The sequence below is a fragment of the Onychostruthus taczanowskii genome, unplaced genomic scaffold (genome assembly GCF_017590055.1).
Source record: "Onychostruthus taczanowskii isolate IOZ18803 unplaced genomic scaffold, ASM1759005v1 scaffold21, whole genome shotgun sequence".
Lineage (NCBI taxonomy): Eukaryota > Metazoa > Chordata > Aves > Passeriformes > Passeridae > Onychostruthus > Onychostruthus taczanowskii.
In genome coordinates, this window is record NW_024499351.1 from 213964 (window position 1) to 283204 (window position 69241).

Consider the following 69241-nt stretch of genomic DNA (forward strand, 5'->3'; position numbering starts at 1 on the left):
GCGATTGTGTGTGAATGGCTCGTGCCACTGCATTCAGCTACTGCTTTCTTTCAGCCACAGCTCGTTTATTAGAAAGCAGGGAGACCAAACCTAGTTGTTTTCGCTCTACAAACAAGCACTGGCCTGCACTCCAGAGGCAGCTACGCACCAGCTGAGCCCGGGGATATCACCTCCAATACTGGATGCCTCCAAGGATTGCTCCCACTCAGGAGAGGCCAGGACAGAAAGGCCCCGCTGGCTTTACTTCCACCGGGCAGATGATCACCTGCAGCACCAACAGCAGGACGGGGAGTCAGCTTTCCCAGGAAAATGCTCTCCTGTTCCAACTCACTCCTCCAATTCCTATTTCAGGCCTCAGTTCCCATTCAGACGCCCGCCCGCCTCCCCCACCCGAGCGCGCATGCGCGCCTCCGCGCGGCGCGGGGGAGGCGGGGGAGCAGGCCAGGGGGCAGGCGCGTGCGGCGGCGCGTGCGCGCGGGCGGCGGAGCCGTGGGGATGTCGCGTTACGGCCGCTATGGAGGCGGTGAGAGCTCCCGGGGGTCGCGGGCGGCGGGCGGCTGCGCGGGCGGGAAGGCGAGACGGGTCTGGGAGAGAGGCGATTATCGCGGGGAGCTTGGCGGCTGGCGGGAGTCGGTGGTGGGGGGAGGAAGGCGATGCGGCCGCCGCCGCCGTTGTCGCCGCCGCCATTTTGCGTCAGCGGCCGTGGGGGAGGCGCGCGGCCGGGCGCGCGGCGCTCGCGCTGAAGGCGGGAAGGGGCCGCGCGGACAAGATGGCGGCGGCGGGGGCTGAGCCCGAGCCCCCTCCCGGTGCCGCGCTGACCCCCGGTCCGCTCCCGCAGAGACCAAGGTGTACGTGGGGAACCTGGGCACGGGCGCCGGCAAAGGCGAGCTGGAGAGAGCCTTCAGCTACTACGGACCGCTGAGAACCGTATGGATCGCCAGGAACCCGCCGGGGTTCGCCTTCGTGGAGTTCGAAGACCCCCGGGATGCTGAAGATGCTGTCCGTGGACTTGACGGAAAGTACGTGTCCATTTCGCGTGTTTGCCGAGGCTTCTGAGAGAGAATTGGGGTTTATCTCGCTGGTCCCTATGCTTCTGTAGTTGTGTCGTGGACGGAAAGGTTTAACGCAGCCCTTCGCGGACTCGTTGCAGGGTGATCTGCGGCTCCAGGGTCAGGGTGGAAGTATCCACAGGGATGCCGCGCCGCTCCCGCTACGACCGGCCCCCTGCCCGGCGCCCCTTCGACCCCAACGACAGATGCTATGAGTGTGGTGAGAAAGGCCACTATGCCTATGACTGTCACCGCTATAGCCGGCGAAGGAGGAGCAGGTACGTGCGGGGCCGGGGCAGCCGCGTTGCTTCGCCAGCTCGCTTTTGTGTAGTTCTTGTTAGCAAAGAACACAATGTTACACCAGTTTTCTTTAAAATTTAACGCTAGAATAAATGTATAGGTGTATATTACAATTTGTTGCTATTTCTATCAAATGTTAATATTTTAATAATCAACCTGGTCAAAACCTTTCAGGTTTCTTCGTTTGAGTCAGTCGCCTTGATTCAGAATGTCACGAGCCTTAAGATTTCATGCTGAGGCGCCTTGCAAATCCGACACTTAAGATCCTCCTAGACCTTGAGGTGATCAGCATAAGAGGCCAGATCCCCTCGAGCCATCTACACGTAGCTTCACCTTATTCTTTAAGGGCAGAAAATTTGAGACGGTGACCGCCGTAACAGTAAATTTGGCTTTCAATTGGGGCCCCCCTCCGGTTTAGAAAGAGGAACACCAGATTGACCACATTCCCACCTAGAAAAATCTTCTTGCGTCAATCAAGCCTCACCCTGGCTCATTGGGCTGTCAGTTTGATCGTCGTTAGATTGAAGAGAACACCTACCTAGATGCAGCGCTCGCCTATAGATACTTCTAGATCGTCTAGATCTGCTAGACCTTGGGCCAAAGAGGGTCGACCTGCAAACTTGCAAGGTTTATTTTAAATACGCATTACAGTGTTTTCTATTCTAATGTAATTCTGCAATGTAATTCAGCTTTTAACATTTTTCTAGGTAGTAAAAATGCTCAAGACAAGTAGGCCCAGACATTTTTCCAACTGACAGATGCTAGTTCTTTAGTTGTCTGAAAAAAGTTTTGACTTCAGCAGGGCCTCACAGGTGCTGGGTGCTGCAGCTGTCTGCTGATACCTGTTTTTTCTAACCTCAACCCAGGTCCCGGTCCAGATCCCGCTCGAGGTCCCGAGGAAGAAGGTATTCCCGGTCACGCAGCCGCAGCCGTGGTAGGAGGTGTGTTTCAGTTTGTCTTTTATCCCTGTTGCCTTCTTCTGCCTCGAAAAAGCTGCACTTGAGCAACTCTTGGAATTGCTTTCTTTGCAGATCCAGGTCAGCTTCCTATCGTAGGTCCAGGTCCGTGTCTCCTCGTAGGTCCAGGTCCGTGTCTCCCCGCCGGTCCCGGTCGGGTTCCTTGAAGAGATCACGGTAATTAGTACTAATTTTTTCTGTGTGATTTATTTGTGCTGTGTTTTCTTGTTTTAATTAGATTCCAAAAGATACTGGATAGCAGGTTTCAAAAGATGCTGACTTCTGGAAGTGAGCATGCTTTTAAAAGTTTCTGATAATCCTGGTTAAATTCACAGGCATGCTAATGAGTTTTGAGACCTCAGTCTACCATGACTGAATTTCTTTGTGTAAAATGTCTAATGATCATATATGTCTATGATCATGTAGGTCTTAATGTAGACAATGTCACATGTAGACATTAATTTATATAGTGCTGTAATTGTGGTCACTTCTTTATTTATTTTTAATTTATCTCAATTTTTAATTTTAGGTCTAGATCAAGGTCCAGATCTAGATCCAGATCTGTTACATGGCCCCGCAGCAGGTATGTGACTATAGGTACTTGGTAAAAGTTGCTTAGAAGTCTCATTAGGCTCTCTAACAACTGTTAAGATTTTTTTTTCCAGGTTAAAGATGTGTTTTCCCTCCACTAACCTAGGGGTCTGCAGTTTTAAAAAGCAGTGAAGAAGATTGTTCTTCTTCTTTTTATTCTTTTGCACATCCCTAACATCTAGGTCACCATAGTCATCAGAAATACTGGTTTGATCAGGTTGCATTAACAGCTAACAAATGTAGAATTAATCTCAAAAGTTTATTTTCCTTTGTGTAGCACACACGGGATTGGGATTCTTCCCATTATTTTTCTGAAAAAGCAAAACAGACTTCCAGTAGTGTGTTAATGTTTTATTGTCTGCAGCCAGGCAAGTCTTGAAGGCCTTGCTGGTGTCCTGAGTGTCACAGCTGCAGTTCCAGCTCCGTTGAGTATCAGTGTCAATCTGCAGGAGCTGATTTTGATTTGAGACAAACACCTTTCAGAATTATTGTGTACCAGTAAGCATGTCACAGGAGTAACAGTCACATTCTAAAGGAACACAGGATGGTATTTGTTCCTTTAAGCTTTACTTGCCAGTAAGTAAGTGCAGCCTGTGCTTCATGGAGCCTTGTCCTGGCAGGAGGGCTGGCTGGGTGTCCTCAGCAAGAGCAAGAGTAAATGGAAATTCTGCTCTGGATATGGAATTGCTTATGGCCCAGCCTATCCCTGTGCCTGCTGTGCTCGTTTTAATGGCTGCTCTTTGAAACAAGGAACCATGTCAAACAAGTCAACCATGAAGAGACACAGGAAAACACAGGATAGCTTCAGCTAAAGGGAGCAGGTGGAAAAGCCCACAGCTGAAGGTGGCATTTTCTGAGGATGGACAGCAAGCAATGATGGGAGTTTTAGGGGAAAGGAGAGATGAAGACCAGATAGTTTAATTAAGAGCAGAAACTCACACAAATAGTCCAGAAACTGATGAAGAGAGAAGGTTGCCCAAGGCAGTAGAGCAGTGCCTTTCTCTGGCTGGGTACACCTGTGGCTAAACCATGTTGAATCTTAGTACTGGTTGTTCCAACATGACTTAATCATGGTTTATCACTGTGCACTGTCAGTGATGAGCCAGAAACAGCTACAGGCAGCAGACTCTCAAAGAGGAAAACATCTTGATTTTACCACCATTGTTTTCTCTTTGTGGTACCTTGCTGGTTTTCTGCAGGGTAAAGGATACTTGTAGTGACATTTCTGGACTGTTGTGTGACACTTTGTATTGTAAGTAGGGATTAAGTGTCTGAGGCATAGGAAGTTCTAGATGTACAACTAGCCAGAACTGGCAGAAGATTTGTGCTTATGTAATTGAAAGATTATTTTTTTACAGAAGAGCCCAAGGAATGCAGACAGGCTCTGGGTTCATGAGGTAGACTAAATGAGTACATGACATTTTGTGGTTTGACAGTGTCACAACATGCATCTGGAAATTGTTGTGGAAAGCCCTGGATGTGGAATGTAGAACACTTCTCGTGGGATCTCAAAATTTCAGTGAGGCTTTCAGGCAGTATTAGTCTTCCTGTGGTGCAGCAGCCTCAGAGGCAGACATTTTCCACATTTTTTTCATAAGGATTAAGTTCAAACATTTAAAAAAAATCCTTGAAGTAAGTGGATGTATAAGATGAACTTCAGAGAGAAGATACTTGTAAGAATGAGCTGTTGGCTGCTGCAGTGGCAGATGTTGCTCAAGTCTAATAAAACCTGCAAGTTTAGAGCATGGCTTTTTATTAGCTCTCTGAAGATACTGGTCAGGATTTGGGTTGTTCCTGTGTTCCTGCCACCTGCATCAGCAAACACTGGTCATCAGCTAGGGACCAAAGTACACAGCAACATGTGCAGCATCCATTAAAAAGACTTCAGAAACTTAGCAGGCAAAACCCTGGAAACTTGCAGGACTCTGTGTATTCAGCATGACAGTGCTCATCCACTGAGTGTGAATCCTGCTGTCCCAAACGTGGGAACCTGTTCTGTTTCCCTGCTGAGCTGTGTTTTTTCTTGCAGGTCCAGGTCTCATGGCAGATCAAAGTCTGGCTCGCCAGCTAAGAGGTGAGCACGCACACACAGAGCCTGCAGTAGCATCCCAAATTTAGGATTGCATGATTAACAGAGCCTGGTCCTTTAGAAAAATATCCCCCTAACATGGGTCCCCAGCTAATCTCTTTGTGATATGACAGAAATGATAGAATTTCCTCTGCAGCTCTTTGGAATGCACACCTTACCTGTCTCTGGGTTTTCATTAACTTTTTGTTGTTTCCAACATAGTACTAGTTTTTGGTGCCTTTGTGCTCAGTTCTGTTAAATTTTTCTCTCCATCAGATAAAGACCTTGGGCTCTGTTAATGCTTTTCATAAAACAGCAGCCTGGTGACGTTGCTTTTCTCAAAGCCTCACCTTAGTACCTCCCCTTGTTTTTCTGTTTGTCTGCTGAAGAAAGTTGCTTCAAATGCATCTCCATGCTAAATAAATGGAGAATCCCTGTCAGAGTAAAAGTTGATTTGAAAACTACCATTGGAAAGACCTGGCTAGATTCCTGTAATTTACTTTCTGATAGGTTGGGGTTTTTTTAAACATAAAAAACAATTTGACATTTCAACTGCATTGATGCTGTTCTGTTTTGGCAGCCGGTCAAAGTCCCGGTCACCGTCTCCAAAGAGAAGGTACGTTGGTCTCCCTACTAATAGCACAAACTCCACAGAGCTGGCATTTTAGTGTCTGCACTGAACTCTGCTGAGGAGTTTGCTGCTTGTAGGAAAGTACTGGAAAGGTATTTTGCTGAGATCTCTTTCACAGCAATAATGTTGTGGTTGAGGCTTTTTATATGGTAATGTGTATATGTGGTGATAAATGCTCAGGGTTACGTAGCAGTGTTTTGTTGTTGTCTGCTCCCCTGTTCCTTTGGTTCACTGACAGTTTTATTGCACAGAGACTCATGAGCTTAAAGCATAGAATAAATGTAGGAAATCAGCCTTTAGTCTCATTAAAAGCTACATTGACATTGGGGAAGGTACCCAGGAAGGTACAGTACCCTGGCACAGCAGTCAGGAATGAAAAATCAGGCCTGTTATGTTCACTGCTGTTAGATAATTTTTTTCTTTTGCAGTAAGTCAGTAAATAGTCTTCTCTCTCTGTGTGTATGCACAGAGTAATGTGTAGAATATGTGGAGTGACAGAATCTGCAGCATTTTTTTTCCTATTTAGAATTCTTTAATAGTTCATTTCTACAACTTTAGTGTCAAGCAATCACAAGGGCATGAAAAAGTGCTCATAAATGCTGAGTGATCACCATGATAGGTTTTGACAAGCTGCTGTATCAGAACAGAGAAGAAGTATCTTGCCCCTGTGGAGGTCACTATTAGTAATATCCTTTGGATGGCCTTACAGTGATCTCATTTTTAAAATAACAGTAAAGAAAGAAAGTGTTATCTCCAGATCATCAACCCATTAACTTTTGTCAGTAGTGATTGGTTATTTTATTTAAAAAGTGCTTGAAGGGAGCCAGAGTCTTGGTATACTCCTGTTGCTTTTTCCTGTATTTGTGATTCCCAAGCAACTACTGAAATGTTAATTGTGGATTGTTTTCCTTTCAGCCATTCACCATCAGGAAGCCCTCAACGAAGTGCAAGTCCTGAAAGAATGGATTAAAGTTATGAAGTTAATCTTTTAGGAAGAAAGTTATTTTGCTTACATTATTATAAGGGATTTTGTGGTGTCTTTGTAAATGTAAGAATGTAGATAGAAGAGTATATCAACTAAAATTTGGCATGATCTGGGTCTTCTGAGTTAGTCACACCAATAGACTAGCACAGGTCTCTTTTTATTGTATGAATTAACTTCCTGTGATATGAAAATGTGGGACTTTTTTATTGGCACATTGAAATAAAATGTGTATTTTTAACTAAAACTTCTCTGTAGTAACCCTGCTGCTTCTGTTAATGTTTGGGTAATTTTAGCTGTGTGCCATGTAATGTGGATGAAAAGTGTCTAAAATGGGAATCACTGATCCCAGCTGTTGTCTTCTCAAGGTAGTCACTTTTCACATCTACTGTTGAGTGGTCTTTGGTGAAAGGATCAGTTCCTGTTCTCCTTAAAATGGAATTTAAAATCCATCTCTGTCTGCAAATGGATAAAAATTTGCATATGCCCTTTTCATGTGGCATTTGTTTTTCTGCCTGATCTGCTTATTCTGCAAAGCTCATTCTCTGGTGTTTGACTGTTGATACCAAATGCCTCAAAAATCTAAGGATAAACTTTCCTTCAAAACACATCTTTTAAGCAAATAACATCTGCAGAAAGCTTTAAAGGTAATAGCAATTATTAATAATTTGAGAATTGCTACTTTCACGTGTTGCATTTTTTAGTTCCTTGGGCTATTGATGTAAAGAAAACTTTTTAAAATACCTCAATGCGTGTTTCCTTTTTTGAGGGAAGATCCTTAAGATGAAAGACTATAGCTGCCCTCAGGAGTTCTAACCTGCTTCACAGAAGCTGGTATGATTGTCAAGCAGCCCATATCCTGGAGATGGCTTTGTTGAATGATCCCAATTTCTTACAGCAAATACACAACATGCAGCAATCATTATTTGTGTATAGGTGTGTCAAATTGTCCTCATTTTGTATGAAGGAATTGCATGATAAAGCACTTCAGCACAGCTCACAGCCAGGAACTGGCAACAGTGTTGGACTGTGAGCAAAAAACTGGTAGGCAGAGGGGTGAAAAGCCTATTTTCTTTTTGCTGGGATTGGCTATCTAGCAGAAATAAAGGCCAGTTTCAGCAGCAAGTAAGCACTGAAATGGAAAGCCAGGCCTGTTTGGGCTTCCAATGAAATCTGTCAGCAGTTTGCTTCCACTGTGTAAACCACAGCAGAACAGCTTAAATAAAGTTACAAGATGATTTTGTTACACCTGGGGTAGCACATGGGTTTCCAGAAACAGATTTCCTGTTAATGTCTGCATGAAGCTTTTCCAGTGGATGAGTCAACACTCCAGATCCTGAAGGTGCTGTTCTGCTGCAGCATCCTCTGGCCTTTATTCCTGGTCCTCGCTGTGCCTGGATCCTCTCTGGGGCTCACCATGGCCATTGGTGTTCCTGGTGGATTCTGGCCATACTCACCAAATCCCACTGTGGCAGGGCTGACACAAATGTTACCCTGCAGTGGCTTAGCCCAAATGCCTGAAGCCTGCGCTACGTGTTTGGAATATTTTACTGGTTGTGCATTGTGTACCTGGTGAGAGGCACACGTACGCCGCTGCTCTGGAATTTCATCACCTTTTCTTTTCTGTACTCTCAAGGCAAACCTGCTCCACAATAAACCTGCAGACTGACACGACAGCTCTACTGGTACCTGTTTTTCAGTACCCAGAGATACTGGAAGACTGAGCAGAAGAGCCTGGGGTCTCGAGGGGGGCTGGGATTCCTCTAAACCCAGACATGGAACCTGAGCAAGGAGCAGGGCTCTGCTGGTGCGGACAGCCAGCACTTTGTAAGGCGCAGAGGGGGAGCAGTGACAAAGATTGCATCTGTGCTTTTGTGCGGCTGTGCTGTCCAAAATTGAGCTCTGGCCTGAGTTTGGTAGGATTTCCCCACAAATTCCATGCAGTGTTTGTGAGCAGTTGGAAAAGATGCCATGACAGAGGGGTGTGTTGTGGGACTGGTGCTGCTGTGACCCTGTGCCTCTGGGCAGGATGTGCACACCCCACACAGGCTGGCTGGGGGTGGGGGGCAAGGGAAGTGTATCTGAGGTCTCCAGTGTGGTGGGCAAACCCACTCTCAGGGAAAATGGGGTTCCCTTGGTTTGCCACCTGGTGTTCCCTGTTGGTGGGCTTTGTTCTGCAAGGGATACCAGCCCTCACAGACAATATGACCTGTGCACAGCAGGAGAGTAGTGGGCCTGTCTTGTCTTTTCGGTGCCACATTTGCAAGCCCAATGGCCAGGCACTTCCCCTGGGGGCAAGGGCATTCCTGCATCTCTGCAGTTGAGGAAGTATGGTGAAGTGCTGCAGGCCCTGGGTGCAGCAGCATGGCAGGAGAAGGTGGGACACAGTGCCTAATGCAAGGACTGTCTGCCTGTTTCCCTGGGGAGTGGGCTGTCAGCTCCCTAATAAGATAGTCATGTCATCCCCGGCTTGTGCCAAGTTTTTGGAACCCTCAGAAACATGGAGGTTTTCATCACATAGTTCCCTGATACAGGACATTGGAGGTTTCATGTGGAAACACAGTGTTAGGATGATGGGTTTTCTCCTGCAGTTGTATATTCAGGACTAAATAAGTGTGCCCACTTCAGGAACCAAGACAGCACAGGAGTTTAACCAGAGCACCCAGGGCAGCCAGCTGGGATAATCCCAGTACACTTGTAAGAAATACAACACACACTGTCCTCCTCAGAGCTATCCTGTGAGCACTGCACAGCACTTAAAGAGAGCACTTTGATGGAAGGAACAGATGTTGTAACAAACAGCCACAACTGCATCAGCCTTCCCACGTGCTCCACATGAATATTACTAGATATTCCCTTGCTGTCATTGGTGCTGTGATGTCATGCCCCTAAACAAGGTGTTTTCAGTGCATTTTTACTGCAAAACAAAACCCAATGCCCAAGGTGAGAAGATGGACAGAGTGGAAGACTGGCACAGACCAGACAGCAGCAGAGATGGTGATAGGAGCTAAAGCCAGCAGAAACCACGTGTGGAAACCACAGAGGAGGATAAAGGCTCCCAGATCAGATGCATCACCCAGGGTAGTTGGAAAGCTCTGTTTGGCACCTGGCAGGATTTCTGGCTCAGCTCTGGAGGCACTTACCCCTCTCAGTGCTGGGAGTCAGCAGCCCTCCTCCTCAAGCAGTGCCGAACACAAGCCACGTGGTGTGGTTGTATTCCTCACCCGGACGGAGCAGGGCATTGGGGAAGTGAGGCTGGGGAGAAGCAGCAGCACGTCAGTGACTGTGAACACATTCTGTGGGAAGCATGGCTGTATCCCTTTGTTCTTCCCAAGGCATATTCCCACAGCTCCCCCCAGCCATTTCCAGCAGCAGTGTGTAACCACCCACCACTTGCCAGAGTGGTTCAATCCAGGCTGTGAGGAACGATTCAGATATGAGAGGATGTGGCAAGGCCCCAGTGGGGCCATCTGCTCTAGACCCCACACCTTTGGGAAGCTGGGCTGCACAGGGCCAGTCCCTGCTGCACTGACTGACTCCTGTCTAAAGCCACTGTGACCTGTGCCTGCCTCACTTCTGGTGCCTGCAGTGCTCCCTTGACAAGGAGACTCTGTTCCTACATTTAGGGTCCAGAAACATGGAAGGTGGTGGGGGTATGTCCCCTGCCACAGGACCCAAGTAACCCGTGGGAGGGGAATGGACAGCTCACCTTGTTAACGGCATCAGGCCAGTTCTGGGTTTCCAGGCAGAAAGCTGAGTGCTTGGGGTATGTGGCAGCACTTTTGCCCTTCAGGGAGGCATCCAGGAAGTTCCCAGTGTAAAACTGGATGCCAGGCTGGGTGGTGTGAACCTCCATGGTCCTGCCGGTGGGGGGGTGGAAAACCCTGCGGAGATGCCAGTGGAGGATGACACGGGACTGGCTGAATGGGCACCCTCTGGCTCCAGGGGTGGGAACTCCTGCCAAGGACCCAGCCTACCTGGCCCCAAGGCGTCGATCCTGTCCCTGATGCAGGCAGAAATTGTGGTCAAAGCCATCCAGGTGAAACTTCTGCAAGTGCTTGCCCAGCTCCACAGGCTTCCGGAGATCAAATCCAGTGCCCTGCACGGAGGCCACCTCCCCTAAGCAAGGGGAACAGCAGGCTCAGCCACTCAGCCACATGCCAGCAAACCTTACCTTGTTCCCCAGCATAGCTGGCAGCTCCTGGGGACACTGCTGTACTTAGCAGGGACAAAGCACAGAAAGGAGCAAGAAAACACATGAAGTTTGTATATGTACAAACCCAGCATTTTCTCCTTTGTCCTTGTTAAGACTGCTATGGACATACAGTGCCTGTGATAAAGCAGTACAAACAACCCCAGGACACACTAAGCACAGTATAAAACAGTCACCCCAACCCAAAGATGAGGGGTTTTGCACGGAGGGCAGAATAAATGTCTTGAAAAAAAAAAAGAAACCATTCCAATTCAGGCACTTACATAAAATACAGCAGGTATTGCTGTATTTAGGGGTATGTAGGGGTCTGTCTTTAATAATTGCACCTATCTGATTTTCACCCCACGACTAAGTCTACCCACACAAGAAGGAAGTGCAAAAGGGAGGGGTAGCAAGCTGGCCACAACTAAGATGTGAAACAGCTCCATGGTGAAAGCAGCAGGGAGAAGTGGGCACTGGATTGGGTATGTCCTTAAGCTCTTCCCCTATTTGTCCACAAGCATGGCACATCAAGCTGATCAGAAGCCACCTGGACCAAAGAATCCACTCCTCCAGGTGCCACAGGGAGCTTGTCTCCTGGGTGGACCCACAAAACAGCCTCACATCCCATGTGCCTCTGGCCCCATTTCCAGCTGCTCCTGCCTGCTCCCTGGGGCTGGTGATAGACCCGTTACCAGCACCTGGCTCTGCCCACCCTGCTCATGTGCAGTGGGACTGAACCCAAAGGTGAGGGCCCCGCTGTGCCTGGGGCTGTCCCCTGGCTGCTGGTGTGTCCCCTTGCCAGGCAGTGCTGCTGCCCACAGCCACCAACACTGCTCAGAAAGATCACCTCCACCTGGTGCCGCAAGCACCACTCACCAGTAGGGATCTGGGTGCTGTCCACAGGCAGGTAGGAATCTGCTTCAATGGAGATCTCATGGTCATAGACATCCCGGGAGCCCTGCAGGAGGATGGGAAATGCTGGGATTCCTGTTGCAGCCTCTGTTCAAACAGCCCTAAGCACAGCTGTGAAGTGATAGTCCACAGTGGTGCCCCAGCTGATATGGTAGTGCCTGGAGCACCTCCTGACCTTCATTCCACCCTAATCTTGGGCACAGAACAAAGGCATTAGCCTAGGCAAAAACCTTCATGGGCCCTAGGAGCTGTAAATCCTACAGGGATGAGGCCATCAATCTGTACTTGTACCTCACTGAGGGCCACCACCCTGCAGACTGACTAGCCAAAACATGCTGGGTACTGAGCACACAGCAGCAGGGAGAAGGGGAAGGAAGCAAGCAAGGGGAAACACAACCCATCCCCCTGTCTCATCTGCATTGCTGCAGGGGTGTGCTCCTCCTCCTCTTCCACAGCCTCAGGAATGCTGGCAGGGAATCCGCTGGGCTGGAAGGGGAGCAGGCTCAAAGTTGAGCCTTCAGGTCACTATCTAATCTGAGCAGCAATTTCGTGCCCAAAGGTCTCCTGTTCCTCTGGAACACACCTGAGTTGCACACTGCAAGTGTTGCTTTTGCTGCACCCCTGGGAGCACCAGCACCAACAACTGCACAGCCATCCTCAGGGCAGCAGCTTGGGCATGGCTCCTGCTCAGAGGGGCTGAGTTGTCTCTCATGAACACTTTTAAGGACCTTTGTCTCACATCCAAGTGTGACTGCACTGTTATTATCCTATGGCTCTGCCCAGCAACACTTTATTTCTCAGATCCTTTTCCTCCAAGCCCAGTTATAAACTGTGAGATTAAAACACAGCTGCAATTCACTGTCCGTGTGGTTGACATGACGCTGTACAGGTGTGGGAGAGCCCTCTGCATGCTGCTGCTGCAACCTTGCTAGTCTGCAATCCTGGCTATCTCACATCCTTTCTCTGTTTGTTCTGCCCATTTTGACCTGGGTATTTTGGTGCTGCCACTCCAGGCCCTGATTTCGACCTGCATCACCCTCTCAGAAATGCCAACAGAACACAGCTAAGAAATGCCAGGCCACCACTAGGGCATGCCAGCTCTGCACCTCCTCCTCAATCTTCCCAAGGGATGAGGAGAGAGCAAAACTCCCCAGTTACACACAAAAGGAGAACCAACATGCTCAGCTGGGTGTCTGTTCAAGAAGCCCTGAGACGATGTGTCCTCAGCTGGCATCCACGTGATTCGTTCCTGTTCCTGCATGCAGCCCATGATGCACAGAGACAACCTTCTCTGTTGTGTCCCCAAAACCAGGATGTGTCCCCAGACCAGCACATTGGTGCCAATGACCATCCCACGGCTCCCCAGGCTTTCTTGCCTTGCACAGTTTGTCTCCACGGGGCCCATCCCGCACTTACCTGCCCTGCCAGGTTGAAGTACGCATGGTTTGTCAGGCTGATGGGGGTTGTCTTGCTGGTCTGGGCCTGGTAGTTGATGGCCAGCTCCTTGCCACTAAGGGTGTAGGTGACCCAGACTTTCAGGTCACCAGGGTAGCCTTCCTCGCCGTCGGGGCTGAGCCGGAAGAAGCGGACACCATTCGGGAGCACCTCGGCGCTCCAGAGAAACTGCATGGAGCATGGCCTTGGTGAGACAGGGATGGGAACACAGTGCCCTTCCTTCCCTTCTGCCCCAGGCTGAGCTAAAACCAGGGACAAAAGGCACCCAAGGGATGTTGCACTGAAACAAAGGCTTTTTCAATCACCTTTCCAAAGAAAACACAAGCACCAGCCTGCTCTTGGTCAGCCAGGACCACCAGCAGGGAACAAGCCTTTCCACTGAGCAGCCAAACAAAGGAGGCAATTGGGCAGTCTGACAGGGGTCTGTTCCAGCCTCTGTTATGCCATGCCTGAGAGTCCACAAGTTTGATTTTTGTCCTGCAGCTGGACTTATCCCCCTTTCCATGGATTTTCTCATGTGCAACACCTCTTCAACAAGCTGCCACCCAGGCACTGGCTGCTGGGACAGTGTAAGAACATGCAGGGGGCTCCTGCCCAGGGGCTGGGGTTGGGTTAAATGGTAGCAGATATACTGTCAGACACATCCAGAGAGCTGGGACCTCTCTGGTTCTTGTGCCTGCCAGCAGCCTGCACCAGTGCTCAGCTTGGAGCCAAACATGCTGGCAAGGGAAGCAAGCCAGCCCACTGTACTCAGCTGCCCAGACAGCCTGTTTGGCCCCAGCCATGGCCTCATGCTGGGAGGATGGATGTGCAACAAGAGGCTCTCTGAAGCTTCACATTTCCCTGAGGAATAGTTACTGTCTAATCAAAGTGGAATAAAGATTTAGAAACAGGGGCCAGCTCCATGCTGTTGCATTAATCCCTCTCGTGTCCTACAGAAATCACCAACATGGGGCATGGTCAAAAGCCAGCATTTTCACCAAACACAGAACCTGAGGGTGACAAATACACCTGGCTGCAGAGTAGGCCCTCCTACACAGTGTGCAGTTTGACTGCAGCTCCCATGGCTACTGTAAGGATGCTGCGGGTTTTAAGTACAAGTTTCTATTTAAGTTCTTCGAAAAAAAGCTACTGAAGTCCAGGAAACGTACAGGTATCGCTATTTTTTTCTAAGATAAGAGAGTTATTTTCAAAAATCCCCCAGCAGTGTGGTCACACACTGCAGCCCTGTAAGTGCAGCTGCAAGATGCTCTCACCAGACCACATGCTGACCGCAGCACTGATATCTGCAAAATCAGGAAAAGCTCAGAAGATGACCAAGATAATCACAGCCAAATGCCAGTATGTGGTTTTTGTTAGGGATGACCAGTTAGGGCTCACTGTCTCTGAACAGCGACTTTTTCCTGGCTGGAGGGGGTCTTGGGCAGGTGTCCAAGCGTGCCCTGTGGGCCAGAGGACATGAAGCTCTGGCTGGGAGATGTCACTACCTTACCCCCAGCAAGCTGGTGAGACTTCTGCAAGCAAGCAAGGTGAAGAAGCAGAAGAAGAGACCACATCCCCTGCCTGCAGAAGACAGCCTGGAAGCCCTGGGTGTGAAGAATTGCATGTTTTCAGCTGCATATCACAGGTGTCAAGGTGTATAAAGAAACTTTATACCAACCAAACTGTCCTCTTTGGGGGTACAACAGCCAAGCTATCCCCAGTGCTCCCTTTTATCTAAGGCTGCTGAGAAGCATTTCATCCCAACCTGATGCCAGTTCACACTGTGATTTATTTTTTTTTTCAGGCACCCTGGCTTTTTTCCCCATCAGCCTGGATTCCTTTCACTAAAAAAATCCCATTAACCCCATGAAAGCAGCTGCACCAGCACATTCACGTGCTCTTTGGGGGAAATGGTGGATCAGCTACTTGCTGGTTACAAATGCACTTGATCCCACAACACCCAAGGCTTCAGGAATGCAGAGACTTCTGAGCCTGCTCTGCAACGGAGCAATGCTTTCAAGAGATCCTCCACTGCTCTTACCATCTGTACACAAATACCTGACTTGACAGCAGCTCTTGGGAGGACAGAGAAAAAGCTGAGTGCCCTGGGGCCAGGGAAAGGTTGTTTCATCTCAGGAGGTCATAGGGGAGGGCTGGGAAAGAGAGACAGTGATCCTGGATCCTGGGGCATTTTGCGGGCCTGATCTAAACCCCCTCTGCTTCGAGTCAGAGTGAGAGCCTTGGGGACATGTTGCAGGATGAAAGCGGCACCAAAGGGGGCAATGCAATGACCGAACCTGCAGCACCACCCTGCTCTCACCTTACTCAGGAGTGCTGTCACTCAACAGGCGAGCAACAATGATAAGTTTCTGCAAACTCACGTGTCCTTGTCCTTGTCCTTTTGACTCTGGGAGGAGCTAAGGGCAGGTAACAGCCATGAAAATGCGGGTGGAAATGAGTCTGCATGGACAGACCACTGTTCCCAAGGAAACTTTCTTTGGGCACTTGCACAACTCCATGATGCACTCCAGGGTGGTGCAGCTGGTGCCTGGGGAGCCTCCCTTGCTCCTGAGGGTAGGTCCCCACTGCCATGTCCCAACCTAGGCTGTGCAGAAGCAGCACCTTGCCCAGACAACCCTGCCAGAACTCAGGGGCTCATGAGGCTCAGGGCTGCAGTCACAGAGGAAGCACAGCAACCCTCTGCTCGGCATCCAAGGATGACATAAGTCATCAACTCTGCAAACTCAGGCAAAGACAAGCCAACCCAACAGCTTGCAGGATCTGTCTCACTTCCCCCTGTTTCTGCACTCACAGCACTTTCTGACTTGATTCAACTCAGTAACCACCTGAAAATGCTACAGGGTTCAGGGGTGTAGACATCACACGCTCTTGCCATAACCCCACAGGTCGTATGCTGACAGGAACACTGGGATTTTCACCTTGTCAAATCCCTTGGCTCCTCCATGCAGGCTGTTGGGCCCATTGTTGATGAACAGCTGATACTCCTTCCCATCCAGGCTGAACTTCCCGTTCGCAATCCTGTTGGCAACACGGCCCACAACACAACCAAAGAACGGGTGCTTCCCCGTGTAACCTGGCCAGAGAAACAGCACACGGTTAAATAGAACGACTGGAACAGGATGGGGGGGTCTCCAGGACCTGCCCATTCTGCTTATGGACTCAGAGGTGTCTCTTCCTGCTTCCCTCCAGTGCTAAATAGGTGACAGCAATCCCAGAGTTTCACAGAACACACAGCTCATTAGTCATGCATCTTTGATTAACACAGCCTGATGGGATCTTGTATTCTTTGTAGATTCGAAGAAAAGGCCTCTGTCACTGCCAGTTAAGGAATGACTCAGAGCTGCCCCAACAGAGTGGCACACTGCCACCCCCGGTGTCCCTGGTCCACATTCCCCACCGAGCCCAGGAGAGGCAGCGGGAATCTGGTAGTGCAGACACAGATACAGCAGTTTCTGACACCTTCAGCCCATGACTGGCCGGGGGGGCGCCTTACGAGCCGGTCAGGCAGTGTGGCAGTAAACCAGTAAGTGCCGGTTAAACGGCTTGATTGTGGGTTATTAATTTTTTTTTTTTCAAAGAAACGTATTAATACCCACCTTCCAAAGTGTCAAATCCCAGGACAATATCTGAAAACTGCCCATCCCTGTCTTTTGTCTCCAGAGTGGTGATGATGCACCCAAAAGACAGGATCTCCACTCTCACGCTGTCCGACTGTAAGACGAACTTCTCCACCTCTCCGCCTCCCTCCTCCGGGGGCATCCGCCCGAACGCCTCCCTCCGCACCGTCGTCATCGCTCCCTAAAGCCGGCCACCGGCACCTCCGGCGGGAGCCGCAGCCCTGCCGGGGAAGGACGCTGAGGACGAAGAAGCAATGGCGGCTGCAACGGAGCGCTCCCAGCTCCAAAGGGCAGCAGAACAACAGTCGGTCGCTTCTCGTGCGGGGCGGAGCCGCCCCGTGCCCGGCGGAGCGGAGCGCCGGACATCCCGGGGTGTCACCGCGGGGCAGCAGCCTCCGGGAGCTGGCCGGGGCAGCGGGAAGGGTGCCGAGGGGAGGGAGCGAGGCTGCGGGAGCTGCCAGGCCGGGCAGCCCAGCCGCCACCTCGCAAATTCGGGGGCCGAAGCATCTCTGCCAGCAGCTTCTCTCGCCCACTTGCATCCCACCGACACGACTTTCACGGCCCGTGCAAAGCGCGGCACGACAAAATGCTGTTTCCTCCCCTGTGCCCTCCCTTAGCCCCTGCACAAGAGGCACAAGGCAGCGCCTGCTGATGGTGCTGTAAATCAGGCTCGGGGCATTTGCTGGCCGGGGTGCTGTTATCAAAGCTGTGGCTCTGACCCAGACTCCGTTAAAATCATCATCTTCTGAAATACCGATCTCTGCCTGTCTTTGCAGGTATTTTCAGTGTGTGGGGAAAACCCCGGCAACATTTAAGTAATGTATGTGCACGTTTTTGACCTCTCTAGTGCAAGGCACAAGAACACCTCACTACAATTTGGTATGGTTGTATTTCTATGAGGGCCCATTTTCAAACTTTGTTCAAAGAACCAATAACTCCCACCAAAAAAACTCAATTGGTCAACCAGAGGTTGTTAAATTTGAATTTCCAACACAGCCATCGTCTTTTGACAAGACCAGCTACAAATTCCAAGTGAACACAGAAACCAAACCTCCCACCTGGGGCTGGGCAGAGATAGTTTGGAAATGTGCATTTCTTTGTTAGTGAAGTTCCTGTGTTTCCTTCTGCACCATAACAACCCGTGCTCTCTATCCACAAACAACATTTGAAGCAAACATACCTTTTTTCTGCTCATCATATGAGACAGGATAGGGAACAGCCCAAATTTTGAAGTGAGGAATGTTCCGGATGGATGGATGGATGGATGGATGGATGGATGGATGGATGGATGGACGGATGGACGGATGCTCAGTCTCATTTATAACTGATTCATGGAGTGTTTTCATGTGAAGAGCATTCCCAGAAGTTTGCTCCTTATCACTTCAGCTCCCTCAACACCTCTTTCTTAATGTACTTCTGCAGACACAGGAAGCATTTCTGCTCTGCAAAGACAAAATTTCATTAAGCTGTGGGGGTTTTAACGCAAGAGGAGCTGTCATTTTGATTTACTTCTCTGATTCACACCAGAAAAGATCCAGATCCACCTCTTTGTCTGATGTAGCAGTCATGAACACTGATTTTCTCACCTCCCTTCACAGATACAAGACCACTCGAGCCCCAGTGCCCATCTAAGGCTGTGTGCTTGCAGAAGAAATACAGAGACCAATCTGTTAAAGAACCAGCCACACAATTTTCAAGCTGGCAGATAAACTTGAAAAGAAACCAGCTTGCACAAGCCTGAATCCTGCAGGGAACAGTAAGAAGCAATGTCAGCATCAGGATCTGAGCAAGGTATTCCAAGAATCTGGCTTCATGGCTTTGAGGATTTCTCAGGGCTGATCTTCACATTCATCCTGCCCCTCTGCCACTGGTGACTGAGGGAGGTGAGCAAGGGGGAGGGCAGAATACAAGCAAGTCGTGTTCAACATCTCACCACAATGGATTTTCTTTTTAGTCATTCCTATTTTTAAGAAAGTGGGGGTTTGGGGCCTTGTTCACTGTGACACTGAGTTTTGCTTAGACTGATGGTCAAATGCAAGCTCCTTTCATTTTCTCCTCTTTCTTTCCAGAAGAAAACTGCAGTACTGGGCCTGAGCACACCTGGCATTGGCAGCAGGGCACTTCCACAGCCAGGGAGTGCTCAGAAGAGCTCGCTATTCATCTCCGAGACTTTGGTTTCACTTCTCTGCCTTGCAGCTCTGCACAAGCAGCTGGATAGTGCATCAGCTCTCTAGTCCTTATCTGCCCTCTCTCACACCTGGAAATGCAGCAGCCTTTCCTAAGCCAAAATGCAAAATGCTGGTGAGGAACAAGGATTTATCTGCTCTATCACAGCAGGTATAGAAAAAGTGTGACATGAAGGCAGGTTATGTGCCTGGTCCCACTGCTCCGAGCTCCTCAACACCAGACAAGATAGTTCTGTTTAGTACAAAAGGCAAACTGGGAAGTCAGCCTGTGAGTGATCCTGTCTTTCCCCCACCACAAAGCTGGTAAGAAGGCACACTGTGAAAAATAAATTAGTTATTGTTGTTGTTTGTTTTGGGTTGTTTTGTTTTTGTTTTTGTTTTTGTTTTTTTTAAGGGAGCCATTGAACCCCCAACCAACTTGTATTACAAAATAAAGTTGTTATGAGAAAAATTACAGAGGAGAATTTATTTACCTGGGATCAGAAGCTTGGAAATTCCAGGTGCCTGCAGGGTAGCTACTATTTTGCACAACAGAACTGAAGCATTGGATATTATACATGCTTATGCTATTTTTGTAGGAATACTTTATTTTTTCAATAAAGTATTACTTTGCTTTTTTTTTCCCCCATGATTTTGTTTAATTCCAAATAAAGTAACTTTGCTTAAAAGGCTACAGTCAACTGAAACTCTATCTCTATGAGATCTGTTTTTATTTGGTCATCAGGCACTTCTGTAATAAATTATATCACTACATTTTCTTCCTTCATTTTGTCTTTATGTTAAATACAGCTGTGATTTTCAGTTTATTCTGGATACAGAGCAAGACTTGAGGACTCAACTGGTTAAGAAAATATTTTAAAGGGCAATTCGAGTTTCTGATGTATTGTGCTCACTTATAGGATCCAACTCTGTTCTGAGTTACCCAGATCCATAACCTCCATTTTCATCACAGCTACATTCTGCAATGGAACAGGAGATGGATGTTAATGCCACTCACCATCCTTGAGACAGGTGACAGGGTGTGTGTCCTGTGAGGAAACTTTGGACAATGCTCCTGGACCAGGTTGCTTGGACCAGATCTCTTGTTTTGGGGAACCCAGGGTGTTTGTCTCGGCACCATGAAGTGGTGCAGCTTTGCAGGCAGAGGCCAGGAGCTCTTAAGCTGTTATCACACCAGTGGCATTTTGATTTGAATGTGACAGACACACTCCAAACACTGTAATACTTAAGCAATGGCCAATGGTTACAGCTCGCTGTTGCTCAAGAAACTTCGTTGTTCAGTAAGAGCAGCAGTGCTGTGCCCAGCACTGCAGCTGGAGATGTGATCCGTGGGGGCTGGCTGCTGCACAGACACAGAAAGGAACACGGACATTGCTTCTTACACCCTCCAGCATTACAAGGCTGTAATTAAATCCCTTTTCCCAACACTCTCTGTATAAGCCCGAGGGGATGAGCTGGCACGTGAAGCCTGCAGGGAATTGGAATCAGCAGGCAGAACAAAAGCAGCGACGTTCCCCCACCATTTTATTGTCTGTTTGTTGAATGTATCTTCAGCTCTGCTGGGAACTTCCCGGCACACAGGCTTAAAATGGAGCCTCTGCTTTTTTTTTTTTGCTTCATCTCTTCAGGGGCAAATATACTGAGCCATTGATTAGGTTATTTTGGGATTGTGGCAGGGCACAATTGCTTGCTGTTATTCTGGCAGTCATTTCTCAGAAGCCTGTTACGCACACTTTATAGAGCTCTGGAAAACACAGAGCTACTCGAGAACATTTTACACAGCATGTTTCTGATGTGCCTTTGTGTGCAAGTTGTTTGTGTCTCGGCAGCAGCCAAAGAGCCATTCGGATGTGTTGGTTGCTATAGTAATTACTTTTCTTGGGAACTAAAATAATAGCTTACAGCTCCTGCAGCTCGCTGCCTTGTAGGCTGCCTTGAACCAGAGACACTTCCATTTTGTTTTGGAGGGGGTTGGGGACTCTCAAGTATGCTGAGAAACAGACTTTCCTCACTATGCTTGTGCAGCAAATTTTGAATTTAACCTTTGCAGAGGATGTGCCACAGGTCTGAAGGCTCAAAAATAAAAGTAGCTTATGAAACAATAGGACAGCTTTGCAGCTGCGGTTTCTGATGGGGCAAAGATTTGGATTTGCTTTCAATTTATTGTTACTGAAAGCTGATAGGAGAGGGACTGAGGCTCATGCTGAGACTGATTTTCAGTGCTAAGGACCCTACAAAACACTCTCTGGGGGGCTCAGAGGAGCTTCAAAAATGCCTAAGCAAGCCAAGAAGGAACGTGACAAGGAGGGCAGCTCTGCATCTTTCAACGTTTTTCTCTCTGGTGAGGTAACTCCTGTATGGATCTGCATCTCTGGATAGGGCAAGGGGGTCTCACAGTGGACAAGACAGCCTTGCAGGGCAACCCAACAGCTGGCAGATGCCATCTCCCCCCTTCCATCTGCAGGCACAGAGCATTTCTGAGTGGCATTTTAAACTTCAGCTCTGGATGTCTGCTTGAAAGGACACTGTGCAGAAGCATTTCCCAGCAGTAGGAGAATCCCCATGCTCATGGCTCTGGGAAGGTATTTCAGTTGCTTTGGGCTTCTGGACTGACAAACCAGGGATTCCTGTGCAGCTTGCAGCCAGGTGGGCTGGCACAGCATGGCCCTTCTGGATCTGCCAAGGAAGAAGAAGAGAGGCAGGGGCAAGTGGCACAAGAAGTGGTAAGCCAAATATTACCCTCCTGCATCATGGAGCAGCTGCAGGATGACTGCAGCTCAGACTCTTGACTCAACAGGGGTTGACCTATATAAGGGTCCCAGCACCAGCCACAAGTACCGATTTGCTTTTGCAGCCAGAGGCAAAAGGTGGGGAGGATATAAAAAGGGGTCAGAGAATGGAGCAGGAGGAGCTGGGATGAAAGCAGAGAGAAAACAAATAGGGAAAGCATTTTACCTCCCAGTGCTGTCCTAGAAAATTTGCTCTCAGATGTGCACATGGCTGCATTGGCAACTGGCAGGGAGATGCCAAAGGGAGATTAAAGCATCATCTGCTAAAGGCTGTGAAGGCAAAACAGTTCCTGTTTGAGCAACAGCTACACAGAGATGCAGGGAGGGGAGTGTTTGGGGAAACCACAGGGCAAAACTGGGCCTTCATGTGTGAGGGGGATGTGCCTGGCTTGCAGGCAGCAGGTGATAAGAACTTGCTTCCCACGTGCAGATCTACCCCCCACCCCCTCCCCAATTCAGGCACAGCATACACACAGGGTTTGTGCCTGCACAGCTCTGCAGCTGAAGCACAGTGCTGTACCAAAAGAGCTCAAGCAGGGAGCTACACGAGCATCCTCACTCTCCCCAGGTAATGCTGGATAAAGGACCCTTTGCCATGCCCACCTGTTTCTTCTGTTTGAGGCTTGAATTTAACAATGCTGCTGCAACTAAAGCTGGGTTTCCTATGGCCTTTTTATAAAACTCTCAGGCTGTTTTCTGCTTTTGTATCAGAAATTTTAGCTTCATCTTTAGTCCTGGTGGATTGTGGCATACAGGAACTTAAATTTTTTCCTGAAGCACAGCAGTAGAAAAAATATTTAAGATGCAAAATCTGAAATGCAAAGGGGGAAAAGGGAGTATTTATCTGGCAAAATGCTTTAGGAAACAAAAAAGTAACTCAAGAGCATGTGAAGATAAAATTTCACAATCAGTCCAGTGTATTACTTGATTCTGTAGATTATTGTTTCTCTTTGAAACATACCACCTGTATTCACAGTGGCAACACCTGCACTTTTAGCAAAGTAACAAAATTCATTTCTTTACCCACAATGTGTCAGGTGCAGGAGAATCTTGGCTTTCCTTAAACAGGAAATCTGCAGCTGTTGTGGGGACTTCAAATCATAATTGAAAACATGATCCAGCTATGAGATACAGGTTCAAGTTACCACAAAGTGAACAAAATAATTCAGACTGATTTATCCACAAAAATATGACTCCTGATTTTTAAGCCATGGCTTAGGGAAGGAACAGGACAGGGCTAATTCATTACTTTTGATTTCTACTAGTCTACAGAATGATTGATGAGAGCATTTCTGGACCACTACATTTTTCTTTAAAATGGGAGTAAATTTTGTTATTAATTATTTGATATTTGGCATTTGCAATGAGCTGCTTGTGACTTAAAACATGTACTTCAGGAAGCCTTGTTATATTAAGAGCAAAAGCTGTAGCTATGTTAAAAATTCACAGAGGCTGCAAAAACTTTTCTCTGCTGGAGAAATTGTTTGTGCTAGACAAGTATTCTTGCTGGCACAATAAGGATTTCTTCTCAGCAGAACTCTTCTCCAGCAAAGACACCATAAGATGAGAGAAAAAAAATCTCAAAAGTTTGCTCTCCCATATATCATTAAAATGACTTATCTTACATCACCATATAGCAGGTAGCCTGTCTAAATGTGTGGCAACAGCTGGACAATGCATGGATGCTCCTGGAGTGTGAAAAGCTGAAGTGTCACCCAAGTAAGTGTGTCAATGGCACTTTAGGGACATGCTTCATCAAATGCAACTTCCTAGCCAAGTCACTGGAGCTCTGAAGGGGCAGCAAAGATGCTCCACAGCCCTTATTTGTATAAACAGCACTTCCTCAGGCAGGGAGGTTGTGCCAGCTGAATGAGTAGTCCTGCACAGCTCAGGTGGTGAATTTTGTTGCAATTGCACAAGAGAAAGCTGAATGCACAGAGATACCTACCATGAATTCACTGAGCCTGATCCTCCACCCCCACCAGAGCACTGTCAGCTGTGGCTGCCAGCAGCAGCCACGTCATTGTCACTGGTTTAGATGCCGTCAGTTAGGGCAAAGCACAAGTGGGAGGGTTTTTTAAAATTTTGTTTTAATTTAATTTAATTTAATTTAATTTCCTCCTTGTGAAGCAATACTTGGTGAACTCACCCCTTTTGCTACAGTCAAAATCTTTGTGCTTAGTGTCAGGCTCAGGGAGTCCAGGAACGTGGCAAAAGTAATGCCATAAGGAAATCACAAGGGATTTACATCAAGGCTATTGCAGCTAGCTGGGTGAAATGGTACAAAATGTTTTGTTTGGCTTTAGCCAGCAGAACCTTCTTTGGACTAGGCAAAAATAGGCAGAGACAATATTTTAGTGCTAATCAATAGAGCCAATCCTCATGTACCTCATCAAGCACAAGGACATCAGTAAGCAGAGCTGCTTTGGTCTTACAAAGTATTCGTGCTGTGTAATATGTATTAAATCATTCTGGGAACCCAAGCAAAGACAAGTTTGTGCTCTGGGGTGATGCATCTCCAGCTAGCACAAAAGTGGGAAAACCTCTGCATTGTACTCAGCCTCACCCTGTAGACATCCTTGTGTACCAGTCAGATCAAAATCCAGCACCAGTTTGTGTTCCTACCACAGCAAGCAAAGTAGTCCAGTGCTGCTGCTTCATCCTGAATGGAAAGAGACAAAGGAAATCAAGATTAGAAATAGGAAAAACTCATAGGAAAGCACCTGGCTCCCAGAAATTCTCTTGCGTTGACACTGAACTTTATGCTTGTTAAATTTTCACCATCAAAGACCAAAATACAAGCCACCAGACATCAATTAATTTACTATTTTAGTCAATCATATCCTTTCTGGTAGCTCTTCAAAGGTGCTCACCAAATGGTGATTCTGAGAAGCAACCCCTGCTTCACTAATTGAGCACTGATAATTTTTAGGAACTGTTGCCTAATGTAAGTACAGAATTGTTACCCCTTTCTCTGGGGATGCAACACTCAGGAACAAAAAATGCTTCCAAAATCTCTTTAAAATGGAGCAGCTGTAAGAAAGGGAGGAGAGTCTGGGTGTCTGGATACAACTGTCCCCAGAGATGACAGTTCAGGGTGTAAGCAAAGGTCAGAGCTGGCTAAGGGCATGGTTTGTGTCCATGGGACAGGAAGGCTCTTGGCTTCCTCAGCAAGACAAGCTGCCCCAGGGTTATTTTGTGTGAGCAGTCCTAAGAGCATTACACTGACAGGTAGCCAGGGCCTCTTACCCCTGCAGGCCACGTGGGTCAGTCCTCTTTTCTCTCCATCACCCCAATGTCCTGCTCACTCTGTGTCCACATTTCCTGAGCCAGGAAGCTGTTTGGGCTTCTTTGCAAGCACTTGACCTTGCACAGGGCACAGGCAACGGGTGCAGCACATCCATATGTCACTGGAGGTGTCCAACTCTTCCAAAGAGGCTGACAATTCAGCAACCTGCCAGCAAAAGGAAGGCGTTTCAGAACTGCAGTAATTTTATTCTACAGCTCCAAAGAAGCAAAGGCATCCCTGGATGGGGAAGTGAAAGTGCTATTGCAGTGTCCTGAGCAACAAATGGCGTCTACTGTTTATGCAGAGAAAAGTGGTATGAACCAGAGAGAGGAAGTACTGACTAGACTGAGTGGTTACCCTGTCCATCCAAGCAGGAATGTGATAACCAAAGAAACCATCAAGGTAAAAAAGCAACCACCCCCCACCGAGGGGCCCCATACCTGGGTAAAACTGTGCAATGGGAATTTTATCTCTGCTGTGGCTGCACTAGTGCAAACAAGTGTAGTGGCTCTTATCTGCTGCTGTATCTCTGCTGCATTCACATGTGAAAAATCCCACAGGATAACCCGCCAGGTTGCCCTTTTATCCTTTTAACAGAGGTTAATCACACACCCTGTATATAACAAAGAAAAAGAACAAAGCATGCAAAGTCAAAAAATATACATAATGGAAAATGCCAAGATGAAAGTTGCAAAAGCAGACTGATTTTGTCCCCTCGCGCTCACTTGTTGTGATAAGGACTTTTATTTCACAAGCATTGATTCATTTTCTGGTGTGCCCTCAGCCTCCCTCGGTGTACTGAGCCGGCTGAGCCCAGGTAGCAAAGAGGAGCTCGGGCTCTGCTTTCCTCCCACTCAGCCAGGCAGCCCAGGCCGTGCCCAGAGCAGCTCCTCAGCTCTTCCTTCCTCTGGTAAAGCTGCCTTGTTTTCTTCTGAGCATTTTTCATTGCCTCAGGGAAAGTGCAGCGCTGCCATGTGAGGTGAGCAGCTGCTGTACTGTGCTGCAGGGGCAGAGCAGTGATGTGCACACAGCTTTTGGCCAGATATGTTCCAGCCATGTACTTATTTAGGGACCATTTAGAATGCTTACGACCTCATTTCACAGATAATGCAGTTTTATTTGGCACTCGGTTCTGGTTTGGGGAATTTATGGATCGTGTACTTGGACTGATTGCAGTTGGGTTTCCCCTGGCATGGGACCGTTTAAAAATAATGTTTTTCAGTTGCAATGAAAGGATTTTTTTTTTTCAGAAGTACTCACTAGACCAAGTTTACTTAGAGAATTAAACTCAGAATTATTTGGAGTCTGATGCCAAGTAGCAACTGGCAAGGAGCAGTAAGTGCTGTCCAGCCTAGAGGAGAGCATGGACAAACTGAAAAGAAAATAATAAAAAAAAAAAAAAATTAAAACTGAGAAAAAATTCCTAGTTCAGTTTGTCCAGGTATTCCAGTGTTTTCACCATCCCTCTGCAACAGAGGTAGTGTTACCTTCCAAGAGGAGGGTGATCAGTGCATCAGTTTTTTAAACTGCTGAGACTAAATTCCAAAGAAGGAGCAAAAACTCTGCAAGTGTAATGCTTTAGGATTGTAAGACACATTCCCTGCCACAATGAACTAATAATGTAATTTAAATTACAGCAAAGGGTGTAAGAAAGACAAGGCACAAAAGGAAGAGGAGATAAAAATGTCCTAGTAACAACATGTTCTTCCAAGCTATGAGCATAATCATGTGATTTAAATTTCTACCAGATTTGGGGATTTTTTTTTTCATGTCATTGTTCTCCTCCTTCTGCAATTATGTGGTTGTATTTGACTGCGTGGTGGCAAGCAAATAACACTAATTGTTATTCTTATTGGAGGGTTGTGGACTGAAACCATGAATTCTGTTTATCAGCTCCAGGTAATAAAAATTGTATGAAAAGATCTATTTCAGGCAGCGTTTAGCATCTTTCTTCTCTCTCTTTTTTTATCCAAAAGAAGCAGGTCTGACAAGCAACATGACAGTTAAATCCTTCTGCTGAGTCTGCTGCTCAATTTCAAACTTACATAATTGGGGTACATTTCCATATTCCTTCCCTCCTTTCCTGCGCTCGAGGCACAGACAGAGGGAATGTCTGCTCCAAGGCTGCTCACAGTAGCTGAGAGTGGAAGCCTCAATGTTTCAAGTTAAATTTTAAAATATCTTAACATCTCCAGAGCGGGATAATTAAACACTGTACGAAGTCAGCAAAGCAGGGTCTGCTGCCCAGTGACTCTGGAGCCCATATGCTGCACAGAAGCAGGGTGAAACTTTTCTGTTTCAGGGAACACCGAGTAAATAAGAATTTGGTCAAACAGTATGTCATTTCCTCATTTTCAGAAAAGCAGTTCTAAAAACATGCAGGAAAGAAAATGTAATTATTAAAGAGAATCTGATTATTGCAGTATTCCAATGCAATTTTCTGACTCTGGAACATTCTGTGATTTCTCAGGCTGTTATTTTTTGCGGTGTTATGGTGAAACTGTCTGCTAAAATCCAAGGGCCTTATCACACAAAACTAATTTACCAGAAATGTCATCTGGCACGTAAGCATTTTTGTCCACAGCAGAAATTTCAGTGGTGTATTTGGAAAGAAGTGCCAAGAAAAGAAAGCTTCGTGCTCACAGATGGCATGTTCCTCATTGACTGTTTCAACCACAAGAGATGTGTGCACAGCTCCAGCCCTGTGGGCTGTGTGCTCTCAGAGTTGCAGGTTTTTTCTTTTTTTTTTTTTAATAAAAATAGGTACAAGTATAAGAAATACTGAAAGGAAAACACAAACGAAAAAAACAAAGACCAAAGAGAAAACAAGAAGGTGAGAAACACAGCGAGTTAAATCAGATGCATGTGCTTGCAGAGGAGATGATGAGATGAGCTATCTGAGAGATGCAAATTCAGATCATGCCAGGCAGAATTGGGAAACTGAACCTCCTCCAACTTCTTGGAGGAGCGCCTTTATTACCGTGTTTCAGGATAACTGAAAGTGAGTAAACAGCACACCATTTGCTTTTCTTTCTAGCTCAGAAAACCTACAAGCACCATTTCAGGTTGAAGAACATTTTATCTGATACAAGTCAGGGGGGGTTTACTTTTTCCCCACACACACAGCAAAGGAAGAAGAAAATAATATTTATTTTGGCTGTCTTCTGAATTATTTCCCTCCCTCTTATTTGGCTGCTCAACTGAAAAAGCAATCCTATATCCATTCTCCATTGATCTGCTTCCAGCAGGGTTCCACTCCACACCCCTTTGGGTTTGGCAGCCACAGAAATGAATTCAGCTACGAAGTCCTAAAAGCCACTTACTACATTGGAAGTCTTTTCACTCTGCTTCCACCGATGAGGAAGCTTTCTCTTGGACTATGTGGTGAGACACAGACTGTGTTTTGCAAGGTGGTTTGCAAGATGTGTAGAAAATTGCAGTCAGAGGGTCGTGACCAATGTTTTTAACTCGGGGTGGCAGCCTGTTTCAAGTGGGGTCTCCCTGAGATTGCCACTGGGCTCCACACTGTCCATCTTCACAGGGATTTGGGTGATGGATTTGAAAGCAACTTCACCCAGGCTGCTGATACCACTGAAGGGAGTGGGGAGGACAACCAGCCCTGTGAGGAAAGGCAGAAGGAGTTACATCTTATCTCCCTGGAGGAGAGAAGCCTTGCAGGTAGGATGCTAATCTCAATGTACCAGAGTGCTTCAAAGAGGGTGGAGGCTCTCCTCACAAAGGACCACATGGAGAAAACAAGGCACAACATAAATTTCCTTATGATGATAACCACCAATGACTGAAACACAGGCATGTGGTGGTATGGTCTGTGTAACAGAAGGTTTCCAAGCTGCCAGGGTGCTCGATAATCTCATCTAGTCTCCCTCCCACAAAAATTGGACCAATTATTTTGCCAGCTCTCTTCCAGCCTGGGCTGTTCCATGGTTCCAAGGGCTTCTGTAGCCATCTTCACCACCATCGCCCTGAAGAAGGAACCAGCCCAGCCGCACCATTTGCCAGCAGGCAGCCCTGCATGCCCTACAGTGCCAGCTGCCCGCAGGTCTCCAGCTCAGCGAGCTCGCAGGGCCCACACTGAACTAAGGCCGCTGCTGTTTCTCACCCGCTGGACACCGGACCCCACCGGCACACGTGAACCAGCGCCAGCTCCTGGCTCGGGGCCGAGGGCCAGGTGTGGGTGGTGAGGAGCGGTCTCACGGCTCACCGAGGCCTCTGTGACCTTGCTAACTCACGGCTGCCGTGGCCCTCGCAGCCGGGACACACCGGCCGCGCCGCTCTTGGCGGACCGCAGCGCCGGGGTCCGCGTCCCGCGCTGATCCACCAGGCGGTGGCTCTAGGAAGGAGACAAAGGCGGCGGGGGCAGCCGGAGGCGGTGATCGGCAGGGAAGAGGCCCCGGGGCCGGGGGCGCAGGGCGGGCACCGGGGGACCCTCGGAGCGTCCCCGCCGCCTCCCCCCGACCGAGCCCTCAGGCACCGCGGCCCGGGGGCGGGGCCGAGGCGGCCACACAGGGCGGTGACGGGCGCGCTCCCCGTCCAATCGAACCGCGCTGTTGCCTGATGGACACGCTTATTGCCCAATCATCGCGGTGCACTCGTTCCCTCCTCGGCTTGGAGCCAATCGCGGTGCCTGCGGCGGGCGGGGAGGCGGGGCCGTGTGCCGGCGCGGGGCGGGCCGTGTGCGGGGGCCGGGCACAGAGCATCGCTCGGGCTCGGTGCCGCCGCCGGCTCCGTCCCTGCTCCCGCGTCGTCTCCCCCGCCGGCAGCCCCTTCCCTCCCGCGGACATGTCGTCGCCGTCGTCCGGAGAGCGGTACGAGGAGGAAGAGGAGGAGGAGGAGGAAGACGGCGCCTACGAGAGCCAGGCCAAGCGGCTGAAGCCCAGCGCCGCTGCCGAGGAAGGCGAGATCGAGTACAGCGGCGCGGAGGACAGCGAGGGCCGGCGGGACAAGCCCCCGGCATCGCGCGGCGGCGGCGGCTTCTCGGGCGGGGTGAGGGACGCGGGGCCGGCGGGCAGGGGGCGGCTCCCCTCAGGCTGCCGGCGGGGGGAGGGGACCCGTCCCGCCCCGCCCCTACCGCGGGCGAGGCCGCGACCGCCCCCGGCGCGGCTCCGCGGGCAGGGGGCCGTGCTCGGGGAGGGGCGGGGGGCTGCCCGCGGCCGCGAGGCCTTCCCGGGGTCGGGGCCTCTGCCCGCTTCCCAGGCATGGAGGCGCTTCCGGCGGGGTGGGAATGGCGGGGGCTCCGGCCGGGTCCGCGCTGCCCGCCGCCCGCGGGCAGGGGCCGAGCGCGCAGCCTGAGGGGCGGCTGGGTGCGAGGGAGGTGGGTGTGGGAGCTCGCGGGTGGCCCCGCTCCGCGGGCAGCTGGGTGCCTTTCGGGGCATCGCCATTGCAAGTTCGGTGCCGGCCCTGTTGCTGAGCGTAACTATAGAAACACCGAGCGGGGGGGCGGCGGCGGGGCTGCAACGGCCGAGGCTTCTTCCATCCTCCGTTCTACCTTTGTGTCTGGCACCGCACGGCGATAAGGCTGATCTTAAACCACTGCCTCCTTTTAAAATTAATTTCTAATTCTACTTTCTCCCTCCTTCTGCTATGAGCGCGATGGTTCACTTTGTTTTGGGGTTTTTTTTTTTTTTTTTTTTTTGTTGCCTACGCTCCTTTTTCTCGTGAATTTGCATCTAAGTATCAACGTAGTCCTTGACCCATAAATTTGAGCTAACGAGCCTTTTCTGTCTGCTGTTTGATTCCTTATCTAATTGTCCATCTGATTACAACCATTTTTCTCCTTGATGGCTCTTTCTGTATCTTACTTGAATAAGCCAAATCAAGAAAACATTGATTTAATGTCAAAGCTCGTTTTGTGATTTGTTAAAATGAACTTGCTTATCACTGGGATGAGTTAATGAGGGAGCATTTGCTGCTACCATTTCTCTATCAGTTAAATCTATTGATAGAGAAGGTGCCTGCTGAATTTATTGTCGTGGTTTAACCCTCTCCTGCAACCAAGCACTGCACAGCTGACTCCTTTGCCCTGTCTGATGGGGGAGGGAATCAAAAGGGTACAAGTGAGGAAAATCCTGCTCTCCTTTCTTCTTCCCCCACTATTTATGTGCTGAGTGGGATTCCATAGGGTCTGGGATATCCCTTAGGTCACTTGGGGTCACTGTCTCGGCTGTGCTCACATGTGGAGCCACAGCAGAAGCAGAGAAAGCCTTGATTCTTACTCAGCAGGAAGGAAAACCTCTGTATTATCAACACTGTTTCGAGCACGTATCCAAAATATTGCCCATGGTACTGTGGAGAAAATTAATTTTGCCCTAGCCCAAAGCAGAACATTATTACAAAAGTTTCCTGATAAACTGTAACAAAATAAATTTCCGGACAGAACTGTTTTAACTCTCAAGTTTCTTGTGACAGAGCATCATCTCTGTTGCAGTCAAGACTTAGTAATGTGCTCTGTCTTAAAGGCCAGTGCTGGAAGAAATCCTTATACTTGCTTAAGTTGTCTGGAAGGTTTGTCACGTAGGAGAGCTGAATGCCGTGCAGTGTTTCAAGTAGGAAGGAAATTCTGCTTTTGCCTTTCCTCTTTTCTGCACCTTTATGAAATCAACTAGTTCTTGTGTGTCTCTTTTTCCTTCTTGCTGGGCTCTGGCTCAGAGTGTCTTCATGATGTCTCAATGTCTCAGTTTATTCAAGTTTACCCTTCATGGTAATGACATCGTGGGGTATGTGACTTCACCTTTTGCATCTCAAGTATGGCATGTGCTGAGGCTTTTGAGTAAAGAAACTGAAACAAATGTGCAGCAAGTCAAGAACAGGAGGGGTTTTCGGCAGCTGGTTGTAGCAGTGGCAGTGTCATTGACAATTTATTGGCAAAACTGTATTCACAGATTCAGTGTTGGGGAGGCAGGAGTTGTCTTGATGCTGGAGATGAAAGTGGTTTCTTAAGCATAAGCTGTAACAACAAATGGAGATATGAAAAGTGAATGACCAAGTGCTTTTGGTAGTAATTTTATGTGAAGCTTTTAATAGCAAAATGCCAACTTCTATTACGTCAAGTTAGTTAATGTGAATTTTCATGTTTTTTTCTCTCTAACAGATACAAAAATGTGCAGGAAACTTATGTATTCTGTGGTGTATCTTACTGATTCCCCTGCAGGGAAATGTTCTCAGCTTATAAAAGTTGTATGTGGTTCAGACATACAAGATGAAGGTAGGCTGAGGGGAGGGAAGAAGTGTAAGTGTCCTGGATTCCTCAGAAGAGAGCAGAAAAATAAGTAGGAGGAACTATAGTGAATGGGGAATTAGGAGGAGAAATGGGAAATGATGGTGAAATGATGATAAGAAATGGATGATCAGGGTAAAGAGTGATATGAGTCTGGCAGCCGTATGATTTGTTAGGGTTTTTTTCTAATTATTTTTAAATTTTATTTTATTTTTCCCTCACATGTGCACTGGAATATCAGTGAACTGTACACTCATATGGGTTATATGCCCTTGTATAAAAGCTCTTTTGTGCTAGGACTCCTCTGTCAGGTTGGTGGGGTCACCCTCCTGGGCTGCATTTATTATCGTGGCAGCTTCCTTTCCTGTTCTGGGATTGTTGCATTTGGCTGAAGAAGCCCTTCATGCCTCTGTTTTTTTGTTTTGTTTTGTGTCTTTTGTTGTTGTGGGGTTTCTTTTGGTTTGATTTTTTGAAAAGGGTGCCTAGAAATCTCTATGTGAGTTCCAGAGGGAATCCAACATTTATTTTGCTCTTTGTTTTTCTCTGTTTCCCACTTGAGGGGAGACTTCTCCTAAGCCAGAGGTGTACCCTCTGCTTCATGGCTCATCTCCAGGCTGAGGAGCCAGGAGAGCCAGGACCAGACCAGGATGTTGACCAGGGAAGGAGCAGGATGTGTTCCTGCAGGAGCATTCAGTGGGAGAGAGTGTGATCTGGAAGAATGACCTTTACAGAAGCAGTGTTGAGTGGTGGTGAAGCCCTGTCAGAGGAATCAGAATTGCAGTGTAGCAGAGGGTCAGGACACTGGGATAATGTGGGCTGAGAGCTGTGTTTAAGGGAGTTTTGAGGGCCTTTCAGCTCCATCCCCTGTCCCTCCCTTAAATGCTGGTTTTATGGATTAATGTTGTATTTGTACCACCCGTAGCATTCACTTCGCTCACTGTCTCTGACATACCTACTCCTAAGCATTCTTGTGAAGTCAGGAAAATCTGTTATCTCTGTTCTTACAGTTGGGGAAGTGAGATGTGGTGTCTGAATACACAAACAGAGCTATCAGCTGCTGCAAGGTAAAACAGGGATGTGATCCTGCAGCTTCTCAGCCACTCTGTTGAAACCTCCTGGGTGCTAAATGGAAAGCAGCTCTCCTTGCAACCCAGTTGCTTCGTGTCTAACACCAGCAGTGTGGTAACAGCAGCTAAATGCAATGAGTTCAGATCTTCACCTATTTTGCACTGACTTGTCCATTTCTTCAGTGAACTCCATCCTAGAAGCTGGTTTTGAGTAAATGTAAATCATCTTCCCTCCTTTGTTCTCCTTCAAAAAAAAAAAAAAATCCAAAACATTACCTTCAGGCTGGTTCTTCTTCCAGTATCTCAGGTTGAATCTCCTGATGATGTTGTGTTGTATAGGGTTTTGGTTTGGGATGATGTTTGCTTGGCTTTATTTATTTATTTATATGTATTTTAAGGATATTCGGATTGTCATGAGCAGAGAGGAAAGTAGAATAGACTGTTTCAGTTGGAAGGGACTTGGGACAATGATATATGGTCCAAATACCTGAATTTCAGGTCAAATTCAGAGTTAACAGAAGGGGTCATAGTGCAGGCATTCTTTCTGTAGCAGTTGAAATTGTTGAAATGACACAGTGGTAGAGATGCATTAAACAAAGAGAAATGATACCTAAACTCCTCATTCAAAACAAAACTAAATTGCTTCCAGAGCGTGGGGTGTGATTAATTTTAATCCCCTTCTTCTGTGCAGCCCTGCCCCCCAGGCCCCTAAACCAACCAACAACAATTAAAAAAAGCACAAATCCAGGATATACAAAACTGATACATTATTCCACTGCTGTGGAACCTTAATTTAGTCTTGTCTGCTTGGTTCTTCTGAGACACTTCTCCCCACTCACCACTTCTATTGTATCTGTAAAACAAATTTCAGACCAGTTAAGAGGGATGCAGAGAGAGGAGAAAGTTGGGAGTGAATAAGATAATCTAAAAGGTGAGAAACTAAGTAAGAGTATATTTAGGTACTTGGCAGAGGGAATATGAAGGAGAAGTGCCATCCTTTTGCAGTGAGGGGAAAAAAGAGAGATGGAGGAGATAAATAGTGAAAGACAAAGAAGCAGATGCTCAAAAAAAGGTAGTACAAATTAATAGGGCTAATATGAGTATACTGACTGGAAAGTGTTCTGTCTGCAGAAAGGATAAAGGACACGTTTTTGTGTAAATGGTGAGAAAATTCTAATCTGGATTTGATGAGCAAGACATGGATCATTCCATGTCTTGCTCATCAAATCCAGATTAGAATTTTCTAATTTTACAGCCCATGATGACTTTCTTCCTTTTTGGAGTGGCAAACTAATTAGTTGGCAGGGAACCATCAATATGTTTCAAATGTTGTCTAGAGGTATGTAGGTCACCGAAAAATGGATGTTAAAATGCCACAGCCGTTCTTTGAAGCTGCTTCTGTTGCAGTCTTAGGTGTGTGAAGTCACTTGTTTGTACTTCATCTGCTTGCATATGTCAGTGCTTCCCTTTGTGCCTTAGCTTTGTTTCAGGGCAAGGATTTTTATGTTCCTGCTTTCTTGAGGGAAACCTTTTCTGTCCTTGTTCCTGGTCTTGAGCAGGAAGTCTGCTCCATTATCTATTTAAATTAACTGCATTTTCTGTCCAGCCTAATGATTCTTCAAGAAAACATTATTGAGCTTTCAAATCCCCTTAAGATATATATATATATCTATATCTATTTCATATATATATTAATGGTACAGCCATAACATTGGCTACTCTGTTCTTCTGGCTTTGGTGGAGTGCAAGTGTGGTGTTGGAGTTCTGCACGGGGCTTTTTTGCTCTCATAGGAGCTGAGTTACTGAAAGACTCCTTTGTAGGCAGAGAAATACTGGTTGTTGTCAGTGTGTGAGCAGATGCTTTGATGTAACCTTTGTCTGTGTGCCAACTGTAGCACATGGAGCCTTCAAGATACAGTAGCTGTGAGATCTTGGTCAAAATCCTGCATTGTTCTTCTCTAGGGAGAAATTCCAGCAGCAGCTGGATGAGCTGTGAATGTTCTGACCTTAACTGTACACTTTACACTCTGCAGACACGTTTGAATTTTCATGTGGTCTGGTGGTTTTATTTCTCCTTCTAGAGCAAACCCAGGGTCATTCCAGATTTGCTTGATACTGCAGCCTTGTAGCTGCAAAACTTGTTTGACAATAATATGTGTCTGCCTGTTGTGAAGACTTTTCTTGCACCTGTGGCACGTGTCCCCATCCTTCACCACCCCATGTGCTCTGTGAGTTTAGTTTGGGGCTTCCTGGCTCAGGGGTGATTTGTGCTTGGTTCTTGTGCTGCCCTTCACTGCTGCTGGCTAGAAACTATTTGGAGTAAAGCAGAGACCCTCTGATTTGGTCACCTCAGTGGTTTTATGTGAATAAAAGTGGTTCTGAATTCTCTGTAGGTAAGTCCTTAAGTTCGTGTCAGGTGGCCAAGATATCACTTGTTTGTGTTTGGGGTTTTTTTGGGGGTGGGTGGGTTGTTTTTCTGTTTTTTGTTTTGGGGGAGTTTTTTTTAATTCCATGCTTCTCAAGCTTCTGTGCAGGTTACTATAATGGCAGATTTTGGTTCTTTCTAAATCTCTTGCTAAACCTTGCTAAAAGAATGTGTTCTGTATGATGTTTTTGGGTTTGGAAAGCCAAACGTTGCTTTAACGATAACAGAAAGCAAAATTTGTATTTGTTGATATTCTGCAGAAGTGCAGATACCAGTACATGTTCATGTAACTCATGGATAAAGGATTTGAAGATGCAAGTGTAAAAATTATAATTTTGGAGACAATTTGTACTATTGGAAAGATTTGTATCTGCTAGTACCTGCTGGTAGATAAAAATACAAAGGGACGTGCATAACAAAGAAACATGAACTGAAACTAAACCAGAAGTTTGAGCTGGGAAGGGGTGGGAGAATGAAAGACTCTTCTGAGAATCCATTCTCTGAAAAGCTTGATGTGATTTATGGAGATCTTAGTTCAAAGAGGTAGTAAGTAGCAAGTGCTGAGTTGCTAGTAACTATTGCTTGTGTGCCATTGAGTCTGCCTCAATGAGCAAATCATTGCTTGTATTCACCATGTGATTATACACAAATAATATTAGATGGGATTTCTTGAGTGTATTAAAGAAACCTAAAAGGAAATGCATCCCCCTGGCACTAACTGGGATCTTAATGTAGTAGCAAGTATGCAGGGCAATGAATAATTGATGTAATCATTTTTAATTGTTCTGTAGACTGTAAATGAAGTAAAGGTGTCTGTTATTTCAACATCTTAGAGTAATAGGGTTTGCAGGAAAAAGTGGTGGTTATTGTTAGTTTTTTCTTGAAGATTTCCTCAGGTGCTTTTTTCAGCTTTGAAAAGTGTGTATGTGGGTTAAGAACATATAAGCTGAAAATAAAATCTCTCTGTAGTTCTGTTCCTTTTGCAATTGCCTAAGCATTTGCAGTTCAAAGTATTAACCTTTCCTGACTACTTTGATCACTGCTCCTGCTATACATGGGAGCTGATTGATTCAGGATACAAGGTAACTTATACAAATATCATTGATTCAGGATACAAGGTAACTTATACAAATATCACCAGCAGTGTTTTCCCAGCATTGCCACAGTTCTTATTCAAAGAAATGTGTTCCCACTTAAAATGCTTTCCTACTCCAAACAAATAAAATGTGAGGTAAGCTTAAAATATTACACATCTGATTGTTCTGACATCTGAGGAAGCCTGAAGTGCTGTTTTTTGATTCAAACAGAATGGTCAAATCCTTGATTTAAAGAAAAAAATCTGTAATTGTTTAGTGAGAACTGTACATGGAACCACAGGAGTTGAACACACAAGACTCAATTTGTAGTTGTCTGGAATGTGTTTTTTCCTGGCTTCTGTAGTTCAAATGGACGGAGAAGAGAGGAATGTCTAACAGTAGTAGCAATCATTGTGGTTACTTAATTAGTGGAGCTCAATGCTCCTTTGTGCCACAAATGAGAATCTCTCTCAAGTTCCAGAAGATGTTGTGCTGCTGCTTAAGTGAAAAATCAACAAGACTTGATCTGTTAGATGGGAACACATTGATGTAGTCACTAAATTTGAGTACATCAACTTCACACTGCTGTAACTAATATGAAATTTGGGTGCTGGGTATTTGCAGTATATTTTAGTGTGCCCTTTATTATCTCTAATCTTTTTTTTTTGATCATCTCTCATTATTGGCTTACTTTTGTTTTTTTTTTTTCCTTTTTTAATCCTCTGTGTCCTAGAATATTTAAGGTAAATTTCAGCCTTACTTCACGGTTTTCATAGGAAGATGGGCTGATCCCAACCCAAATTCTTCAGCTGCACAGAATTGAGCCTGTCTGAAAGTAGCTCTGAAAAATATTTATGGTGGGAACTCTGTGTGCTAATGTATGATGTCTGGATCCATTAATAGTAGTCAGCCTTGGGGTGAAAAAGCCCCATATGTACAGAAATTGTGAGTTTTTAAAAACATCTGTGTTCAGAATTAGAAGGGAGGCTGAGTTTGTTTCAACCATAATCCAGAGCTGGCATTTTCTTGCATTGTGGAGCATTGGAAAAATTCTCCATTTGTGTTTAGTTTACAATGAGGGATGGCCCTTGTTTGTTCTTGCTTGTTTATTCTCCCAGCTTGTCTCAAAAAAATACTGGCCTCAGCAAGCAGAGTGTCAGAAATATTTTAGCTGTTGGACATGTCCTAATTTTTTTTTATGCTCCTGATGAATAGGGTGTGTGTAAGACCTCCTGCAATTCAATCTGTGTAAAATGGCTGGGGTTTTTTTAATACAAGAAAAATCTTGTGTGTGCAAACAGATTAATTAAATCTGAAAAGCTTTTTATTTTAAGTAGACTTGAGGAACTGAACTTGGCAATCCGTTTGGAAAGAAAAGTTAAATTATTTAACACTTGCTTAGATTGTGCATTTAGATGACTGCTTCTGGATCCAGTGGAGTGTCTACTAAGTATTTAATTTTAATTAATGATAGGAGTGTTCCTTGCTCTGTGTTGAATTTTAAAATGTCATTTTGTTGCTAGGATGCTGGGGGAAGTCATCACAAAGTCTCTGTTTCTCCTGTCGTCCACGTCCGAGGGCTGTGTGAATCTGTCGTGGAAGCAGATCTCGTGGAAGCTCTTGAGAAGTTTGGAACTATATGGTATGTCTTTGTTGGGAATGGTTTGGCAAAAAACATGTCATAAATGACCATCCTGGGACCTGGGAGTTGTTTTGAGTGATCAGGAAGCCTGAGTGTGATGTTTCCCTCACCAGCTATGTCATGATGATGCCGTTCAAGCGCCAGGCTCTGGTGGAGTTTGAAAACGTGGAGAGTGCAAAGAAATGTGTGACCTTTGCAGCAGATGAACCTGTGTACATTGCTGGGCAGCAGGCCTTCTTCAACTACTCCACGAGCAAGAGGATCACTCGGCCAGGGAACACCGATGACCCATCCGGTGGGAATAAAGTTCTCCTGTTGTCAATTCAGAATCCTCTCTACCCAATTACAGTGGTATGTTTTGTCTTCTTCTTTTGTTTATTTTTTTGTATATTCACATAGGTAACACACATGTTCTTAAATAAAGGTGTTTCAAGAGGATTCAGTAGTCTCATACAGCTAATATACAATACATTTGAAGACATTGGAAGTGAGGATTTTGAAATGTTTAAGTTGCTGCATGCTTCTGGAATATTTCCAAATGTGTTGCCACAACATCGAGATTGTTATTGAGCCTTTAGGCTCTGAGTGGTGTATGTTTAAAGAGCAAGGATTTTTTACAGTAGGGAAGGGTTATTTTATTGCAGTTCTTCTTAAGTATTTCCTTTGTGGAAAGGCGAAACCTTTATCTTCTGATGATCAACTCCAGTTTGAGGGAATCTTCATCACTTTTGTTTGGACCAAGATATTTTCCTTTTTAGTATTTGAAGTTGTACCATTTATACAGTCACATCCTAATTTATTGCCATTTATTAATGACACGTGTACACGGTTTTTTAAGACACAGGGTTTTTTTGTTGTTGTTATTTAAGCATTTATGTTTTATCACGCATTAACTGCTTATATTTTTCACAGGAGATTTTACAGTAGATGTTAAATTGCACAGAAATATTTCAGGAAAAAATTAAAATTGTGTACTATGATACAAGTATGAGTCACTTTTCTTAGGGATGTAGGATGGTATGGATCAGTCAAAGTGTTTGGGATGTGTGGAACCAAGTAACTTAATGCAAGCATTAAATTTTATTTAATGTGCTGTATATTATGAGAGCAAATTGACTGCAACTTAGTATTCATGAAATTACCTCAAGTAGTCAGTTCCACATCATGCTTTCTGCTTTCACTGTCTTGAGAGTGAAGGACAGTGAAAGTATTGGTAGCTTTTTGTCTGTTGATTCATCAGTGAGTGATGAATTTTATTTTCCCTATAGAAAATCATGCTATGGTATGAATTGCTTTTTAGTGTTTAAAAACAAACCTGCTCTGAGCTGTGTGAACAAATCCACTGACTGAGTTAAAGTATTCTTTGCACATGACTGTAATACAAATTTTGGAAACTCTGTTTCATTCATGCATTTTAAATTTGCCCTGACTGAGCTGCTGAGTTGAAGGTGGATGCTTGAAGAAACTGGGAGTAGAAGCCTGGTTCTGGGCTAGGAGAATTCCATGGGAATTCTGAGGGTGAAGCCTCTGGCACAGTAGCTCCCTTTTAAAAACAAACAACCCACCCCTAACCTCTTCCTTCCCACTGCCCCCAGCTGTTTCTTTAGCATATACAAATGAGTGCTGTGAGCAGGCAGATTTCCAGAATTCCTGGCAAGCTGCAGAGCTCATTGAAGGCAGCACAGTCACAGCAACTGGGGAGAGCAGCTGTGCCCATAACAGCTAAAAATGTGGTGAGAAAAATACAAATTTTTGTCCAGTGGGTTAGAAACTAGTTAATTTAAGAATGCCTCAGGTAAAGTCTGCATTATTTAAAAAAAACACCCCCAACAAAAGAAAACAAAAATCAACAAAACATCCTTCCCTCTCAAAAAAAAAAAAAAAAAAAAAAGTCACAAATGCCAATACTACTTCTTCCTCTTCAACACTCTTCTTAAATTTGAACTACAGTTAGAAAAAAGAGATGTAAAATTGCAACCAGTTTTAAGTGGCAAGTCTGAACATCTGCAGTAAACTGTTGTAAAGTTTTTAAGAGCTTTACTTTAAAAACAAGATCAAGTTTTTGGAGAGAAATTGGTCTGTTCAAAGGCCTCTTGTGGCAGAATCAAAACTGTGCTAAAAAATTGTGCTGAAAAAATTGTGGTAGAAGCAGAATTACAATTCTGATCATCTTCTCTCTCTCACAGAACATTTTTCTTTTTTTTGAGGGCTGTAACAGCAAAGGGCAAGAAGGGCAAATTAACTGTATTTAATTCCTAATTGCTTTTCATCCCTGTGTGATAGGGAGTGTTGGTGTTTCGAAGAGTTTTGCCCAAGAAGTCGTGTACAGGTCTTTGAAGTTCAGTTTCCTTACCTGTGGGCAGAACTTTTTCAGACATTTGTCTGTTCAAAGGGACTTTCCCACATGGATCAGGAAGGTGTGGTGTACCTTGGCAACTGAATTATGATATTCTAGTATGTACATAATGCAAGTGCTTAAATTATTAATAAATAGCCCTCATTATTGTGTCTGGTGAACCACTTGATTGATTTGGTAATATAAAGTAGCTGAATTATGAAACATAATTAAGAAATCCAGCTGTGTGTGTGACTGCTGGCTAATAAACACTGATAGGGTTTTGAGCAGACCTTATGTTTTGAAAGACAATTTATTTTGTTTTAATTAAGTGGCTGTGAAAATATTTTTTGAGGGACAAATTATGAAGGAAAGTCATATGAAAATTAATGTCATCTGGAGCTGGAAAGTTTCTAGGAATCTTTGCTCCCAAACAGGAGAGATGGTGGGTAGCCTTTTGTGCTGCCAAGCATGCTGTAAATGATCTCACAGGTCTTATTTTTTATGGGTTCAGGCTGTGTGGGCTGTGTTTATTTTAGTTTTAAGAAATCCACATGACCCCTACTCCGTTCCCTCCCAGTTGCTCCTCTACTCTGCAAAACATAATAAATATTATACCAACTTCCTTTGCCACTTCTTCCTCTTGACCCCCAGAAAACCTGAGGATGTACACCAAAATCCTGGAATGATAATTCTGGAGGTATTTGTGCTAGATAAAAAGAAAGGAAGGAGCATAGCCCTGACTTGCTTCGGGTGGATGAAAACTGTTGAAATTCTCATTTTGATCAGCTAAGTTTACATTTTGAACTATTCCCAGTTATTCTCTGAAAAAGAGAATAACTGGGAATAGTTATTATTATGAGCTCAGCTGCTGGAAAGCTATGAAATGTGTTACAACTACAAGTGTCACTTTGTCTCTCTGCTATGGTAGGAATACTAATGCTTCAAAGGTAGCAGAGCTTGAGACATGGGTGCAGTTACTGGGTTTTCACACAGTTGAAGATACTTGTTAAACCAGTATTTGCTTGAGTACTTATGGAAGTCTTTTTTCCTGTTTTTCAGATTTGGTTGCCTGTAGTATACTGATTGATAAAAATGCCAGTCGTGAATGTATTAATTGTAGAGGGGAAAATAAGAAATGGAAAGTTAACAATCCTTTTCTTTGCTTTTTGGCAGTTAAATGCCACTGCAGGAGAATGTTCTGTGGACCATAAGTGATTAGAATGTAACATCTAATTTATTTTTCTTCTTCCTTAGGATGTTTTGTACACTGTGTGCAACCCTGTTGGAAAAGTTCAGCGCATTGTTATATTCAAGAGAAATGGAATACAAGCCATGGTTGAATATCCTTTTTGAGTGTGATTTTTTTTTTTTTTTGCTGTAGGTTCTTGATTCCAAATGGTTTAATATGCAAATGTCAGAAAAATACCATGTGATATTAAGACCAAATAATTTTTTAATTTCTAAGACATGGTAACTTCTAACTTTTGTATGTCTATAAGACAAAGTAGTACTTGCACATACCATCTTTTTAGGAAAATGGCATTGTCAGCAGTGGTTGATAAACATGTTTCTAGTCCCTCAGGCCTAATAATTGCAGACATGAATTATATAATAGATTTGACAACCCCTTATATGCACCTTTTTACACAAAAATTTCATGGCTTCTGCCTGTGTTGATACTCAAGAAATGGGTAAGGGATTGCAGAGGTGCAGTTTGTCTTCTTCAGACTCTCTAAAATTATGTCCCAGTATGTACTACTTGTGATACTATTTTGACTTCATAATGCAGAGGCCAACTTAGGCATCTTTGACCTTGATTCTTGGGCGTCATGTGTTGAAGAAATTCCCTGCTCTATTATCCTACTGCTTGCTCTATTTGCAGCCTTAAGTTGTTCTTGGGTTGAATGTTCAGAATTGTGGTGTGTTGCTGTGGTTTGTGAAGTCCAAAGTCTGATATGATTAGGCTTTAATTTATGAAACTCTGACAGCCCTCTTCCTAAAGCTTTATTTACATCCATTTTTGAACTGTTATCTGGACAAAATTTGCCAAATTATTTGGCATCATTCTGTGATTTCAGATGCTATCAATGTGATGGCTGCCTTGATGATTTTCCAGGCAAAGGGAACTACCTGACTTGTATTAAATCAAACTAATTGCTGTTTATCTATGTAGAAAACTTAAAACTGTGTGCCCTAACAGACAATAATTTGACTTACTGTATATGTTAAGTTTGTCATAAATGGAATTGTCCGGATCAGATGTCTTGCACAACTGGGGGTTATTCTTCATCTTGTGAGAGATTAGGGAAGTTGTGGGAAGGGTCCTGCACACACTCAGAAACTACCATCCTTATGTCCTTGGAATTAAATTTGGTAACGTGCTTTTTATTGAAAATGAAACCAGCCAGCAATTGAAAGAAAACTCACAAATGTGAGTGAAGTATTGCAGCAGCAAGGTAAACAGCTGAGGGTGGCAAGGAAAGTGAGCTTCAATAAAAGTCTTATCTGAAAAGCTCAAAAATTTGCTCAAATTTAAATGCTACTTGAAGTGCCCATTATTTCTCCATTTCTGGCCAGTGTCAGTTTCTTATAAGTCTGGGAAACTTAACTTTCCTAATTTTTAAGCTCCCCAGTGAACCTGCGTCACTTTGGAAGAAGTTGGGCTGCAGGAATGTGGTAAAACCCAGGCACATTCTGTTGTTTTGGACTTTTTCTAAAATGTCACTACATGATATCAAGGTAGTGCAAAAGGTCTGTTCTGCTGCAGAGTTCAGGCTTTCTGACACCATATTCTATTGAGTATGGGTGAGGTCATGGGTTGTGATGTGCCAAGGCTCAGGCACATTTTTCTGCTAATCACAAAACTGATCTTGGAGTATGAGGAGCACATGAAATAACTTGGGTGTTGGAGCCTGGTACATGCATCTGCCTGTTGTATTTTTTTGAGGTAAGATGAGTATTTGTTCACTCCAAGTCTCTCTTTTAGTTATGTGGGGGTTTTTGGCTAATGAGCTAAAAAGGGTGTACGCTTAATCCTTTTTGATGTACAGTAACTAATGTGATAAGTCTCTGTGGAGTTCTTGTAGTGTATACAATTGTGAAATACCTGCAGGCTACAAAAGTAAAAAGGCCCTATCAGATAAAAGGGACATGAATGAGACACCTGGGAAAAAAGATCCTTAACATGATGTGTATGTTTGAATCAGTGTTTTGTGCCCAGAAGGCGAAGGCTGCACTCAATGGAGCAGATATCTATGCAGGATGCTGCACACTAAAAATTGAATATGCAAGGGTAATGCTTGGACCTTCTCTTTTAATTTTACTCAAAAAAACCCCAAAACATATAGTCAAGGCTTAACCTCTTTCACTTTTACTTTATTTGAACAGCCAACTCGACTTAATGTCATTAGGAACGACAACGATAGTTGGGACTACACTAAGCCATATCTGGGCCGCCGAGGTAGGTTCTGCTCCGTTCTCGCTGTAGCTGTTTGACTGTACTAATGCCAGCCCTTCACACGTGGTCAGGCTGTGTGGCAGCAGTCCTTCCAAAGCAGGCCAGTGCTGCTGGAGGCTGTGCCACCGCAGGGAGTTAACCCTGAGCCCTAGTGCCCCCTACTGCCGTGTGCTTGAGCCACTTAGTGCAACAAGGAGCCCACACCTCCAAGCACCTTCGCAGTTCTCAAGGACTTGCATTTCTCCAAGCAGCTCTCTCTCTTTGGAGGAGAGGAAACCTGGCACAGACTATTCCTTATAAACTACAAACTTGCACACTGCTTCTCCTTCGAAAGGACTCTTTTCCCCTATGTTGGACAAGGCATTAAGAAGGATAGAGGACTTCAGCAGGCTGACTCTACACTTCATCATGCACCACATCGGCATCAGCAAAAAAAAAATCCCAAACAAACAAAAAAACCCTCTGAAAAACCTCAGACTTGCAGTTCACCTTGTCTGCATACTGCATGCACCACCACCACAAGTTTTTAAAGGAGGACATTTTCAGTACTTCAGATTTGTGTGGGATGAATAACATGATAGACTGTACCCATTCTGTTCAAGTTTGTATGTATGCTGGTCTTATTTCCCTTAAAAATACCACTGAAAAATTGAGAAACTACAAAATTAAGGACCTCTTGTTGATATCATTGACGTTGTAATCTTTTTATTACTTGCTGTATGTGAGAGTTGCACTCAGACTTAACAATGTAAATATTGTTTAGTAGTAGGGAAGTTCAGTCCTTTTATGCAGATAATTGGAACTGAGCAGTGCAGTACCAATAAGTCCCCTCAGCTATACTTAAGTAATAAAATAGGGAGATTCATAATTGGTACAGGCATGCTGTCTCTTGAGTACTCAGCTGTAAAATTCTCAGAGCTTAACTCATGTCAGTGGAAACTATGATTATATATGTACAGTCAAACTGCTGTCTAGCCTAACTCCTGTTAAGTGTTTATTTTAAAATAACCAAAAATCTGTAACTATTGAGTGCAGTGTTCAGTAACCTATGTACAATAATATGTTCAATGTAAAGTTAGAAAAGTGAAGACAATGTGACCAAGATAGAGTATCTACTTATCAGAGGCTACATGAGAGCCAGGGCTATGGCTGTCTCAAGAGATTTGCACTTTCAGAATAATTCTGCAGAGACACTGGGCTTGTGAAACTGTTGTACAATTAAAAACTTAGGGCTTGGCTTTTCAAAATGAAGTTCTTGTAAAAAGTTAACAAGGGAGCTACAGTATTGGGTGCAGCTTGTAGATTATGACTGTTTGTATTGGGATTCAATTTTTTTTTCTCAAATTCTTGAGTCAAAGAAAAGGGATTCTGAAGAAACTCAAGGACAAGAAAAAAAATCTAAAGGTTTGAATTTGAAAAATTGAAAGGATTAATTTGATCCTTGTATCTTTTGATCATTGCAGTGTTTGGAGGCTGATGTGTAACACTGTGCATCTAAATGCATTGTGTAATTGGTCTGCAGATAGGTATGACTGTATGAACTGAAACTTCCCCAAACTCGAGCAAACAGTGGAAAATGAAAAACTTAGGATAGATGTGGCTTGCTCTTTTCAAGAACTTTGCTCTTTTGTTTTTCTTTTATTGCTGTCTCTATTCTCTGTACATAAGCGCCCTACTACACATAAGAGGAAAAAAATTAGACTTGTATTTTTTATATATATATATATATATATATATCTCAATCATTACATATTGTATGTAGCATGATTTTTCATTTACTGTGATCCACGTCCATTTGTGTGGACAATGGGAATTGTTGAATGAACAGTAAAATGTACTTGAGAGAACAGACATATAGAGCAGTTTTGCTCATAAAGTAATCCAGGAGTTGGGGTTTTCTTTGAAAGAGTTTATGTACTTGTCCTTCAACTCACTCTTACAACAGCACTATTTGGGTTTTGAACATAGTGTGACCTGAGCTGTAGGGCTCTCACTGCAGCAAAGATCTTATCACAAAGGAATTTCATTCCAAGGACAGACATGCCAATAAATCCTTTCAGAATTTCACACCTGCCCTTCAAATGTTAGGAAGGAAATGTGTTTTACTAATGATTTATTTTAAGAACTGTTTTTTAGTTCTTTATGGTAATAAATTGCCCATAGTCTTTCTCCACTAAAGTAAACTTCCAATAAGTGCCTTCTGCTATGTACTCATATTGCATTAGACTGAATGAAATAAACCCCCCTGACTTAGTATTCTGCTGGCCTTTAGCCAGAAATTTCAAACTGTCATTTGGAGCATTTCTTTAGGTGGTAATACTACCTTGCTCAGTGACTCAAGGACCTGATATAAAAACAAAACCAAAAATCAAGGAACCCAAGCTTAAACAAGATCATAAAGAACTTTTTCTTTCTGAATTATTTTTAATACAGGTCGGTTCTTGTGTTTCAGTGCTTGTTTACACAAGTATTTGTACTGGCACAGTCCAGGGGCTTTGTTCAAGGAAGGAATAAGCATGGGGCAAGGAGAGACTTGCACCACCATGAGGAGGAAATATTTGTCAAACTTTTCTCACAGAATTCTTTATTTGAAGAATGTGATTCTTGACTGTGTTTTACTGTAGGCAGTTTCAAAGCATTTAGCTACGCAGGTTGGAATTACAAAACTGATTTTTCTGAAAGATGATTACTGCGTACAGTTCAAATGCTCAAAATACTTGATCTGACTGCTCATTTGCTTTTTAGAGCCAAGAACCAGAGCTGTTACCCTGAAAAGGGAGTGGAAAAGTAAACTTGACAACAGTAATCTTTCTTATATATATTTGGAAGTATTCAGGACTGCTCTCTCTTCAGATTTTACTGCCAAAGTAAATATCTGACTTGGAACCTGGCCTCAAAATCCTGAGCAGAAGGGGCCACATGTGTTTTCATCTACCACTGTTGTGTAATCAAATAGTTCCTGGGTTTTGGGGAAAATACCTCCAACTGCATTGGGCTGGAGTTACTCTTTTCAGCAGTCATACTTAAATTTCCTGAGCATTGTTGTAAACTGATAAATGTCTTGCCCCATCTTTTCAATGTGGCTTTTTTTTTTTTTTATTGTAAGAAAAGAGTTATTGCTTACCATAAAGAGATCTGGAAGTTTAGAATTTTTTTTTTGTCATGCAGCATGGTTCTGATTGAAATATACAGCTTTGGCTGTGAGGCATTGCTCCCTCCATTAATGTAGACCCCTTGCTTAACTTTATATCCTAGAGAACTGGGTTTTCTTAAAGGATTGACTGTTGTTTAAGTGCATTACTCAGTGATACTTTCCCTCAGTTGAACTGTTATGTGCTGCTGATAATGCCACAATGTACAATCCTTTCAGCACGCCCATAAATCAGTAGGTGTTCTGTAAATATATATGTACACATATGTAATGCTCTCTGTTTACTGATTATGAAACCATGTAATACAGGTTGTTGTTGGCTTATGCTGAAACTTCTTGAAAGAAGCCCACTTTGAAAATGTGTTGCTGTTGAAGCTAATATTATGATTCAGGTACTGTCTTTCAAAAGTACTGCATTTCAAATTTGTTTTAAGAGACACATGGGTAAATCCTGCTGTATGGTGTTTTCTATACTAATGTGTGATGTCTGTTTAGGAGAACTATTGGGTATCTCCATAAACTTTAAATGTCTGCATCTCCTCATTGGCCACTGCCCCCAATCAACTTAAGTGCAATTTGTTATACAGATGGCAGTCTTTTAATTTTGGTGTCCCAGGGCTACAGCTTGTATTTTTAGACATAGAGTGAATGAGAAATCATTTATAAAATTAACAAGGACTCAAATTACTTTTTCACTTCTTAACTAGAAGCTTTGTGTCTTAACTGGAGAAATCAAGTGCCTGGTTGTGCATACTAAACTGATTTCTTTCCCTTCCCACATTAGACAGAGGGAAGGGCCGGCAGAGACAAGCTATTTTGGGAGAGCACCCATCATCCTTTAGACATGATGGCTATGGTAAGTAACATGGGATGACAGCTGGTTATGATTTCTTACATGCTCTGTGGAGTTCTAAATATTTAATCAATGCTTGGCTGTGGTTTCCTTCAGCATGAGCAGTTCACCTGCAGTGCTCTCAGTCTGCCTTCTGAAACACTGCTGGTTCAGTGAAGTCACGTGCACTCATTGCCTCACCTCTTCTGTCACCCAAAGCATTCAGCTCTACAGGTTTATTCCTTGGAAGAAAGTTTCCTTTCAGTTGCCATCACCCTGGCAATGGGTAGAAAATGATATCTGGATTGGGAAGCAGTTTTTTTCTAGAAAATGGCCACATGGCATAATCAGTGGTTTGGTACAACAGAGAGCTCTAATGTTTTTGCATGCAAAGCTATGAATTGTTGGCATCTGCTCTTCTAATGTAGATTATTCAGAAATGCTACAGCTATGTGACTGTAGAGGAATGATGTTTTGGAATCAGTGGTCTAAAGTACTGTGTTTGTTACCAGTGCTCTCTGTAAGGCAAGACCTGCTGTCGCTTTTATGTGCTGAGTGAAGACCTCAGGGTGGAGAAACAAATGTCCCCACTCACATGTGGCTTTTCTAGTTAGTTACTCTCTCAGCTGTCAGGTGCAATGTGATTTGTCTTGCCTCTTTCTTTGCAAAGGTATTTATGATATTTTACAATGTAGATTGACATCCTGTCTACTCCTTCCAAAGGTTCTTCAAATCTCTAGCATTTCCAAGTCCCACCTTGATTCAGCGATGTTTCATTCTTCTGATACATCCTTCCACCTTAAGTAATGTGTCCATCTCCTATACTATTCCCTATCATTACTGCTTTTTGCTGGGAAAAAAAAGGACAAAAGATTCCTTTTATACTTGGCTTATGTGAGTTTCACATTATTTTTGTCTCAGAAAAACAGGGATCCTCCCTCTTTGGTCTGTTATACTGATGTTTTCTATGAACAGAGGTGTCGCTTACTAGTAGTGTCTCATCACTAAAAGGAAAAAAAAAAAAGAAATTGTCTATTTCAGTGAAACTTGTCACTTTATCTATAGTGGAAAATAGGACCACTTCATTTTGTATTAGTGTGGAGGTTTAAGTATTCCTGTTTCTTCCAAATGAGCATTTTGTAGAAAGGCAGGCTTCTGACTTAATCTCATGTCTCTGGGAAAAAGAGCTGTGTCATCTCCTGATCTCTGTCTCACTCCTTTTGGTTTGTTATCCCGACTTTGTAATATTCTTCCTTGGTGTATTGTAGCTCTGTATGTAGATGGAAATATTTCTGAATGTTGGTTTTAATTATTTCCTCTGATACATTTATGTTCAAATATTTTCCATGCTGCAGGGAAGATAATGATTTTTGTAATTACTGGAATATCTTTTTTCAGCATTTGCTGTAACCTTCTACCCCTCCTTTAAATATACATGATGTATGTGGGCTTTGTTGCATGATTAAGTAGTGAAAATGCTTTCAAACAGCATAAAAACAAGGTCTCATCTCCTTAGGCTCCCATGGTCCTTTGTTGCCCTTGCCAAGCCGGTACCGGATGGGATCTCGGGACACTCCAGAACTCGTTGCTTATCCGTTGCCGCAGGCATCCTCCTCTTACATGCACGGTGGAAATCCTTCTGGGTCAGTTGTCATGGTTAGTGGGTTGCATCAGCTCAAGATGAACTGCTCAAGGGTATTCAACCTGTTCTGCTTGTATGGAAACATTGAGAAGGTAAGGCATAATTGGTTAGAAACTTGGGAACTGCTATAGTTCTTTCAAATGCTCTGGAAAAAGCCTGCCTAATGTTTTATAAAACTATTGCTTGAGCTCGTTGTTGCAATGTATATTTTTTTTTACCTTATCTGTCTTAGGTGAAATTTATGAAGACTATTCCAGGCACAGCACTGGTTGAAATGGGTGATGAATACGCTGTAGAAAGAGCGGTCACACATCTCAATAATGTCAAGCTATTTGGAAAGAGACTCAATGTCTGGTAAATATGTTTTATCAGATTAATAGTCCACCAGTGGGCAGATGGAATGAGGTTTCAAAGGGACAATATCACGCCACTCTGTTATCATTGTTGGAGTTATGATTTCCAATTTGTGACTGTTTATTTTGGCTTTCAGCTGAAGGAGGGTGAATTTAGGTCAGACATTAGGAAGAAATTCTTTACTGTGAGGGTGGTGAGGTACTGGCACAGGTTGCCCAGAGAAGCTGATGATGAACCATCCCTGGAAGTGTTAAAGGCCACTTCAAGGCCAATTTTTAAGGTCCCTTTTAACCCCAATCACTCTAAGATGTATTACTATTTATAATTTTATTTATTTATGTTCATAAAGCATACTGTCATTACATGGATTGGCCACTGATAAACTGTATTCCCTAATGTGTCTTATCCATTCTTTCTGCATTTTTTAAGGAAGGTATCAAATCCAACCCAAGAAACATCAGCTCTTTTCTATTTAGACAATAACCTGCAAAGTATGATAGCCTTAGTTATTCAAGAAACTTTATCCTTAAATTCCAGTGTTTCCAAGCAGCACTCAGTAGTTCCAAGCCAGATATTTGAACTGGAGGATGGCACGAGTAGTTACAAGGATTTTGCCATGAGTAAGAACAATCGCTTCACCAGTGCTGGCCAAGCATCCAAGAACATCATCCAGCCACCCTCCTGCGTGCTGCATTATTACAATGTTCCCCTGTGTGTGACTGAGGAAACGTTTGTAAAGGTAAGCACTTGGAGTGGCTGACATGCAGTGTGCTCTGGGCCCTGTCCTGGTTTTTCCTGGTGCTGCTTTTAAAAACAAGTAACTGGGAGGCTTGTAGCAGAGCCACTGGCAGAGAGCTGTTCCTTAAAATATATTTATAGCCCATCTGGATATGTTTACAATTCTGGAGTTACTGTCTCAATTTTATTTATTTATATTTTTTTAATGTGAGAAACAAAATCCTGAAAATAAAGTTGAGGAGCTTAATGTAGGGGGTTTTTGGACGAAAGGGAAAAGACACAAAGCCAAATACATGAAAGTTAGGACTACAACTCACAAAGGATTTACTGACTCCCTGTAATGACTGCTAGGATGTTTTGGAATGGAGACCAGCTTGCACCTGGGACCCTTGGCACAGTTGTATCCTAAATGAGCTCTGGATGCTTAAAACATGCAATACTGGGCCTCTTTAAGTGGAGGCAGTGGCAAGATTGCTGACAGTTCAGTGAATTCTTTTTCAGTTCAATAAAATACATTTTTCCAACTCTGTCTGAAAGTGAACTCTGATTCCCAAGTGGTGTCCTTGTATGAACAACTTCAGAGCTACTGTATTGGAGTAGGAATGTCAAAAAGGAGAACTTATATGAATATGTTTTTGGAGATAGCAGTGATATCACACATACAGGGGCCTTGTTTTACATACTACAGAATGGTATTCTAAAGAGTTACAAATCTAAACATATTTTTTAAATTACTTGCCTTAAATTCTTGCAAACTCTCTTAAAAAGTCAGAATCTTCCTTTTTGTGTGTCTCTTCCAGGAACTTGAAATTTTTGCTAATTGGTTTATGTGCACTTTTGCTGGAGTTTTATATCTTGTTTTATTTTTGTGACAGTTATGTGAGGATCATGAAGTTCTCAGCTTTATTAAATACAAAGTGTTTGACCCCAAACGTAAGTAAAATTTGACCTGTTTGGGAAGATCCTTGATTCCAGTTTTGATCTGAGTATCCATTACTGATCCCCTCCTTCCCATTTTTGTTTCTCATTTTGACAGCTTCTGCCAAAACACTGTCTGGTCTGTTGGAATGGGAATGTAAGACAGATGCAGTGGAAGCTCTCACTGTACTTAATCACTACCAGATAAGAGTCCCAAGTAAGTAAATTTTCCTATCTTACTGCTGGATTTTTTTCCTGTGGAGAAGGAGTTGAGGGTTCTGGTAGCTGAGGGTGTCTGCTAGACAATGATCAGAGGGCTGGAGCACCTCTCCTGTGAGGAAAGGCTGGGAGAGCTGGGGTTTTTGAGCTTGGAGAAAAGAAGGTTCCAGGATAACTTTATGGTGGCCTTTCAGTGCTTTAAAAGTGGCCTGTAAAAAGAGGGAGAGTGACTTTCAACATGGGCAAATAGTGATAGGAGAAGGGGTAAGGCTTTTAAACTCTTCCTGACTGTAAGGCTGGGGAGGCACTGGCACAGGTTGTCCAGAGAAGCTGTGGATGCCCCATCCCTGGAAGTGTTCAAGGGCAGGCTGGATGGAGCTCTTAGCAACCTGTGACATCCCTGCCCAAGGCAGGAGGTTGGAATGGGATGATCCAATGAGATAATCCCTTCCAACCAAACTCTTCTGTAATTCTTTCACAATAAATATAGAGAAAGCTGCAATGTCTTGAACAGAGGGTTTTTTAAGTTACTCAGCTCATTGGTCTCAATTTACTGCTCCTGTAGCATGTTCCCTTTAGAGCCAGAAATTGTGAAGCCAAGCTGAATTTAGCTCCAAACTAGCAAGAATAGAGTGGGGTGAGTTCACTTGCTAAACAAGTGTGTACTTGTTGGCCAGATCTGCACTGAACAATTAAGACAGTTTACTGAATTAAATGGAATTCTTCCAGATGTAAAGACATAATAGTGAATCCAGGCCAGTGTCTAATATTATTTTAAACTACCTCCTTCTAACTGTTACAGCTTTGTCTCCCTGTGAAGTGTTAACAGGTTAAATCTTTTCTATTCCCCCACACCTTTGGTCTACCTTCTTAATAATGGACCTTAGGAGCAGGATATTTTTGAAGATAGTATGGATAACATACTGTTCACAGTTCCAGTTTTATCTCAGTTTGGAGAGTTGGTAACAGCAGAAAAGCTTTCCCTTGCAGTGTGAAAGGGGCAAACCCCAGTGGAGGTGTGAGTGTGCAATCCACAGCACTGCTGAACGTGCCAGGTTGTGGGAGGTGGATCAGCAGGAGAGCTGTGCCCACGGTGTGTTCTGTGTTGTCTCCTCACAGATGGCTCCAACCCTTACACCTTGAAGCTTTGCTTCTCTACTTCATCCCATTTATAGAGAAGAGGACAGCATGTTAAGAGCTACGTTCACCTGGATTTGCAAGTTAAAAACTACACTTCGTTCACAAAGCTCTAAAGTGGTTGTTCTAATGTTGCCTTGTTTCAACTTAATTCTAATATCTTTTATCTTGTTTTATAATAAATGGATGTTCCTTCATAAATACAAACCAGATTTTTTTTTATTTTTGCCTCTGAGAAGTACATGTTGTAAGCTTACTACAAAGTTTGTATTTTGTTAGTGTAGTATCTTCAAATGTCTAAAGAAGCACCAGTAGGATAAACAAGATTGTTTCTTTTCAAAAAATAAAATATATTTGCATTTTCAAAATGTTAAAGATTAGCAAGTATTTTTCCATTTGTAGTCTTAATTGGCAGATAGAACTATTATAGCAGAATTTTAAATGTAGAACTTGTTTTTCAGTATGTTAAGTAGTGAAGTATGTTGCAATACTAAAAAGAAGCTTGTATTTATAAAATGCTTTGATTGGGTTAATGTTGCACATACTGAACTTTTAGTAGTACAGACTTGATTTATAGTTTCAAACAGAGCTAACGCAGAAAATTATTAAGTATGTACACGTGTATGGTATGAATTCATACTTATTTAAAGTGGTTTTGGTTTTTTTTGTTTTTTTTTTTTTAATCCTATTCTCCATTTGCATTAGCATGATGCCATCTACAGCTAGTCCCACCGTAGGGGCCTTTTAAAAATTAAAATTGCAAGCCTGTATCAATGTGTTCATCCTCATTTTCCATGATTTAAACTTAAATCTTTGGTGTTTAACATATCCTTTTGACTGTTTTTTTAAAGCAGTGGTTATGACTTACTAAATGGTGAAAGTTGTTGGGGGTGGTGAGAACATGGATCACAACAGAAACCAAGATGGTAAAAATACTTAAAACAAAAAGAAAGCCCCCACCATATCCTTTCTTAACTGGACAGTTAATTCAATGTTTTCTTCTGTCTGATTTACTTTAAACATCTACTATGACCATGAAAGAATTCATTGAGTGAATAGTCTTGGCTTTTGTGTAGCTTAAGATGAGGTAATTTCAATGGGATTCAGATAAAGTAACTGACTGGGTGATGTGAAATGAATGAGGTGAGAAATCTTTCACTTTGGAGAAGATGATTTGTTCTGTCCCAGTACTTTGAAACCTGTCTTCTGGAACTGGAGTTGTGTCTTGTTGGGGCTAAGCCCCCAGAAAGAGGAATCCAAGCAATGGAGTCTGGGAGCTGTTGTCCTGGGCTCTGTGTGTGTTCCCCTTTCTGAATCTGCAGTGCATTGCTGAGGGCTTCTTTCAGTTCTGTTCTTAGTCATTGCAGAGGAGTTACTTTATCAGCTGTTTTATGCTTTTCTCCTACAAGTTCTTTGTTCTGCCTTTATGGATTTTATCTATATCTGTCCTTTATCCTTGAGAGGTTATGTTGTAGGATGTTTACAGGCTGTGGGCATTGCACATCTTTCAATTGACTGGATTTTCCCCATTCTTAATTTCAAGGCAAATATTCCTCATCATACAAGGGAAAATGTGTCAGATGTCCTTCAGGTTTTCTCATCAACAATGATTCATTTTTGCCCTCTCTACCTCCATTTTGTTCATGCTTCAGGTAATGGATGTTTTAGGTATTCACATTAGGCTTTTAGTGTGTCTGAACTGGGAACTGAAAACCAGCTGCTCTTTGGCAGGTCTTTCAGCACAGGATTTGGAATAATCCCAGCCTCCTGTCTGTGAGGTGGCAATGAGACTTTCATTTTAGGGGCACTGCTGAGACTCTTTCAGCCTCAGTGCTCTTTCCCCAGAAATTGCTTCCAGACAGCTCCAGCACAGAAGTCCATGTGGCACATCTTGCTGCTGGTGAAATGCTCTGTGCTGCTTAGTGTTTTAACTGTAAAAGATCTCTCCCAGTCAGTCTGTCATTTCTCTTTTATCAACTTGAATGTTCTGTGGAAGCCTGTTTCTTCTGTCAGAATTTCCATTGCTGGTTGTGTTAATGTACTTCCAGAAGTCGTTTGTAGTTGAGCACTAAAAACAGTCTTGTTTTCAAATTGCAGTGTGGGATGAGTGACCCTTAAATCATTCAGGTTTCGTTTAACAAAAAAAAAGAAAAAGAAATGCACTTTAATGTTTTGGTGTCCTCGGTGGATCACAGCATTCAGTGCCTAAGACGTTCAGGTGAAAGGCATCTTTCCTGTGTCTTCCCAGATCAAATGGAGCATGGTTCTGGGTGTATCATAGAGGACTTGATAGCAGCTGGAAGGCCCATATGCAAAATGAGTAGCCTGTGACATGTAAGGCAGAAAAGAGAGGAGACTGAAGAATTGTGCAAGCTTCTTTCTCCACAAAATAATCATCTTATTAATAATCATCTCTGTCTTCATGAGAACAGGAAAGATTTTTTTGTTGGTGTTTTTCTGTTAAAAGAAAATAATGTTTTCTCTTGAGGTTGGTTTTCTTCCACACATGAGGTCTGTGTTCACCTTTAATCTTGCTCTTTAGAACAGAGCCTAAACAGTGGGGCAGGTGGGGAAGCAGTTGCTCCAGAGGGAGTGAGGTTTGTCTCTCATTTGGCAGTGGTGTTACCATACCTGTTAGATTAAAATTAAACCTTCGAGGTCTCTTAATGCAGGGCTTTTTCCTGTCTCTTTTGCCTAAGTCACACAGGCAAAACATTGAACATTGCTATGCACATTCCCTGCTTGTAAGCAGCTGTCATTCACAATGTAACATCTTCATGTCTGTCCCACTGTTTGTTTTGTTGGGTTTTGTTTGTTGGTGATGTTTTGTTTGTTTTTCCAATTGATCACCTTTAATTCGGGGTAAAGATGTGTTGAGGTGGAGATATGTTCCTCTTCTCATGATACTCTAATTCTTGTTTATATTTATTTTTCCCTATATGCAAGAAGTGTCAAGAGTTGTTTTTTGACTTTCTATACCACCACAGCAAGATAGAGTGTATTGCTAGGGTGATGAAAGAGAAGAGTTAAAAGAAAACGTGGAGGTCATGTTTGGGTATCCTGCTTTGTGAAAGGAATGATACAACTGGATGTGGTGTCACTAAGTCTGTCTCTTAGAAAGGGATGATGTTTGGGGCAAGCTGGCTTGTTACTGGCTGAAACCCTTTTGGTGTAATTAAATGCAACTTGCTCCTTTTCCTGCTGTGTGTTTTCTTGTGAACAGCTCTTGAACTTGTTTGAATGTGCTGGTGGCTTAGCAGGAGACATTCAGTCTCTTCTGTTAAATAATGCATCGAGGTCTGGGAACATGGACACTTTTTGCTCACTTATTTTTTTCATCTCAGGGGTATGTTTAAACATATTTGGGATTCTTTTGTGTTCCTTTTTTAAAATACCTTGCATTCCCACATCTGTAGCTACCAGTGGGTTTTTTAGCCATTCCAGAGTTTTGTGCCTACTTTGTCTAATTTTATGTCTAACCAGTCAGAGAGAAGTATTCTGCATGACTGATTTGTTGTGAAATTCAAGTGTCTTCTCAGTTGCACCATTAATATTGACACGTGTGGGGAGGGGCGATCAGATGTGCTCACTCCTGTGATAATGTGATGTTTCTAGGGTGCCATTTGGGTTCCTTAGAACCAGAGTCAGATAAAAATAACCTGAACCAAATAGGTGTTCAGGGTTTTTGGGATGATGAGGCCCCCAGGTTATACTGCTAAAGCATCTGATTTGATAAAGGGTCAATCCATTTCTAGACAGCTGCATTATCCAGTTAAAAGAGCAAAATATTTGTGTTCTGTTTAGTCTCCTAATGCATAATAGCCTTTTCCTGTTAAAAATAGAGGATTTCTTCCTCCAAGGACTGTAATTCTCACAGGATGTGGAGGAACCTAATGCAGCCAGATTACTTGTGCTGTGCTTTCATCATGGCTCTCTGAAGGAAGTAACCTCAGTCCCTTTTCTTTTATTCAGAAAGCTTTATCTGCCCTGTGCCAAGCCTTCCTGTCCTGGCCTTTCCCAGCCAGCTCCCTGGGTTGGAGCCATACATGAATTCAGATGGGTTCCCTGCTCTTCCTCCTTGCTGTTGCAGCTGCTGAAGCGTGGTCTTAATTTCTGGCATGATTTATTTAACTTTTCCTTCTCTGGTGTTCATGGAGCAGCTGCAGCCTGAGTGGGTCTTCGTGCAAGGGAGAGAGTCCTGCAGGAATGTGCCAGGAAGCCAGCAGCTATGGCAAGATAATTAACCCTCTTTTCCAAAGCATCTGAGATCCAGGAAAACAAATTAATCTTTGCAGGGATAGTATAGCAGTATTCAGAATTAAACACTGGAATGGGATTGTAGGATGGGGGATGGCTGAGGTTGGCAATTGAAGCACAATGCAGGATGTAATTACTCAATTTCATATAAGCCATTATCTGTTTATTTTGTCTTGCCATCTTTTCTTTCCATTCGTGGTTTCCTCTTTCTTCAAGCTACTAAAAAAATTAAATTGCTTGTGCTCCATTCAAAATTCAAGTGGGTAGTAGTCAAATAAGCCTCCAGAAGTTATTAGAGTGCTTCTTACTGAAAATCCTAAATTTTCTGTCTTTTAGGCTGTTAATACAATAGATTTTGGATGTTTCAGGAAGCACAGTTTGTATTTCAGTGATGCTTTCTCTATCAGCAAAGTGCAAACTTCTGGCCATTTTAAACTGAATGGCATGGATGCAAGGATTTGCATGTAATATAGATTATGCTTCTATTTTCTCTTCTGTTAACCACAGAACTCTAACTGCTAAATCAGATTAAATCAGTGAGCTTTAGATAAGCATCCTGTCAAAAGGCTTCAGAAGTGTAAGAAATAACCTGGTCAGACAGTGACCTGGTAATCTTTTTTTTGAAATTGCTGCATGGCTTCTGATTGAACCATGGTAACTAAAACTTCAGTAGCTGAAGGTGGGAATCCTACATACTGAACTTCTCTTATCTTCTTGGGGTGCACTTTAAATCCAAAACAAACTCCTGAGTTCTGAGGATAGAGCTCAGACTGGAGTATTTTAGTTACATTTAAATATGTTTCCCATGCCCACAATTTCTGTGGTATTTTTTCAATCTCTTTATTGCTGTATGGGCAAAGACCTGTCTGTGCCTTCATAAGGATCCTTTATATGCCCCTAAGTCCTCCTTTTTGTGCCTTTTTAACATGAACCAATGAGAGCTAGCCAGAGGATTTCAGATTAGGACTGAGCTATCAATTTATTTCAAAGTAACATGTTCTCTAGTCTTGCTTTTTTCAGGTCTTTCATGTAATAAAAATAATAAAAACCCTACCTGAAAGTAGTTGGAAGGGCAGGTTTTCTCTCATGAAGAGAAAAAAGGTGATAACACTTCACCAGGTCTTCAAGCATATGGACCCCAAGTCAACAGCTGAGTGCAGCCCTGTTCTTGCTTTCTTCACCATAGGCAAATAACACTTCATGTTTGAGTGCTGCTTCAATCTGCCCCTGCCATTACCCCCAGTGCTCCCACCTTTGATGACCCTGGCATTGCAGGAAAAGAAAAAGAAGAAATGGAGCTTTTCCTTTTTATCTCCCATAGCTTCCAAATGAAGCTTGTTCTTCTGTCTTCTGCACAATTTGAAAATTCCCAAGAAATAGGGTAGGGATATTCAAGGATGCAAGGACAACAGAAGCTAGTCTTACTCTTTCAAACTGGCAGGAAGGAACGAGTCGGAGCTCCTGGACTGAGACTGCCAGCACAGCCTCCATTTTATTTTATTTTATTTTAGTGCTGAAAGCAGACTCAGCTATCCAGGAACTCTGCTTTGTGGACCTTTCCGGAGAACATCCGGCCAAGGACAAGGCTCCTTTCACGGGGAGGACAGAGCGGCTCCGAGGCCAGGATGGCACACGTTGACGGGTGGAATGTGTGTGGGGTGAGGCTCCCTGCTCCGAGGGGGCACTTGTTTCTCTCCTGTGGCATGCTGCCATCCCAGCAGCCTTGGCAGGAGCCCCTCCTGGTCTAAGCTGCTCATAGCTGACCAATGTTTGAGAGGGGCTCGTCTTTAAACTGCTTAAGCAGCAGTCACTTTCCATGTGAAGCTGCTCTTAAGCCATTTTGCTAGCACTTAAGCTGCTTCTATCTTGTAGTCCTCTTGAGATGCTGAAATTCCCCATTTCCCCAGTCACTGTGTGACTGCCTGTACCTTGCATTAGCCTGGTTCCTGTCAAAGACCCTGTAGATCAGTATTCCAAAGTGTCACTCACTTGAGTGCCTGCTTTGAGTTGTGTGTGTGGTTTGAGCTTAGGCTTGCCAGCTCTGAGGTTGGCTTCTGAGCCAAGGAGAGTGTAGGAGTTTGCCCTTACATTTTAGGGCCCTAAAAGAGCCCTAAAAGCAAATTGCCCAGTGGTCCAGGTTTCACTGGGAGCTCAGACACTTGTCCACACTTGTCCTGCAGCTTGCTGAGGAGTCTGTTTACCTTTAGCCAAGCACCCTGCCAATAACCCTGAATCAGCCTTGTACCCAGGGCTGTGCAACACAGAGGCCAAGCTGATAACAACTGCATTTTGCTTTGTGTCCTTTCCAAGCCCAGACCAAGTTTCCCTGCTGAGATCTGGGAGAAGGGTGGCTGGAGAGGCTGAGCTGTGTTCAGCTGGGAGATACCGTTCTTATCTGCTTTGTGAACAGGGAGCTGAGCAAAGGAGCAGGGGAACATGAGCACACCTTTGGCTCTTGGTTGTGGCAGCAGCACAGAACAGACAGCAGTGTCTGTGCTGCTGGCCTGTAAAGCAGAGAAGCTTTCAGAGCCAGGCTGGTTGAGTTTACACACAGGTGGCTGGTAGATTGATCGTGGCAAAATAGATTTTATTTATGCGGTTTAGATAGCTTCGGGCTCAGTTCAAGGTAGCTCTGTGGCACCTGGCTTGCACATGATGAATACCCAGGAGGTATTCATGAGGCCCAGGATCTTTGAGTTCCCTGTTTTCTTGCCAGTTCCTCCTGGTTTCCTAATGAAGTGGAGCAGCTTGCCCCTGCAGCACGCCCATGCAGCTTGCTTGACCTTGGAGATTGAATTGATCCTCACAGGTACACAGCCAAGTTTGTGTCCTTGTCCTCCCACAAGTCCAGACTTTGCTGGGGAATGTCACTGGACTGGTTGTGCATTGTGTGGAGGTGACACTGAATAACCTACCTGTGCCTGGGTTTTGCCTGCAGGGCTTTGTAAGGCCAGGGGGTGCCAGTTTCTGCCAGGAATCTGGTGAGAGTGAGGAGATGAGCTCAGTGGAGTGTAAGGCAGCTATTGCCACAAAGACATTTATGAACTATGTCTCCACAGACCTTTCACAACAGACTTCTGCCTCTCCTCCCTCTCCTGGTTCATTTCATGGCCTATAGTTCTGCCTAGAAATAAATGATACAATATTTTTAGAAATAATGAAAAAATGGCCTTAGATGATGTGTAGTCACAAATTCCTTTTATGCCAGGCACAGCCCAGGTGATAAAATCCTGGGTTGCCCTGTTTATCTGAAAAACAGAAGGCTGCCGAGGAGGAAAGGGCAGGGTCCTTCAGGACCAAGAACATGCAGCTCTGTTGTCAGGTTTCTGCAGCATTTTACCTGATTTGCATCTCTGGACTACACACCTGCTCATCTGAAATGTGTCCTGGCATCTGTTCAACTTACTTTTCTGTCAACTGAAGCAGGAAACTTACAGTCTCAAAGTAGCAGGCATAGATTGTGTTGTTGTTGTTGTTGTTATTGTTATTATTTCTTCCGTGTCTGCAGCTGTGGCCTTCCCTCCGTCCCTGTGATGAGCTGAGTTAGCAGGGAGGGAGCTCCCCTGTGTGCCTGTCCTGGCTAACAGCAAAGGTGGGCCACTATTCCCCAGGTCTGTGTCTTCCAGGGGGAAAATCAGGCACAACTGTAGTTTTGGAGTGTCCTAGTAACCAGGAGAATCAGGACACAGAGACCACTGCTTTTGTGTTTCTGTTCATATCCAGGCTTTGGGTCTGTCTCGTGCTTCCCAGGGAGCAGGAGCTGGAGGACAGAGTCAGTGGATCCTGCTGTTTCCTCCCCTGGATCCAGGCAGGGGCTCTGGGGCAGAGCTGGCAGGGAGCAGGGCAGGGCCTGCCCTGCTGATAGGGGACAGCAGGTGGCAGCAGGAAATCCAGGTCCCTTGGGTCTGGGTTCAGCACCGGGGACTGCTGTGTTGGCTTCTGCTGAACTGGGGACAGTGAAATCTTAGACAAACTCTCTGAAGTAGATCTGGCACGTGCTCGAGGGCTGTGTGAGGTCATGGGATGCTGTCCTGCAGCGTCTGCACTGGATCACCTTCAAGGACCTGCCAAGACGTGCAGAAGGACTCCCAGGTGCTTGAGTTTGGACTCTCATTCACTGGAATGGCCACTCCAGAATTTGCTGAGCTGTCCGTGGGTGAGGAGAGAGACTGTAGGGCACAGCCAAGGGCAGCAAGGACATATGTGGCTGAACACAGCTGTGCTTTGGAGAGGGCAGTGTGTAAGATTGTTTCTCCAGAAACCCATCCTTGACTTTGGAATCTCCTCTGGGTGACCAAGAGGCACCCAAGGTGGAAAACTCAATGTCTGAATCTCTCCTGCAGTCTTACCAGCTCTGGGGTGTGAGCTAAGACATCTCCACAACCCCGTTCCTAAGAGCAGCATTGCAAAAGAACCCCACTGGATAATCCAGAAACCTGGGTTTGGTTCCACTTGTGTAAGCAATTTATCAGGCAGGAGGTGATATTTCATCCCTCCTCCTTGAGGGCGCTGGTGTGCTTCTGAACATGTGCAAATGCCTTTGATACTTCAATAATAATGGATAAATGGCAGCCTGGCTTAGCAAGAACAGATCTTGAGAGACAAGTGTGATTGCTTCCGCTGGGGACAGAGTGGAAAAGGATCCAACAGCCAAAGATGTGAGCAATGCTACTCCTGAGGAGTAGTAATTAAATAAATGCAATGAGGCAGTGAAAGGCATGAAAAAGTGACTGCCACAGCAGCAGAGGTGGAGCTCGGAGGGTCCCCCGTGGGGTGAGACATCTGCCTCAAAGGGCTCACAAAAGAGATGCAGGGAGAGGGCAGGACTGGGTCCCAGTCCCTTTCCTCCTGATTTTCCTTTGGGCTCTGCTTGTCCCACTTCTCACGGTGGGGGCATCAGGGAAATAATGGCAGAGGTGGGGCTGTGACTGTTTCCCTGGCTCCTGCCTGGCTGCTGGATGGTGCCACTGCTGAGCCATGCCCTGCAGGCTTTGTCTGGAGCTCACCCCCACGCAGGGAGCAGCAAGCTCAGCCTGCTGATGAGCTCTCTGTTGGCTTTTTTCAAGGAGGAGCCAGTTTTCAGATGGTCACGAGGTAAAGACACCTCACCACGCACAGAGCAGGAGGTGAGAGCTGGGTTGGAAGGATGCTGAGACCATAGAGTGTGTGTGGGGGGGGCCCTTCAGGGACTTTACTGCCACTGACACATTGGCAAAACAAGTGGGAGATTCAAAAAGGAGACTGGGGTGGGAGGGAGAGGCTGTGGGCACATATTCCCATAATGATGAGCTGCAGAAGGAAGACATAGGTGAAGGAGAAGCCCTAACACTGGTGGAGGCTGCCATGGGCCAAAGCAGGAGCCAGGCAAAGTCTTGATCCTGCCAGCCATGTGCTGTCAGGCTCTGGCTGTTCTCTGGACTCCCCTGGAGTGTTATCTTAACTCCTGGGAGGGGGTGGGGGCAGCTTCAAACTTGGAGACAGTCCACTTCTACCCAGAGCAAAACAGTTGTTTTGATACCACATTAACCATGCTAGTTATTTTGGGAATTTTCCACCTTCTTTTTGTTTTCTGTCCTCATTACGTGTAAGAAAAATTGGCTTTAGATGACATTTCAGAACAGGAATGTTGCAACAGTCGTAGAGCAGCTGCGTAGTTGTGCCTATTGGAAAGCTGTTCCTTTGCCCTCCCCTCTTGGCTTCAGCTGGGCTTGTTCCTGCCATGCTTTCCTTCTGGATTTGCTCCTCTTGGGTTCTCCTTTTGTTTATGCTCCTTTTTTTCAGGCTGGGGCACATGTTTTCAAGGGTCTGCCTAGAGCCAGAGGTCACAGTCCTTTTGATGTTTAAACTCAGCCATGGATTTTTTTAACACTTGTAGGGAGAAGAACCAACTTTAGTTTGGTATTTTTGGCAGCCCTCTGTCTCCAGACTCTGGGCTGCTCTCTGTGCCATCCCTGCTGCCTTGCTGGGGACAGGAGTAGCCTGAAAATGCAGGGCAGCTGCTGGCATTTCCACTCCCACAGCTGTGTCAGGCAGTGAACTCCATGGTACTTGTCCTGCTGGCCTGGGAGAGACCTGGGGCCCAGGATCTTGGCCTGTTCCATGCCAGGACACCCCTGATCCGTGTGACATGGGGAACACACAGCGTGGTCGGCTGCCCTTGGGCACTGCAGGATCTGTGTGATCAGATGGCAAAATCCACTGTGAGCCCCTGCCCTTTGAGCAGGGTAGAAACTCCAGCTGACAGGCAGCTGGAGGAGCAGCCTGGTAAACACAGCCCCGTGAGTGTGTGATAAGGGAGCACTTGCCCGCGGACACTCCTTGGGCAAAGCCTTTGCCCAGAGCTGTCACCCACCCTGCCATGGGGACCGAGCTCTGGTCCTTCACCCCCAGCCTCCTGCGCTGCCTCCCGGGCGGGTTTGCTGCCAGCTCTGCTTTCCTACTAAGGCAAAGTGCAAAGGCACTTCTTGCATCACTCCAGGGGGGTGAGGGCCAGGCAGGGCTGTCCCTGCCAGCAGCAGCACTGCAGGCACCAGGCAGGCACAGGAGGCTTTAAAGATCCACAGACCTGCTCCCATCCAGTTTCCCCTTGCCTGTAAATGAAATAGACTAGCTTTGAAAAATAAAAGTACTCCTAGCAAATGGAAGCTGCTGCTTCCAGCTGAGATTTTTCTCCTCCAAGGGGAGGACAGTTTGCCTTTGAGACAGCCAAAATGTTTTCTGCATGAAAGGCCTGGCTCTCCTCTCTGTGGAAGCACTGGTACCTTGTGTCACCTGTTTGCAAGGCAGCTTTCAATGTAACTGTTTATGTAACCTATTAAAAGTACATTTATGTGCCTTCGTATTCTTTTCTTCCTTGCCAAGGAGTTGGTGAGACACGGTTTAGGTGAGTTCTGAGAGTTGGTTGCTGCTGAAGAGTGCAGAGGGGTCAGACATGGTAGCAGTTTCCAGACTCAGAGTGGGCTCTGCAGGAGCGTCCCTGTGCCTTGCTGCACACCTTCTCCCAGTGTTGGCACACACAGACCTGAGGCACAGCACCCTGTTTCTCATACAGCATCACACCTCTCTAGCCCCCTGGTTAATGGTTAGACCCACACTGCAGCAGCTGCCTCCCTGGCCCAGCTGTGGAATGAGTCACAGATTTTAAATACTGGATTTTCTGATCTTGCCCTTTGGACTTATTTTTGCTGTGGCTGTTGGTAAACTGTGTGCTTCTAAGCTCAGGCTGCTGAAATCCTCTCTGCAGTGCTGCACCCCTGAGCAGGTACATTTTGGTAAGTTGTACAGGAGCAGTGTCTGATGGAAGCTGGCACAAATGGCTCAAGGCAGGAAGCTGATTTTGGCTCAGTTTGGCGTAGAATTGCCTCTCAAAGAAAGTGCTGGTGACAAGGGGCCTGTGGCAGTCTCAGATTCAGCCAGCCTTTGGAGCAGGATTGTTGCCAAAGCTGGGTCAGAGCAGCTAAGACTGGAAAATTTGAAAGGATGGAAACCCCTCCACTCTGGGTCCATGTCCCAGGGCTGCACCACCCTTCCAGGGAAGGAGCTTTTCCTAACACCCTGAACCAGCCAGGCTCACTAACCTCCTGGAAAGGTTTCAGCTTCATCTGCCCTTCTTAGCTGCCAAGTCACTGTATACTTCTGCTACATCACCCCAACCTGCTCTCCTTCCCAACTAACCAAGCCAGCTGTCTCCACCTCTCCCTGTAGGCATGTTCCCTGACCTCAACCAGCCTGGTGGCCCTGCTAGTCCTCTCCAGCTTCCAGCAGATCCATGCTCATCCTGGAGGGGATGTTCACACCCACCAAGTCTTGCTGAAAGGGAATGCCTAGAGCCAGGACATGCTGAAGTCAAGCTCAGAAAGAAGATCCTTGTTGTGTCTGCTCCAGTAAGGCTTCAGGAGAAGCTGGTTTTGATGGATTTCTGGATGAGATGGTCTGAGCCACCTGGCACATGCCCAGCACTGATAAGCAAGGCCTGCCTGAGCCTGTCTCCTTGCAACACTGCAGCATCCTCCTGACCACTGAGGACTACAGGCTACTGCCTTGAACTGTCTCCTCACCCCCATGGAAGAGCAACACAGTTTGGGGATATCACCAGCACAAGGCTGGCATGTCCTGAATTCTGGACTATTCAGAGCAGCAGGCACCTCTCCACAGGCTCCTGAGCACTGTCCACCCCTACTGGAGTAGGTCCAAGGGGTTCAGCTGCTCCCAGATTCCAGAGGCTGTGTGGCTGGAACACAGGGGACCTGGTGAAGCTGGCTTTCCCTGCTCAAGGCCAGCTCATCCATCTTCACCTTGCTGAAACAGCTCACTATGAATGGAGAGGCAAGTGTAGTACTTAAATTGGATGGATAGCAGGGAGCAGAGAGACTTTGCAGAGTTGTCTTGGGCACTTCAGCAGGATCTGGGCTCCAAACCTGAGCCTTTGTGGAGCATTAGGCTCCCTTCTCTTTTCCCTTCTGTGGGACTGAGATGTGCTGGGCAGCCCATTCCTGCCCAGAGCTACCTGGTCCCCACTGGTCACTCCTCTCTGAAGGATGGTGTCACATGTCTAAGGCTGCTCCTCTGAGGTCTGAAAGATTAGACTGGAAGCTTTATGGGTGGGAGATGTCCCAGGGCTGAGGTCAGAGACAGAAATGTAATGTCTGCCCTGCTCTGTTATACAATCTGCTATTAAATAATCACTCGGGGTCACTGCGCCTGCCAGGCCACTGCAGCTGGCAGTGGGGCTGCTGGAAAAACAGGATCACTGTCCACTGGACAAGAAGGAGAAGGAAAAGCAGTAACACACTTCTGGGCAGTCCCATGCTCAGACCTTTCCCAGCCTTGGGGTTCCTCATTGCAAGGTGCTTTTCAGTGGCAGAGGCACTTGCTAGGACACAGCCTGTTTGTAGGATGGTGGCAGTGGGGAGGTGGCTGTGGCCACGGTGACGAAAGGTTGATGTTTGTCTGTGGGGTACTGTGGTTGAAGTGTGCAAGCAGGGAACTGTGCCTGTCACAGGGACACTGGTTCTCCACTGAATCTGTGCAAGGGGAACACCCAGCATCCATCCAGCTCAGCTCTGTGCCCCCCAGCCTGTGACTGCTCTCTGCATTTCCTGAAACTGCAGTGGAGCCAAGGCTGGGGCAGAGCCATGGCCTGCTATGAGCTGCCAACCAGCACGCAGGGGCTGGGCCAGTGCCACGGTGCCAGGTTGTGCTGCCCACCTGGGACTGACACCCATTTAACAGCGCTGTGTTAATGATTTCAAAGGTGCTGCAGAAGAAAGTAGCTGAACTGGACATTTGGAGGACATCCGGGAACCTGTGGGAATGGCCACTGAGGATCTGTGTTGGCTGAAGTGAGCAGGCTGCAAGGGAGCTGGATGGTTTTCCCTAGGAGATACAGGCCAAGTCCAGGAAAAGAAACCATGCTGGTGGGGGAAGCTCACAAAGAAAAGCTGGGAAGCAGCCACACTGCACTCAGAGCCTGAGCATCACTGTCCTGGTATTCCTGTTCTCCAGCACGCATTTACAGCTAGCTAGCCTACTTCTGCTGGGTAATTTCTTCCTAATAAGGGATTTTGGCAGGTGGCTGTGCTCCCCTGAGGGTGAGGGAGAGCAGCTCAATAGAAGCAACAAACTGGTGTGGAGCAGGGTGAGTTCTTTTTGATTTAACTCCGAGGGTGGCAGGGAAATAGGAATGCTGGGGGATGACTGGATGGCGCTGAGGAAGCTTGAGGTATCCCTTACTTGGATTTGCTGCCTGTGATCAGGGAGGCATTCTGGCTTAATGCAGCTGTTTTGTTATTTAATGCCACTTGATTTTCCTTTACACTTTCCCAAATGTTTTAAGCTATTCTTTGTTGTGCTTATCCACTTTTTAATCTGAGGTCAAATGATTGGATCTTAATCCCTGGATCTCAAATGAATTTGCTTTTTCGTTTCCAGCCCTCTGCTGCAGCCAGGCTTGCTGTCCCCTTTTCTTCCTCTCATTGTTTCTCTATTTCTCGCAAGTTAATATTACTTGAGAAGAACAAAACTGGTGATATTCCCCTGATTAATATTTCCAAACAATTTTATGTTTTTCCTTGTGATGAGTCCCGGGAGCCTTTTTTTGTCAAACTACCTAAATGTGATCATAGCCAGTGCAATACTGTGCTTTTTGTGGCTGACTGGGTACAGAGACAGCTGCCATGGAGTGATCCTACAGGACAGTAGCTAAATCAATTTTACAGTCTTCCTGGAGGAGAGGGGGCAGGACAGCCTCTGAATCAGAAACACAAATCCAAAGATGACAGGATGCTGATCTCAGCCCCACCCTCTGGGTTTTGCTAAAACTTGGCTTCTCATTCCATTGCAATTGCCCTGTGCTGCAAGTTTCTTGCTGAAATGTATGCAAAAAAGTCTTGGAGGAAGATTAAACAAAAATTTTCAACAGCATGTTCTAGATTTTACTGAGAAGACATGAGATCTAATTAAATTCACACCTTAATCCAGCCAGATTAAATGGCACATTCTGCTTTGTGTCCTTAGGCTTGGCCCAGACTGAACCTACAAACACAGACCACAGAACTGGCCTTGCCCTTCATGTCTAGACTCAGACCCAGACTTTGCTTCAATACCTGAGACTAGATCCAGACAGTTTCATCAGTGTGTGAAGGATCACAAGCTACATCCAGGCCTGACTGGGAGCACAGGAGTGATCCCAGCCCTGAAGGGTGCTGCTGCCCCACGTACCCTCTCATAAGCCCATGGTGCTGCTGGGGGAAGCTCAGGTCCCCACCTCACCTGGCTTTCCTGGGTGCTGCCATCACTGGGTCTTACACCAGCTGATGCTGGCAGCTAAGCTCTCTTTGAGGCACCCAAGTCCTTGGCAAGGCAGCCTGTGCTAGTCCAAAACTTCTCCTAGCTGGGTAGAGTGACCATACGGCTTAATTACATCCAAACCCATCCTCTCCTGACAGAGCCTGATCCAAGGGTGTGTGCGTGACCCTGTGCTGGAGGGATTTGCCTTCTAGAAAAGGAAAATAAGAGCTGCAGGTGAGATTCTGCTGTGGGAATTCAGCAGGACTCTCTTTAAGTACAACTCATCTCTATGCATCCAGTCTGGACTTGCATGGAAAACAAGCATGTGAAACCCTGGGAATAAACCACCTACTTCCTCGTGGGGACCTGTAAGTCTCACCCAACAAGCCAGTCATGTAGCTGCAAAGGATGCAAATAAACTCTGCCGTGTAATTAGCACCCTTTGTATGCCAGGGCAATCATTCCTAACCCCACATGCAACCAGGAGCCAGGTCTGCCTGCACGGGGTTCTCAGTTCTAATCCCTCCCCAGGTGTAAAGCTGCGCTGCTTCCCTCAAGTCAGGATCACATGGTGATGCTTTGCCCATATGGGAGGAGCTGGCTTGTGATATGAGAGGTCAGTTGTGCTGCAAGGACAAATATCCTCTTCTAAAGCCCCCAGCCAGTGCTGATAGGAGTGTTTGCTGGTAAATATCTGCAGCACGCTGAGCTAAATTAGTCTGATTTTATTACATTAAAGAATGAAATGTCTATGCAGCATTTTTCTGGGTGAGACTCTCAGCTGCCACTGAGGCCTCTGTGATGGTGGGGTACTTTCCATCCCAAGTTGTCCCTGGTAGCCTGATTTTTGTATTCTGCACTATGCAGACAAAGCACTGGTAGAGGCTGAAGCACAGTCACTGATCCTAGGGGGCTCCTCCTCTCTTGAGCCTTGCTGTTTGTA

The 69241-nt window shown here is 45.2% G+C and overlaps 4 protein-coding genes across 7 annotated transcripts in view; 2 read left to right on the forward strand and 2 right to left on the reverse strand.

Moving 5' to 3' along the window:
• GEMIN6 (gem nuclear organelle associated protein 6) overlaps nt 1-387 on the reverse strand; it is a 4319-nt gene extending 3932 nt beyond the window's left edge. The window contains exon 1 of one of the 2 annotated variants that reach the window (XM_041404241.1): nt 149-387. The gene's annotated coding sequence lies outside the window, so the exon portion shown is untranslated. The remainder of the gene's footprint in view (nt 1-148) is intronic. The other variant, XM_041404239.1, reaches the window with a different exon arrangement.
• A 23-nt stretch (nt 388-410) lies between these two features.
• Nucleotides 411-6819, forward strand: SRSF7 (serine and arginine rich splicing factor 7). Its single transcript, XM_041404238.1, has 9 exons — nt 411-523; nt 839-1019; nt 1151-1327; nt 2216-2290; nt 2381-2482; nt 2835-2888; nt 4926-4970; nt 5545-5580; nt 6511-6819. Exons 1-9 carry the CDS (start codon nt 496-498, stop codon nt 6563-6565), a joined length of 753 nt encoding a protein of 250 aa, XP_041260172.1. The 5' UTR covers nt 411-495; the 3' UTR covers nt 6566-6819.
• On the reverse strand, nt 5696-17962 carry GALM (galactose mutarotase). Of its 2 annotated transcripts, XM_041404237.1 has the most exons (9): nt 17940-17962; nt 16739-16996; nt 16061-16215; nt 13101-13307; nt 11649-11730; nt 10555-10696; nt 10287-10461; nt 9721-9832; nt 5696-6548 (listed from the first exon to the last, which is right to left on the reverse strand). In XM_041404237.1, exons 2-8 carry the CDS (start codon nt 16932-16934, stop codon nt 9755-9757), a joined length of 1035 nt encoding a protein of 344 aa, XP_041260171.1. In that variant the 5' UTR covers nt 16935-16996; nt 17940-17962; the 3' UTR covers nt 5696-6548; nt 9721-9754. The 2 variants fall into 2 exon arrangements, with proteins under 2 accessions (XP_041260171.1, XP_041260170.1); XM_041404236.1 differs by lacking the exon at nt 17940-17962 and having other exon boundaries at nt 16739-17063.
• Nucleotides 17963-29726: 11764 nt separating this feature from the next.
• HNRNPLL (heterogeneous nuclear ribonucleoprotein L like) lies at nt 29727-56413 on the forward strand. 2 transcript variants are annotated; one of them, XM_041404420.1, is made up of 13 exons: nt 29727-30027; nt 38349-38467; nt 38581-38818; nt 42060-42145; nt 44001-44097; nt 44193-44265; nt 48198-48269; nt 49762-49979; nt 50120-50241; nt 50779-50980; nt 51855-51912; nt 52016-52114; nt 53236-56413. In XM_041404420.1, exons 1-13 carry the CDS (start codon nt 29824-29826, stop codon nt 53289-53291), a joined length of 1644 nt encoding a protein of 547 aa, XP_041260354.1. In that variant the 5' UTR covers nt 29727-29823; the 3' UTR covers nt 53292-56413. The 2 variants fall into 2 exon arrangements, with proteins under 2 accessions (XP_041260354.1, XP_041260355.1); XM_041404421.1 differs by lacking the exon at nt 29727-30027 and adding an exon at nt 30131-30237.
• Nucleotides 56414-69241: the final 12828 nt, after the last annotated feature.

What these genes read in the sequence shown, in the direction of transcription:
- GALM (XM_041404237.1), bottom strand. Translation starts at nt 16,934, where the DNA reads ATGACGACGGTGCGGAGGGAGGCGTTCGGGCGGATGCCCCCGGAGGAG. An exon ending in GAGCCAAGGGATTTGACAAG is followed by an intron (nt 13,308 to 16,060) that starts GTGAAAATCCCA and finishes TGCTCCATGCAG; the next exon opens with TTTCTCTGGAGCGCCGAGGT. An exon ending in CAGCACCCAGATCCCTACTG is followed by an intron (nt 10,697 to 11,648) that starts GTGAGTGGTGCT and finishes CCCCTTGCTTAG; the next exon opens with GGGAGGTGGCCTCCGTGCAG.
- HNRNPLL (XM_041404420.1), top strand. Translation starts at nt 29,824, where the DNA reads ATGTCGTCGCCGTCGTCCGGAGAGCGGTACGAGGAGGAAGAGGAGGAG. An exon ending in TAAAAATTGAATATGCAAGG is followed by an intron (nt 44,098 to 44,192) that starts GTAATGCTTGGA and finishes TTATTTGAACAG; the next exon opens with CCAACTCGACTTAATGTCAT. An exon ending in GGAAAGAGACTCAATGTCTG is followed by an intron (nt 50,242 to 50,778) that starts GTAAATATGTTT and finishes CTTAAATTCCAG; the next exon opens with TGTTTCCAAGCAGCACTCAG.
- SRSF7 (XM_041404238.1), top strand. Translation starts at nt 496, where the DNA reads ATGTCGCGTTACGGCCGCTATGGAGGCG. An exon ending in GTCCGTGGACTTGACGGAAA is followed by an intron (nt 1,020 to 1,150) that starts GTACGTGTCCAT and finishes GACTCGTTGCAG; the next exon opens with GGTGATCTGCGGCTCCAGGG. An exon ending in GTTACATGGCCCCGCAGCAG is followed by an intron (nt 2,889 to 4,925) that starts GTATGTGACTAT and finishes TTTTTCTTGCAG; the next exon opens with GTCCAGGTCTCATGGCAGAT.